Genomic DNA, 71,279 nt, shown 5'->3' on the forward strand with positions numbered 1-71,279 from the left:
TATTTTAACTAAATTTCCAAACTACCTTTTTTATTCTTTTAACCCTAAAATTCAAACACTTATTTTCAACATAAACATTTTTATCCAAACACTCAATTGCTTATTTATAAAAATAACTTTCAGCACTTCAAAGTTCTAAAAGCATTTCATAAATAAAAGTTACTTTTTTTAAGGTCACCCAAACGGGCTCTTATATTCTTCTTTTCTTGATCAGATAAGTGTTCAGCAATATCATCTGTACCCTAGAAGACAATACTACAAATAAAGAGTAACGTGTAAAGCATGAAAATTTCTCTCAATTTATTCAGAGATAATTCACAAGATAAAATACCATAACGTTGTTATCAGCCATTGATATGGAATGCTTTGAGGTATGCCGTATACCAGAATTTGAAATTTATCTGGTCTTGGTATGATTCAAACATTAAGACATCAGGAAAATGATGAGCACAAGGCAGATAGTTTCATATCATATTTGCAGAACTAAGTCTCGACCCTTTTTACTTTTTAAGATCGTAGATTTGAAGATTACAAATATATTGGACTGTATAGCATGCCAGAATTGAACTGAATCATGCATTTACCTAAATTGATCAAGATGCAAGGGTCATGCTCGGGCAGCTGTCAACTGTGCAGGCCAGTAAGTCTCTATAATCTCGAGATATCCTGAATGAGTCATAGACCTTACCATCTCTGCTCTTTTTGTACTCGAACAACAGATTTGAATGATCAAATGCTGTCAACTTCACAAATCCATGGTCATAATCCCTGAGGATACTCCATTTCGTTTGGATGGGGGTAAAATCTGAAAGGCGTGCTCCAGCTCCTCCAGCAGCAACGTGTATAGTTCCATTCAAGGCACCTTTATAAAAGTGCTGCTCGTTGTTTGTACAAATATTCTACGGTAAACAGGGAAGTGTTATCTTCCCATCAGTCAACTAAAACAATGTTGGAACCACTTCAAGTCATAAATAATCCTAATATGATGTGTGGAAACATCCTAATATTTTCTGTCTGCTATACGATAGAAGATAAAATTCAGAAGTTCCAAATATACCTGGTAAATGGGACACGTCCTTTCATAGTTATGAACATGTCTGAATACAGCTATATCAACTTTATACTTCTGCCAGAGTTTTTGAATGCTTTCCCTACCCATAGGTTCTGCAAAAGATCCTTGATCAGCATATGAAGCATCTGAAGAATATCCCAGTACCCGATGAGCAAGGAAGATCAGCCACGGTTGTTTTTGTCTGTCTACAGATGCCAGACAGTTTTCAATGAAGTTATACTGCTCGGTTCCCTCCCTCCAGTCGTGTTCTGTATCAGCTATGCAGAACCGGAACATACCATAGTAGAATACCTAAGAGAAGAAAACAAGAATATATTGGAACTAGTATCTCAAAGAACTGTTGGACACAAAAGGATAACACTAGTGGAGGGGCAGATGAAATGACATTCTTCAAAAGATTATACTCCATGAATAGAAAAATGATTGGCAGTTACAGATACAGTGAGGTTCATAGTTGAGTGATGACTATATGTCACAAGAGACGGAAAAAATACCTATAGAAATGAAATAATCAGATAGAAACAATCAACATACCAGAACTTATCCCTGTTTTCTGTGGGAATATAAAACATATTCTGAACTAAAACTCCACATTCTCCACCTGAATCCATATTCCCATAAAATGAACCCGTACCAGGCCAGTCAAGCTCATGGTTGCCACTGCAGAATGAAGTTAAGAATTTACCCAAAGCAAGCAGAAAATTCTTAAATGTTCAACAAGGTTCTCTGTAGAACTGCAGCATACCTAGCAAGCATATAAGGTATAGTTGAAGCAATTGGCTCAAACTGTGAAGTAAACTGATCCCACTGTGAAGTGTAGTCATTGGCATAACAGATATCACCAATGTGGAATACAATGTCAATGTTCTCTAAATCATTAATAAGCTGATTGGTAGTGTTAAGAGCGCCAGGTTGGAACTGATTATATTCATTGGAGCCATCAGCTTCATCCTGCAGTATGGAAGCAGATCATTACAAGATCAACTTGATCAGAATAGTTTATTTCAGAATGCTTAACCAGCAGTTTGATCTATGATTTGTGAAGGAGAGGAAACACAAAATAGAAAATATCACGAAAGTTGAAGTCGGTCCAGGAACGAGGAAAATATTGTTCACATAAACTAAACTATTTTACTTGTCTAGTTTCCAATTTATTCCAAGGAATAAAGAACTACCAAATTGACATCTGCATTTTACTTGTGTCACTATCAAACATTAGACCGACAGAACTAACATTTTTTACGTAAGTACTGAGTAAGTTGAGCTAAAATAACTTCGAAATTTGGAAAATTTAAGTGGATATGGAAATAGGAAAAACAAGAAAAACACATCAGCTTGACATGGATCACTAGGTAAAAATTAAGCATGTCCCAGACTGAGATAAGGTTGCCTTTGAGGATTTACTACTATCAATAGATGATTCATCATATGCAATCTAACCACAATTTTCTTTGTACTTCAAAATAGTTTGCTTATCAGTTGGTATAGTTAGCATGATCTGCAGATATTGAAAATGCAACAGTGGAGATAAAAGTCAGATTTACTTGGGGAAATCATAGAATTTTATAGCTCTTGTGGTAATCTAATTTTTACAAGGGTGATTCGAATCCTTTTAAAACTTGAGGGCAAGGACACCAACCCAACTAGTTGAAAGCAACGGGCGTAGAAAGAGGAAACCTAAGAGAAGACGCTCATCTCTTAGGTCCTTATTTCCATGCAACACAGGCAACCATGCTTCTTTGGTCAACCCTGCAGCTTTCCAGATTTTCAATTGCATGCTTAACTAGGAGCCTTCAAATTCTGTTTGAGCTACATACAAATGCAAAATGATCACAATTCTCTGTGCTTTTACGCATTCGTGCATTTAAGTAGTGACATCACAAATGACAACAATAACAACTATCGGTCTCTCAACTAGTTGATCTATCCACCTTGAATCCTAAAAAAACAGTTGGATCAAATGTGGAGTTGCACCAAACTTGTCCGCTTCTATAAGTGCCAAAGCTATTGACCAGTGCAACATATTGTCATTTTGCTTTCCCCTCATTCTCTTACCTTCCTCAGAAATGTGCTTATTCTAAAAATAGTTTACTATTTGCATTCTTATGCTATTCTGCTATTGATAAAAGCTTTTCCTGGCTCCCCTCCCCCATGAACTTGATAATCCATATGGAAAGATAACAAAAGCTTCACAATTGTTAATCAAATAACATGAAGCAGCACAAAAAGAAAGAAAATTCATGATACTGCATAAGTCATTACCAAGGAATACAAATCAGTAATGAAAGCATATGGTGAGCTTTTCAGACTCCAGATAAATAAACACTATCAGGATCAAGTGAAAGAAGTTCTAGCAATCTAACTGAGTCTGAAGAGATCACAAACCTTTCCCATGTCCCCAAAAATGACAACACGTTGTAGAGAGTTTTGACCAGGATAAGGAGATGATTTAAATTGATACATCTGATTCCAGATATACGTGCCATTAAGAATCTATGACCAAGCTTGTAGGCATACCTGCAAAGACCAAGATGCAGCATGATCCAGAATTTCACCAACTAAAACAAAACATAAGACTCCATAGTTCTATAAAAGGTACTAGGTAAAACTAATCTATAAATATAATGAAGTTAATTTTGGTTTTTAGAAGTACAGCATCTTGACATTGAGTTTAGGAATGTTAAGTGAAAACCAAAGTTTCTTTAATGGAAGAAGTACACATGCCCAAAAACAATTCTCAATTTTCTATCAAAGAATGAAGACATCTATGCCAATCTGTACACAGTTCTCGCAGGCATGGGTAAAAAAAAATACAGTGTGTTCGGCCACAATTCTTTTAGGAAACTGGTGTGGATGAATCCGGGATCACGCCATCCAACAGTTAGTGCCGGTGCACCTGAAAGTGGCATCATATATGAGAAAGACCATTGTTGATCCACCATAACATTTTTGACACAATTAGACGACATGTTTTATAGCTCAGAATATCATCCAAATTCTGCTAGCTTCCTAGATGTAAGTACCAAAAGACAAATAGATTAGAACATGACATGTCAACTCATCCAAAAGCAACATTGTCAAAACGAGTGCACTGATTCTCGTGGGACAATATCTTATGTTACAAGTACATGACTAGAATATTTTCTGTATAATAAACATAGAAGGTGATCTACAGTGCGGAATTTGAATATATGTTCATCATACCTGTGTTTTACCTTAAGATTCTTTTTCAGGCTAATGCTCTTATAACGTATCAGTTGGCTCTATCCAATTAACTCCATTAAGTGGTTAATTATGATTTAACCCAGTTCTACTCTTTAACCAAAAATCATCTCATATAAAAGAGTCCAGCGCACCACACATGCTGCTACGGTCAAATGTCAATGTCCCTGCTGGACTACGCCCCTGTTGTCCTCCCTTTGGACCCCATTCCACGAAAGGCTCTGCTTCATTGATTCCATATCCACTTGTCCATGTCACAGTCATATGAAAGTTTAAAGAAGGTTATTTCCTAAACCTATTTGTGTGACTACATCCTAGTCCACAAAACCAAATTTCTAATTCAATTAAAATAACATAACCTTCCCACAGAAAGTAAAAATAAATATTAAGCTGCTAAAAGCTTATTCTGACCTCCGTTCTCAGGAAAATTAAACACTTACTTCATCCCAAGTCTTTCCTTGTGCTAAACGTGGGTATACTGGTGCATTTGGATTTGCAAAGGCAACTATGTTTGATACAGCCACCAGCTTTGGCTGTTGGATAAGGAGACAAATTAAGGTAAAATGAGATCACTACAAAGTCGCACTGGATATGTTAAATGAAAACAAAGAAAAAGCCTGTATAGTGGAAGAATAATGGAAGCTAATCCACATACAGAAACAGAGAGACAGACAGACAGATGAAAGCAACATTCTATAAAGTTGAAGAGATCTATACAATGAACATAACCACAAAACAAACATGTTTTGATAGAAACTACTCTATTTAGGTTCCAAATTCCTGAAAGCTTTGAGCTTTGCAAAATTGAATTAAAAGAAAAATGGATCAGGAAATTGTTTAACTTGTCTACAGAGGGAAGAAAATCAGTAAATTAGAGAAAGTTCGGTCCAGATAATAATCTGCAAGTGATTGAGACTATTTAAGGTGCACATTAGATATTCTTGAGATGAAGTACAAAGTAGTGATGGCAAGACATACATAAACTTGCATTCAGTGCATAAATACTGTGGACAGAGTTGACAAGGATGAGAAAGCTATGAACATACACTGAAGAGCCCACCAGAAAACAAGGCAAAAGAAAAGTCTGATCTCTGGTTAATCAATTGAAGCTTCAGTGATCCCTTCCCGGTGTCTTTGTAGTGAGGGCTAGAGTAACTGGCATATTGATACTGCACGGTAAAAATGCAAATAGTGGGACAATCATGGTTACTCGTTATCCCTTCACTCAAGAGAAACTTCTGGAACCAAATCTAATTAAAATGACCAAAACACCAACCTTTATAGGTGCTGCACACAGAAATGGTGGAAATGTTCTGGGATTTTCAGGGGAGCAGCTAGATGCACTAACCAAAGAAATAGCATGGTTATGCATTGAATAACAAATTAAAGCCACCATACTTGACATGACTTTATTAAAACTTCACTAGTTACACTCTCAAAAGGACTCGGAATTTAGTTTCTTACTCAAATGTTTAGGTAACCATTCATTTAGGAAAAAAGAGATTGCATTTATGAACTTCTAGTTATAAGATACTAACAAAGATATAGTTAAGAATCTCTGGGGTAAATATCAAAACTATTAGTAAGTAGGAAAATCATACTGGTTAGTACTATAAAGAAGTAAAAGGATGCACTCCCAACTTTTTAATATCAAATTCACTTCTTATTGCCAACATTATCATTTCTCAAGACCATGCAATAGTCTGATTGAATTGATAACTGCATGATTTCTACCTGAAATTGCCAGGAGAAAATACCCCAATCCAATCATCAGCTGAGGGATTTGAAACGCTATACTCTAGAACAACCCATTCTTTGTTTTGCCCCTGCAATTTGAAGGGAAATTAAACTATGAATGGGAGAGACTTTGTCTCTTCTCATTAGCAAACCTAGAGACCACATGCCATTGTTTATTAGAGACCATAGGAAATTAAATTTGTTTCTAGTTTTCCCTGAGTGGTATAAATTCAGTGCCTGTATAAAATTAAAAAAAAACAAAAAAAAACTATAGAATGCTTACATTAACCCCAAGAACTGAAGGAGTAGCTTTAATAGATGTATGATTGTCAAGGGCAAGAACAGGATTATGAATCGCAATCCTTGAAGAGGCTGCTCCCCGTGGCATGTTACCCCTTGAAGGCTAACCAGAGTCAACACAATCAAAAGTAGAGCTATTAAAGTTCCCATTGTATCCACCGCAAAATCTGAAACAAATCAAATAGTATTGAATAGAACAAAAATTAATGACAAATTTAGCATCCATCAATCATGAAGATAAGATGTCTGTCAGAAACTAATAACATGAATAAACAAGTATCAACTAACATCATTTATGCCTTTCATATAACCAAAAGTCAAGCCAAGGTCAACTTTGAATATTGAGTTACTTGTGACACCCACATCAAGCACAGGTTTTTCGGGATTTTATTCGCACACCAACGAACAACTAACATCATCAAATACATACAGAAAGAAGCCAATAAAAGTTGGAATTAAGCAGAAAGAAGAAGAGGGCACTGACCTTAAACTACTTGGAATCGGATTCTGACGAAGTTGAACATGAAAAATGCATAAAGCTCAAGTTTTTAGCAAGAAAATTGAGGCATTACGTGATTACTGACATCATACAATCATTACTTCCTACTTCTAGATTGCAACAGTGTAGCAGAACAAGAAAAATAATTTCTTTACACTTTGGTTTGGACGGTGGTTTTAGTTTGTCATGAATTCATAATGTACGCTAGCATATGATAGATATAGAGCCGTTTGGATTGGCTTAAAAAAGTAACTTTTATGTATGAAGTGTTTTTAGAATTTTGAAGTGCTGAAAGTTATTTTTATAAATAAGCAGTTGAGTGTTTGGATAAAAGTGCTTATGATGTGAATTTTAGGATTAAAAGAATAAAAAAAGGTAGTTTGAGAATTTAGTTAAAATATAAGGGATATAAAAGTAATTTCCATGGTTAAAGAAAATGACTTTAAGCACTTTGGAAAAAAAAAATTAGGAATCCTAACTTTTCATTTTTGACTGACTTTAAGAACTTTATGGCTTAAAGTCAACATTAGGCAAACACGTCCAAAAGCTAAAAAGGGGCTTTAAGTTGGTTTTGACCATCTTAAAGCCAATCCAAACGGGCTCATAATATGTATTGTACATTGTACAATATAATATTATATTTAGATAAATTATATGGTTTGTTATTATTTAATAATAATTTTGTTGTTTGATTTGACTATATGACACGGTATTATAATTGATAAATTTACGAAAATATTTTTAATTATTATAAATATTAATAATCATTGAAGAGAAAATTTTAATTTAAAATCTCTAGAAGCTTCAATTGAAGAGATAACAAACACAATTGAAGAGAGAATTTTAATTTGAAATCCCTAATAGCTTTAAAAATTATTGCGGAGGAGAATGAGTAATACGACATTGAAGGCAGATAATACATTAGGATAACATTTAATAAAGAATAAAGGATAAATTATAATTATTTAAAATTAAGTAAAGGTATAATTGGAAAAAAAAATAAGGAAACAATGGGATACCACCAAATTGGTGGTTTTAAAAAATGGGATTTTCATGGTTACAAAACCATAAAATCAAATCATATCATACCATGTAATTAAAAAAACAATCAAAACAAATGTGATTCTCTTACAAATGATACCATACCATATCACAAAAAATCACTATCGAAACAAGCTGTTAATCTTCTCAGACCAAAATATGAGTTTTTTTTTAAACTTGGACACAAATATTCAAAAAGTAAAATAGTTTTAACTTTTATAGTATTAGAGTTAATAGTTAAAAATCTACATATTTTATTAAATGTATACTTAAACTATGAGAAAATTTAATTACCCCCTCAAACATGGATTATTGGAACTATTACCCCTAAATTATGAGAAGTCTTCATTACCTCCTCAAACGTGAATTTTTGGAATTATTTGCCCTCCTAATATGCCTCGTGATTAAAAAAAACTACTCTGTTATAATTTATATGACTCATTTTTTTTTTAGTCATTTCTTTTTTTATATTTAGTAAAAATTTAACTTTAAAATTTTTATTTTACTCCTAGTAAAATAATTATTATCACACAAATATTTATGACTTATTTTAGATCATATCTTTCTTAAACTTCATTTTAAGTCAAACTACATTATATAAATAGGAACGAAAACTAAATTTTTATTAAATATAGAAATGTGTCATTCTTTAGAATTGTATAAAACGGAACGTGAGTCATACAAATTGGATATAGTACTTTTTTTGCCATGTAACATATTTGGGGTAAATAGTTTCAAAAAATCATGTTTGAGAGGGTAATTAAGATTTCTCATAGTTTAGGGCATAAATAGTTCCAAAAATTCATGTTTGATGGGTAATTAAGACTTCTCATAATTTAGGTATGCATTTAATAAAATGTGTCAAATTCAAGGGGGCTTTTAACTATTACAACAACAACAACAACCCAGTAGAGTCCCACACCGTAGGGTCTGGGGAGGGTAAAGTGTATGCAGACCTTACTCCTACTGAGTTAGGACGACTGTTTTCAAGAGACTCTCGGCTCAAAAAAGCACAAAAAGAAGTCAGATAAGGCTAACAAATTCAAAGTGATTTGGAAAGCAAATAACGAAAGGGATAAAATAGAATAATCTGAGTATAGAAGTACCGAAAGTAATAGATAATAACAGAAATCAGAGTACAAGAAATCATAATGTGCTAGAGCACCTACTAATAAGGAAGAATAACAAGGTTATGTACTAGCCTTCTACCCTAATGTGGGTACTCTACACTCTCCTATCTAAGGTCATGTCCTCGGTAAGCTGTAACTGCGTCATGTCCTGTCTAATCACCTCCCCCAATATTTCTTCGGCTTACCCCTACCTCTTCTGAAACCATTCATGGCCAACCTCTCACACCTCCGCACTGGGGCATCTGTGTCTCTCCTTTTCACATGCCCAAACCATCTCAGTCGCATTTCCCGCATCTTGTCTTCCACCGAGGCCACTCCCACCTTATTCCGAATAGCCTCATTTCTAATCATATCGCTCCTTGTGTGCCCACACATCCATCTCAACATTCTCATCTCGACAACTTTCATCTTTTGAACGTGCGGGATCTTAACTGGCCAACACTCTGCCCCATAAACATAGCCGGTCTAACCATCACTTTGTAGAATTTTCCCTTAAGTTGTGGTGGCACCTTTTTGTCACATAACACTCCGGAAGAAAGCCTCCATTTCATCCACCCTGCCCCAGTACGATACGTGACATCATTGTCAATCTCCCCGCTGCCTTGTATGATAGACCCAAGATACTTGAAACTACTTTTCTTTTGGATGGCCTGGGCATCAAGCCTAACTTTCACGCCAGCCTCCTAAGGTATCTCACTGAACTTGTACTCTAAGTACTCTCTCTTGGTCCTACTCAGCTTAAAGCCTTTAGACTCCAAGGTATGTCTCCAATCCTCCATTTTAGCATCAACTCCGCTACGAGTCTCATCGATCAAGACTATGTCGTCCGCGAAAAGCATACACCATGGCATCTCACCTTAAATTTGTCGTGTCAATCCTCCATCACCAAAGCAAATAGAAACGGATTAAGAGTTGATCCTTGATGCAACCCCATCACAATTGGAAAGTGCTTTGAGTCCCCTCCAACTGTCCTTACCCTAGTTTTGGCGCCCTCATACATGTCCTTGATCACCTTAGTGTACGCTACAGGTACGTCTTTAGCCTCCAAACATCTCCATAGTATCTCTCTTAGAACTTTATCGTAAGTCTTTTCTAGGTCGATGAATACCATATGCAAGTCTTTCTTCCTCTCCCTGTACTTCTCCAGCAGTCTCCTCATAAGATGGATGACTTCTGTAGTTGAGCGTACCGGCATAAATCCGAACTGGTTCTCTGAGATAGACACCCCTCTCTCACCCTCATCTCCACCACTCTTTCCCACAATTTCATAGTATGACTTAGTAGCTTGATACCTCTATAGTTGTTGCAACTCTGGATATCCCCCTTGTTTAACTCATAATATTATATTAAAGATATATTAATTATAGGAAAAAATATACAAATTGGACTCATTAGGCAAAGTACTTACTCAAATTAGACTCAATCCAAACTATTTACCCGAGTTGGATCCATAGTCCAAACTATTTACCCAGATGCCCCTTGTTTCTATTCACTAAACCACTACTTCTTCATCCTTGATACCATTGAAGTATATATATACTTTGATAGTGTGTGTGTGTATATATATATATATACATTATTAGCCTGTTTGGATTGACGTATTTTTAAGCAGCTTATAAGTTGAAAACTGCTTATAAGTTTTAAAAAAAAGTAGATGCAGACCAACTTTTTTTTTTTGACTTATAAGCTGTTTTCAACTTATAAACTGCTTAAAATAAGTTCATCCAAATAAACCCAACTATTTATTAGGGCTTATTTTAAGCACAAAATGACTTTAAATTGGTCAGTCAAACACTCAAAAAAAGCTGAAAACAACTTATAAGCACCTTATAAGCCAATCCAAACGGCCTCTATGATGGTATCTATATACTTTGATGGTATCAAACAGTAATTGGAGCAATTTTTCACTGAAACACTATCTATTATATACATATTCTAATGGTATCAAGAAGTAATTGAGTAGTGTTATCTACTTCTCTTTGATACAATCAAAGTATATATATACTTCGATAGTATCAAGCAGTAAACGTGAATTATCAGTTAAAAACATGGGGGGTATGAAAATAAGAGGATAGCTGTTTGTAAATAATTTTTCTTATTTGTGTATAAACGTTCTTTTACCTTAATTATATCAAAATAGTCTAGAATTTTATGGCGTTAAATATATCAAGTGAAAAACTAGAACTAAAGAATTATTGAAAAAAGAAAGAGATATTATTTTTGAAACAAACTAAAAATAACTAACAAATTTAAAAGAAGAGAGTATTCAAAAATGTTTAACTTCTTTGAATTAAAGAACAAGTTGAATTTTATATTTTTCAACTAAAAGAATGTTTTGTTTTTAAAAAAATTTAACTTCTTTAAATTTAATAGCAAATTGAATTTTATATTTTTGGTATTAATTAAAGGACTTGTTTTCTAATTTTAATTATAATTATAAGAGGTCTACTAGGTTCATGCCTAATCACAAAAATTCACTCAATGCCTAAGCGTACGTCCAGTTTGATAGGGCTTAAAAGTAGAATTTTTAAATTACCTTATGGTTATTCGAGGATCTTTTTACGCATTGTGTATGTTAGGTATCAACGGAAAAAAAAAGGCTTTAAAAGGGATGATTTTTTTTATGAATAAATAAAAATTTGACCCGTCAACTTTTTGCACTTTTATAGACCAGCTAGTATACTTTAAAGAAGACGATTTCCTTAATTAAAATTGTTTCCTTAGCTTCTCTTCCCTCCAACAATTTCACTTTGAAGGAATCACATATATTTTTAAGCACGATTTTAACTTTTATAAAAGTAACTCTTAAAATGAAGAACAACAAATGAAAGTTGAAACAAAATCCTTTTTAAATGAAGAAAGCATAAAAGTTGTTTTTGAGAGAAATGACATGATTTTTGCTTTTAGATGATCTAGGGCCACGAGAGGATAAGGTATTTTGATAATAGAAGGTATGTTACTAATTAATTTTTTTGGCCATTTTATGTTCAAATTCTAACTGATGAGGTGTTGTATGCCTTACGGTACTTTCCTCTCCATGAATTGACCTGATGCATTTATTACTTTGCTCTTCATAACTCGCCCTAAAAATATTTTTTAAAACATTGATTGAAAGAAGGATTAGTATCTAATTACTAAAATATAATTACAAAATATGACATACCTCATATGAATGGTCTATTAAAATATATGTATACCTCATATTTATTGGTTCTTTTCCACGATTGAATATACAAATATATGAATCAATCTTTATTTTAAAATTATTTTTTTAACTGTTGTATTGTCAATATTTTTCGAGTAAATATTTAGTGGCATTATTTAGCTCAATATTTTGAGAAGGTATAGGCTCAAAATGAAAACAATACATATAACATATGCATCACTCAAAAATCAGAGACTGCTATTACCTTACTTTTGGTCCATATATTTTTTTGGAAAAATGATCAAAATTATCCTTTAACTATTTGAAATAAGCCAAATATATCCTTCAATTATTTTTGAACTCAAAACTACCTCTCCCCTCTAAGTATTGGGTCATTTCTACCCTCTCTTTTCTAATATGTGGCATCCAATGTGTAAATAATAACACCACATGGATGCAGGGGCAGAGCCAAATGGTGGTTAGGGGGTTCGGATGACCCCCCTTCAGCGAAAAATTATACTATTTATACATAGTTAAAATATTTTTTTATATATAAATAGTAGACGTCGAACCCCCTTCGGCTAGTTCATGTGTCTACTTCTTCAGATTTTGAACCCCGTTATTGAAATTTCTGGCTCCGTCACTGCATGAACGTCCACCTAAGCATACAAATCTAACTAACCTAGCCACCCACTAAAAGACCCACCTCCCCTCATAACCCTAATTTCATTCCTCCATTTCTTTCTCTATTCATATCGAAGAGATTCATGTTTCTTAAGCGGGTAGCAATACTATAGTCCTTTGCACACAAGCAGAGCAACATTAATTTAGTTATGTTGATAACACTGTGAGCAGTAATTTGAGTGAGTTCATGCATAATGTCAAGAAATAAATTGTTAAACCAGTGGATATAACCTTTCATCTACTATGCCTTATTGATGATCCTTCTTATCTCTCTTATGATTTGTCATATTACTATTAAAAAGAATCGATTGACAAATTCCAAATTTTGAAGTCATTACAATTATTTTTATTAAATGGACCTTCCCAATGATCTCACCCCTCGTGGCGGTCAAGGATTTAGCCGAACACCCCCAAGCCTTAACACAATATAAACAACAAAAGGTACAAGGAGGGGGGCATAGACCTTACCTCCAATCCTGTAGTGGTACATGAGTCGACTAACCTATTATGATTTGCCAACTCATCTCCCAATACAATACAATGGTCCCTAGGTAACTATGCACCTATGAGAGGACTTCTCTTAGTACAAAGTATCTAGGAAGGCGTTAAACAAGGGAGACTATCTCCTTTATGATATAATCGTAGCTAAGATTCTTCAAAACATAGAACCAAATTAGAAAAGTAGCAAAGGGGGGATCATGGTGGTTTCTTGATCCTCTTGAGTCGTCTTCGTCTGAAATTAGCCATTCCAACTTTGTCTAATTCAAGATTGGCTCTTGCTTCTTTGGGCAACTCTTGCTTTGTGAAATAAATTTCTGGATTGGAGCATTGGTGATTGTGTTTGGACAATGTATCAGTTGTAGAGTTAGCTTCTCTATAGGTGTGATTGCACTTGAAGTTCTGAAAATGGTGAGTGATGCTCTGCAACTTGTACATGTGTTTCTTAACAAACCAAGGGGGCTTGACTTGCTGTTTGATCCATCTGATGAGCATCTCAGAGACAACCTCTAGGATTACATTGGTATATCCTAGTTGAAGACACCTAGACAAGCCAAAGATAACAGCCATTATCTCTGATTGGTTTATTGGTGCCTTCTCCAAAAGGGGTTGAATATGCAAAGATAAGATCACCTTGACAGTTTCTGAGAATTCCTCCCCCTCCAATTCTTCCTGGATTATCAAGTGCACTACCATCAGTATTAGGTTTCACCATGTCTTCAGATGGTTTCCTCCAACTGTAGTAACTTTGATCTCATGGGAGCATTTGTCAATCAGGAGGACCAATTCCTTCCAACATGTTGGCCACTTAATGTAAGTCATTATAATTAAAAATCATAAAAATAACTTTATAGGAACATCCATGTAGTATTATTATTTACACATTGGAGGAGAAAATGGGACGTCCTAGTGGTGAAGAAAGCTTCTTGAAAATGGGGTAAAAAATAGAGGAAGAAATGCGAGAATGAAATTAAGGTTATAAGGGGAGGTCGGATCTTGTAGTGAGTGGGTGGGGGCTAGTCAGATTGGTGTGCCTATGTGGACGTCCATGCGGCGTTGTTATTTATACACTGGATGTCGCGTATTAGTCTGTTAGAAGAAAGGGTAGAAGTGACCTAATAGTTAGAAGGGAGGGGTAGTTTTGAGCTCAAAAATAATTGAAGGGTATATTTGGCCTATTTCGAATAGTTAAAAGGTAATTTTGACTTTTTTTTGTAAATTTTTTGAACTCTTTTTTAATATATGTATTACTTTTAAATTTTATGTAAAAATAATATAAAGTTGTTTGAATTGAGTCTTTCTCCATAATTCAAAATTGTTTCCTTTTTCTTTTGGTTCAATATGGATAGATTTTCAAGCTAAAAACTAGCCCCTACGACCTATTTAACTATCAATGGAAGTTATTTGTTCTTTTAGGATACTTTCTTCATCTTAATTAATTTTGTATGAAATTTTTTATTTTAGATATAAATTTTTTCGATCGTTTGTCTTAATAAGTGGATTTCGATTTATGCAGTTCTTTTCTTCTGCATTGATTTTTTCACTCTCCATTTTCTTTATGTTTGACATTATTATTCTCTTGGTAATTGTTATGTCTATTTAATTTGTAAATTTCTTATCAATAAGAGATATTTGAGCCTTTTTCTCAATGAGAAATCAATTTTAACCAACACAGTATCAAGTGCTTATTTGACATTAAATCATTTTTGGAGGGTTTCAAAATCTTATGCAAAAACACTATGACCTAGATATATCAAATATAAGGCACAATCCTAATATTAGCATTTCTCTTTTCTTATCTTGTGAAGAATAACTATAACATATTTATTATATGATAAGAAAGTTTCACGAACATTCAAAATTATAATTTAATAAAAACACAAATTGCATTTAAAATCAGTGTTTGAAGGTGTTGTATTTATTAATGAGTGACATTACCTAAATTTTGGAAACACATCATATATATCATATCATATATATGCCTCCATGACTACTATATAAATACAAAACAAGAGATAATCAAGCTATTAGAAAGTTTCACCCTTTTGATAATCATTATTAAATTTCAAACATGATTCAAATTTTTACATATGATAAGATTTAAAATAAAATATTTAAATTCAGTTATTGTATCGTGTTGCTACATATCTGAAGATGAACACACAAATCTTGTATTATAATTAAGATTCATTGCTATACTTTAAATTTATAAAATTCGATTATCGATACTTATAATTACAGACTTACAATATCATATTCAACTTTACTATAAATATATATCATTATTCCCATCTTCTAAAAATAAAAAAAGGACAGTCTGGTGCACTAAAGTTCTCGCTGTGTTCGGGGTCTGAGGAAGGGCTTGACCACAAGGGTCTATTGTACGCAATCTTACCTTACATTTCTGTCAGAGGTCACCACAAGGGTCTATTGTACGTAGCCTTACCTTACATTTCTGTCAGAGACTGTTTTGAAGGATTGAACCCGTGACCTCCTGGTCACGTAACAACAACTTTACCAGTTACTCTAAAAATAATCACATGAAAAAACAAATAGCAATTTTGATGAACTCAAATCATAATACTATCATCCTACAAACAAGGCATAAATATATTTCCTACTTTTTAATTTAACTCGAAACTTCTTTTAAAAATAAAATTTATATATTATTCGATCTTTAAACCATCATCAATGGAGTTAATCATTGTCCTTATAAAGAAAAACCATCATTAATTGAAGAGCAAAATATAGTCATTTAGCCCGTCGGCTTTGTTTCTCATCTTATTTTACCTGACTCAAAGTTGTGCGGTGGTTCCGTCGGTGAAACCCTAATCTCCGCGTAACCTAGGTACGATCTGCTCTAAACCTATGATTTCTTCATTCAAATTTATCGTCGTTATAGAGATTCTAATTCTATATCATATGATTTTTTCTCGTTTTTTGTTTTGTTTTGTGCCCTAATCCCTCTTGTTCGGTAAGTATAATTTAACGTTTGCGTTTCAACATATTTGACAGCGACAGTGCTTTCAATTCTTACAATTGAATCCGGGAAGTTCTATTTTACAGTTTTTGGTCCTTGGAGATATAGAAGTAGTTCGTTTTTTTTCTCCTTTTGGTTTATATATTCGATGAGCTTGAGTTGAGGGATTGTATGATACTGAGTGTTTTTCCCCTTATTTAGTGGTCTCCCGGTTAATATGGTAGTCCAGCTCACAATTACCTTCAATAGCTGCCCAACCCAGGTCTGTCTTTGGTTGACCATAAATTTTGATGTCTCTTTAGCTGAGTGAATCACAATGATTCTCAGGAAATTAGGCCATTTGGGTGTGTTGCTTAACGTCTGTGGATAATTTTTTTTTTTTTTTGTCTGTTAGGAGAACTTGGATGTTTGTGTTTCTTCACTAAAGTATTTATTTTTGGTGGAGCGGGAAAGAGGAGCGGTGACACTAGTATAATGTGTATTCACTAATATTACTGCATTAAAAGTTTCAAGACTTGACTTTTACTTTAGCAAGACCATTTGTCTTGTTCTAATAGAGATTTTGACTTTAAGGGTGTGTTTGGTACGAAGGAAAATGTTATTCACGGAAAATGATTTCCTAGAAAATGTTTTCTTGGAAAACAAGTGGGTTTTTTACTTATTTGTAGTGTTTGCTATGTAAATACGAAAATGTTGTCCCAAGAGCATTTATATGTTATCTAGCAAAACACTATGGAGGTGGGATGGGATGGGAAGAGTTCAGGGGTGGTGGGGGGTGGGATGGTCAAGGGATGGGGGTTGGGGGATTGGATGGGTGGGGAGGGGGCAACAAGCTTGAAATGTCACTTGTACAACTTGTTTTCCCTACTTTTATTAGGGAAGTCATTTTTCTCATTTTTAAGGAACTTGTTTTCCTCGAGAAAATATTTTTCTAACATTTTGACCTACCAAACATAGGAAAATTTGAAAACATTTTCTGGAAAATATTTTCCTCCATACCAAACACACCCTAAATGGATTAAATGCCATCTAGCCTTCTATCTAATATTCCCTTTCTGTATTGGTGTCTCGCGGTTAATCTTGGTGTATGATAAGGAAATAATTAACTGGTTGAGTGGGTTATAGTTACTTGATATAGTTTCATGAGAAAGCTTTGTACAAGGGACACGCCTAGTATGAAGGAAGATAATATATGGCAATGGTTGCTTGCGCCAAGTGAAATAAGTTCGGTATTTAAGTGGATTGTGGAGAAGGATAGAGGGGCGGGGCCATCATTTTCAAAAAGATTTTTGAAGGTTACAGTTGGCCCCAAGGGTTGGCTTCAAACAGATTTCTTTGTCATCAAAAAGAAGAAGAATCGCACATGGTTGCACTTATTCTGAATTATATTCCATCTTTCTAAAAACTTATGTTCCATATGTTGCACAATTACTTTCTATTTAGAAGCATGCTTATTAGAATCACTAGTTTACATTTTTAGTCCAATGCGCTTTTGAGTGTTGTGCTGTGACCCTTTAGCTCATGTAATCTATATACTGCTTAAAATCCATTCTGTCTCTTAGCTTTGGACCTCAAGGAGTGTTAAATGTTGGGTCAAATGCCATTTTGATATCTGTTATTCTTTTTAAAGCTTGGGTTTGGATGGCATCTGCATCTAGCCAACCTCAGTTTCGATACACACAGCCCCCGTCAAAGGTCCTTCATTTGAGAAACTTACCATGGGAGTGCACAGAGGAGGAGCTGATCGAATTGGGAAAACCTTTTGGTAGAGTTGTGAATACCAAGTGTAATGTAGGAGCAAACCGAAATCAAGCATTTATAGAGTTTGTAAGTAGCTAAATTTACCTCTCTTTCATAGTATATCTGTTTTTCTTTTGAAACTGTACATCCTTCACACTTTAGTTCTTACATCTGAATTGTTAATATGTGTAGGCAGAATTAAATCAAGCTATTGCAATGATATCGTACTATGCCTCTTCCTCCGAACCAGCTCAGGTACGGGGGAAAACTGTCTACCTACAATATTCCAACAGGCAAGAGATAGTGAACAACAAAACTACAGCAGATGTAGCTGGAAATGTGCTGTTGGTTACAATTGAGGGAAATGATGCCCGCCTTGTCAGCATTGACGTTTTACACTTGGTAAGGATTAAAATACTTCCCATTTGCTTCGGTGGAGAGTAAATCTTCTTCGTGGACAGGTTTTCTGTAGTTTTGGTAATTAGGTTGGAGTATTTCATGCTTTCTTGTGCACTCTTTAACATGAAATTGAATGGATCAGCAGGCCAATGTCCAGGATATATCCTCAATGGCAGCTTATTGCATCGGGAGAAAGAGCGCATGCGTGTTTGTCTCCTTTCCCTTTTGCTTAACTCTAGCTCTTTCTTCCCTTCTCCTCATCTAACTTTCCTGACTTTCTTGGAGTGTCAGATGTTTCTTATTCCTCTAAAATCTTCATCCTTCCTTAGCATGTGCATAATGGAGATGCAATTTTTCTTTTTCCAAGGCAAACTTGTTGCATGTGCATCTGGCAACTTGCAGTGGATGCAAAATTTCCTTTGCTTATAGTAATAATGTCTTTTGGTTAAAATAATTCGAAAGTTTAGGGTCCAACTCAATTAGGCCAAACACAAAGTCAGATAATCATTTATGAGTCAGACATTTGGTTATCTAAGCTTCCTCTCTCCGAGACTTGCTTGTCTTAAAATTTCTGAACTTTTTACTTCAATGGCTTAAGAAATAATCTCCTTCCTCTTGTTTTAGTGTGTTATTAGGATGTTATTAGTGTGAAAGTTTGGTTTTCTATAATACAGCTTCATGGAATCGAGCTTGCCCGGTTAGGGGCCAAGATCTTACAAACTTGAGGTGATTTATGGCTGCTTAGAACTTCTTTGATGATGAGATTTGTTTGAACCTTTGTAATGAAGTTGAACTTTAGGCTTTGTCAACAGACGCGGAAGTTAACTTTCTCAGAAAGTTTATTTTGTTTCATGTGGAATACTACTCTTGCGTGAGCTTCGTGGTAGCTTAAATGCTTCAAATTCTTCCCCTAGAACAAGGATTCGACACTTGTATCAATGCTTCTTGTGATTTTTTGAGTGTATGAGTGCCTGACCTAAATCTGCTTACTCTCCAGAGAACTGTCAGAGAATCTTCTAACTTCAGAGAATTTTCTCATGTTCAGATAGTTTTGTTTGCATCATGTATTCATGTTCAGTTAGTTTTGTTTGTATCTTGTGCAGTAAATGACAGGAGAGATGTTCTTCTCTTCAACTTCATTCTGTGTATATCCTTCACATTTTTGGAACTTATTTAGGTCAACTGATGGAGAATACTCCTCGAATAGATATTTTCTTTTGCAGTAGAGAGTATAATTCATAATCATTTAAAGTAGAAATGTTGTTTGTGCTAGTTGTTTCTAATATATTAGACACTTACTTGAGAAGAGCATGCTGGGAGTTTCTTATTATTGTGTATTATTTCTCCAAATTTATATTTTTAACATTGAATAGATTTATTTCTGAATTTATCCTATCCTTTCAGGTATTTTCAGCTTTTGGGTTCGTGCACAAGATTACAACATTTGAGAAGACTGCAGGATTCCAGGTATTTATGCTTCAGAAGATGGATTTAAGCAAATTTGATCAGTGTCAATAGGCTGACCTCCTAATTAGCTGACAAGTCCCTTGCCTCTTTGAACCCTCTTCAGGCTCTGGTGCAATTTTCTGATGCAGAAACCGCTACTTCAGCAAAGGATGCCCTGGATGGAAGAAGCATTCCCAGGTGATTTTGGATTTATATTTCAGTTGGCTATGTCTTTAACCATGCTTACGCATATATTAATAGCCCTTGTATTACTACTATCACAGTTTGCTATGTATTAGTTATACACCCTATAATACTGAATAGGGTGTATAACTAATACATGTATTAGTTATACATGGGCTGAAAATCCTAACAAACGAAGGAGTAAATAATACCATGTCTGATACATCAGCAATTGTCCTTTTTAATCTTCACACCATTTTGCACGGTTAAATTACTCTCGAGATGTGTTGTTACCATTGTTATTTGACTAATGAACAATGCGATTAGGACTAGTGTTCTGGGTGAAGATTACTCATATTACATTGAAGTTGCAGTAGCACAATTAGATAATGTTACTGTTGAGGGCTATGATTAAAAACAGAGAGGATAGAGTGAAGAATTTCTCAATTTTGAGTGGGATTAGTAGATGAGATGCATAATAAAGGGTTTCTGATATAGTTGCCCCTTTCTCTGAAAGCAGCTGGTAGCTTTATTATTAATCCTATTGTACATCTTTGTTTTATTCTTTGATCCTTTCAACATGAGTTTTCTTCACAATGAACGTTCTATAAATACACTTGATATGAGTCCTTGCACTCAAATGACACAAGCACAATTATAACCAAGCTGACTTTGATAAGTTTTTTGGGCCAAACTTGGAAGTATTGTTAGTTAAAATAAAAATCAAGTCAATTTATTTGTTGTTTAACTCTATCTATTATAACAAATCTAACATACTACAAATTTGTTGACTTTAAAATCTTTATTTCATAGGGTAATGGTACTAAGCAAGATTCGTGGAGGGTGAAAATCATTTACATCCTTAATTTAATTATAAACATCAACTTCTTGATAGGCATTTTCTCCCTCATATATCAATTTTCTTCTCTAAATAATAATTTTAGAGAAGTAGATGTGGTGCACATACATGGGGGCTGGACATCTTTGAGGAGCTTTTTTTTAAAAATAATTTACTGAAGGGGGTGCACATGCTCCTTAGCTTAGCTGTTCCATATACAGTGTATATTGACATTTCAGGCACCTTCTTCTTGGGCTCATGTCCATTCTAGCTATGTGGCTAATGAGCTTATCAAATTCTGCTTTCTAAATGCTGCTACAGAATACATTATAACTAGGAGTCTAGGACTGGTGAGCTTATTTCCTTATTGTGTTAGAAAGTGGGCTGATCCTGGTAAAAATTGCTGGTCAGAAAGGATGATTGTTTGGTTTTCCTGTGTAATTTTAGTTGGCTAAAATTGAGGTGGTTGGCTAGCTGTTTAAATTACATATGGTGAGAGCTCTAAATGGAATTCTATGATTTTGTTAGGGGAAAAATATCTCTAAATTTTCATACCAAACTCAATTGGTGTACTGGAGAACTTATTACTAGGTACTTCTTAGTTCATGCAGGGCAATTGACTGATTTTTTTTCTTTTCTCGTGCATCAGCTACTTGATTCCGGAACTAGGACCATGTACCCTTAAAATCACATATTCTGCCCATACAGATCTGAGTGTGAAGTTTCAGAGTCATCGTAGCAGGTACAAATGATCTCCATCTACCTCTCTATCTCACACACATGCACATTTTTCTGGATAAAGTAAAATAACCTTATTGATGATGGGAAGAAAAGCTCCCCTATAAAGTGGCATACCAAAAAGTAGAGAACCCACAAAGAAAATGATTTTCCACAAAATATACCCTATCTTCTATACAAACATACACACTCATAAGTGATGACTTATTTTTCAATACCTATTTCGAAAATGCATTTCTCGAGCCGAGATTCTTATTAGAAACAACCTCTCTGCCTTGCCAAGGTAGGGGTAAGGACTGCGTAGATCCCAACATTGCATATGTTGTTGTTTGAAAGTTGGTCATACAGAATGCTTTTGCGCAATTTTCACCATATTTAATTACCTCTTGTTTATGGTTTAATTTGTTTGTGTTAATGATTGCCTTCCACTCTTCCAATCTTATATCTTGTTTATGGTTTTGTTTTAGGGACTACACCAATTCTCTCCTTCCTGTTGCTTCCTCAGCCATAGATGCAAGTGGTCAGGTAATGAATCAGTCAAAGCTCTAAAAGTGCAGACTCACTTGGACGTAGATGATTTGCTAGGATTGTTAGATCCTTGTCGTCCAGTTCCCTTGTTGCTGCCATTATGAATTTCTGTTGGATTAGTTTAAGATGCTGCCCTTTCATACAGCAAAGTATTAATTGGATCACCATGAACGTATATCCCGAACGAATGTAGGATTGAGGCGTAAGTTTATTGATTGGTCATTGGTGTGTATGTGTAGAGTTAGAGAAGGAAGAAAAGGCTTCTCTGTGTTTCGATATATCTTTACATCCCAGGAGAAGGGGTATTCATACAATGAGCCCTATAACTAAATAAGGAGAGAGAATTAATTTGATAAAAGAAATATTCTGTTCTCCTATAGGCTATAATTATGCTAGGAAATAAAGTTCGCTGGAATAAAGTTGATCACACAATCAACAGTATTCATGTCATTACCTGGAATGCACTTATTTTTCATGTTTCTATGGTTTGAGATATGTTCCTGGGGGGGCAAGCTGGTCATGAGATGCTGTTTATCCTTTAAAGTTTCTTCCATCTGTGCTGCAGTTCAGTTTGGGTTTGGATGGGAAGAAACTGGAACCTGAGAGTAATGTTCTTCTTGCTTCCATTGAGAACATGCAGTATGCAGTTACCTTGGATGTCCTACACACGGTACCACTTTTCTTCAGTTTCAAAAAAGCTTTTGTAATTTCTTTAGAAACCGTCTTCTGAGTTGTTTTGTTGGTTCTCATTTTCCTTCATATATGCTTAGGTTTTCTCAGCTTTTGGTCCTGTACTAAAGATTGCTATGTTTGATAAGAATGGAGGGCTTCAGGCTCTGATACAATATCCGGGTAAGATGAAGTGCAGCTAATAATTTGTGAAGTGATAGTTCTTGCCCTTGCACATTACTTGCTTGCTCCAATGTTTCAAAATCATTTGGCAAAATGGTGCCAAACACTGTTCTCAGCTTCTCGACATTATATAGTGTTGTGATTTCTATATGGCATTCTGTATTCTAGCAGGTTTATTTGTTTCTAGTGAATATTTTATTGGGTAAATATACTTGCTGTCTGGATCATGACCCTGCAAGTATTCTTTTTGGTGTTTTTTGGACTGAGAGGAACTGCGGATGTTCTGATGGAATTTCAACTCCAGAGCGCTCCATAAAAGCTAGGTTTCTTACTCTATTTAGCTGGAACAAGCTAACCCCTATACATAGCTCGGTTCAGTTTTTTGGATTCAGTTAGCTCTCTGATCCTAGAATAGGCTTGATATACTAGAGAACTTTTCTTCTTTTCTTTTTGTGTTTCCTTTTGTGGTTCAGAATCTTCTTGATGCATTTTAATTGACCACAACTTCATAAAATGAAAGAAATACTTTCTTGCTGTCCTTTTCTTCTTTTTTGGTTTCCTCTCAAGTGACTTGGTTAAACAAGATAGTTTTTTTTTTTTTTTTTGATGAAGTAATAGATTTCATTAAAGGCATCAAGAAGATGCAAATAGTACACAAAAGAGTGAGTTCAAAACTGAGTGTGGTAGCTCCATTATAGTGAGTCCTGTACTAAAGATAAGGAGCTAACAAAATTCAAAAAGTTGTCTGGGGAGTTTACAGGGGACAAATTACTCTAGTAAGACACTTAGCCTTGCGACTGTGATTAGGAGTTGCTATTCCATCAAAACATCTACGATTCCTTTCTATCCAAATACACCCAAAAATACAAGCAGGGACCATCTTCCAGATTTTCCTGATGGCTCTACCAACTTTCCAAGTACTCCATCATATATAAGCATCCTTAATGCTCTCAGGCATGACCCAACTGAGCCCCAAAACTAAAAAGAACATATTCCAGATATCTGTAGCAACTAAGCAGTGTAGTAGTAGGTGACTGTTAATTTCTATACATTGTTTGCACATGTAGCATCTGTTGACAACGTGCATTTTCCTTCTGTTGAGATTATCTCGAGTCAGACATGCTTCGTAGAGTGCTGTCCAAGTGAAGCAAATCACCTTCGGGGTAATTTGTTTTCCATATTACTTTCCACGGCCAGCTTTCCACCATCTCGTTCTGGGCCCAAAGAGTTGAATAGTCTGATTTGACCGAGTATAAACCATCAGCTTTGTTGCCCCATGTTAATCTATCTGAAGTCTGATCATTGCCACACAGCTTTGTTGCCCCGTGTTAAACAAGATTAGTTGATATATTAGTCAAAAAAGTGTTTTGAACTCGTCTACCCTAGGGAGCAATTTTTCCTCTTGTGAATTGGTCAGCTTGTACAAACTTCAAAGTAGCGGATTTGAATTGGTTATTCTGTGTACTCAGATGCTTGTGAGTTGAACTAAGCTATAAATTTGTTGGATCTACAGATGTGCGCACAGCTGCTGTTGCGAAGGAAGCTTTGGAAGGACATTCCATATATCAAGGTGGATATTGCATGCTTCATATTTCTTACTCTCGACACACAGATCTTAGTATTAAGGTAAAAGCAGCTTTGCAGAGAGCTTTATTATCTTTGAGATATTAATCTGTGACTGGAACTCTGTAATTTAGTGTCGGTCATCTTTCTTTTGCTCATTACTTATACTCCCCAGCTTCCCGTGCCTTCTTTTCCCCCCTTCCCTGTGAGGGAACAAGTCACTGCCTAAATTGAATGATTATTTTTACTGATTTCAGATTAATAATGATCGCGGCAGAGATTATACAATCCCAAATACTCCGATGATGAATCCTCAACCTTCAATCATGGGGCAGCAGCCGCCTCAGATAGGAGGTCCAGGTGTTCATTCATATGGTGCCCCTGTCCAGTACACGCCAGCTCCAGGTGTTGCTCCGCCTCAGCATTCTGCAGGCTGGAACTCGGCCCCCGCCACTGCAACTCCATCAATGCCGATGCAGATGCATAGTCACCCTTACATGCCAGCTGGTAGTATGCCTTCTCAAGTGGGTTCTGGGATGATGCCAATGCATGGACAGAATTTCTTACCTCATTCTACTTCGATGCCTCCTTATCATCCACAGTATCACTAGTGTGAAACAAATTTTGCCTACTAGGGTCCTCAATATTGTTGCAGAGAGGCGTTAACCAAAAATCTTCACTAGTCTTTTGGTCCCAACTTGCATATCTTGGTTCTTTTTGTCTGTCTTTCCTGTCCTGTCCGTTTTATTCTCTCTTTTGGGGTCAATGGATGGTTTCATAGCTGCTTTTAGGCTCTGCATTGTACACTATTCTTGATTATCTATTATCGCTATGAATTATAATGGGGCCAAAGGCTTTCATTTCATGCTTGTCTTGTGTGAAACTTATATGCTCGCATACTCTCTTTCCCCACGCTTGTTATGTTGAAAACAAAGAGTAAAACAAGAGCCAACATCATATGTATGTTTCAAACTTACTTTGGTTGGAATATTTCAAGCTTTTCCGAATCGTGCTTGTTTGATGTTTTCGAAAGAACAGAGCAACAATTTTTCTAATGGTTTCCAAACTCCACATTATGCATAAGCTAAAACACAGCAAGTGAACTTCTCAAGAGAAGGTGAAAAAGAAAAAACTTTGGGTTCTCCAATGGGGTTTCACATTTCAATCATGATGGATAGGCCACATAAGAGAAATAAATAGTAAAGAACCAGAGGTTTGCCGTTGGGATATGAAAATGACCAGTTGAAATACTGAAAACTTAAAAGTAGCTATTTTTTTTTATCTTTCAAAAAATAAGAGTGAAATTATAGAGGCCACAAGAAGAAGAGCGCCAATTTGAGTATAGATAAGGTTTTCTTGTTTTCTCTACAATTCCAACAAGAAGTAACCCAATCCCTTCATCTCTTTCTCTCTCTAATTCCCATAGTGAGAACAAAAGGGAGAAGAGAAGTGTGTTGTTACACTGCAAGAAACCAAAAAATTTATAAAAATCCTCTCTTTTGCAGTAAAGAATCTTGAAAGTGAGACAAGTCTTTGGATTGAGTTCAACCCAAAGTATCTCTTCTTCTTTAAACCCTAAACATCTAATCCAAAGGAAAGAAAGCCATGACCACTCTTCAAGCTTCTCTTATCTTCAAGCCTTTACCTCCTCTCTTCCATTTTTCTTCTTCTTCCTCTAAACATGTTCGGTCCCTTTCTTTCTCCAACCCCTTATCCTGTCTTCGTTTATCCACAACTGCATCTACTCCTTTCAAGACTCGTTTTTGCCGCCACAATTTACTGCTTCATTGTACATTGAATCCTGACCAAGTCGATTCCTCCTCGGAATTTGCCTTATCCGATAATGACAATTCTATTGAACCCCATGAATTCAATGAACCCCAACCCTCCGTTGTTGACATTAGTTCGGTTCAAAATTCTTTCATTGACTCGAATGGTGGAGTTGTGACTAGTGCTTCTGATAATGAAGCGGCTCATGTGGAATCTGAGGTTATGGTGGAGAATGATGAACTGAAGAAGAAACTGCCTATAGTGGTTTTTTTGATGGGGTTATTTGCTAAGGTCAAGAAAGGGTTTGAGAATATTTTGCTGTCTGATTGGTTTAACTGGTGGCCGTTTTGGCAGCAAGAGAAACGTCTGGAGAGATTGATAGCGGACGCCGATGCAAATCCAAATGCTGCTGCTTTGCAGAGTGCTTTGCTTGCTGAACTCAACAAGCACAGGTAATCTTTAGTCGTTATCTTAGTTCTCTCAAGTGTTCCAGTGACAGAATCTAGAAGAGGTAGATAATAGTAAAGTATCCTTTTTTATGAGGAATGGTGTGTGTTCATTACTGATTTCTAAGGTGCTATTCTCTAGGGGAGGTGGAGTGACAAGGATACTACGTTTTCACAATCTTTCGTGAAGAAGATAAATACAAAGCTGTTTAATGTGGTCATTGTCCTCATGGATGCTTTTGATTAGTCTGCCTAGTTGCAACTCTCGCTATTTTAATTACAAACTAAGAGAACCATATGTGAGGTGCCTAGCTAAACAAGTATGCAGCCTGTACGTTCCTGTGAATAACTGTGTTGGAGTCTTTCACCTGATCACTTTGGGTTACTTTTGTTTCCTTTTTTAGGTTTGTCTCTAAGTTACCTTAGCTACAGGAATTTATTTTTAGAGAGTATTCACTGTTCTCTTTATCTTTTTAACCTTAGCCCTGAGTCTGTCATTCGGCGCTTTGAGCAGAGAGCTCATGCTGTAGACAGTAGAGGAGTTGCAGAATATATGCGAGCTCTTGTGGCTACAAATGCTATTACTGAGTATCTACCTGATGAGCAATCTGGAAAACCTTCCAGTCTTCCTTCACTGGTAATTGTTGATCATTTAATACCTTCACATTTTTGTGTCTATTGGCAATGCCACCTGTGAGATAACAAACCATTTTAATGTTTGTCACTAAATAATGAATGTTTTGGGTTCCTGATTATCCCGATCAGTCTTAATTCATTTTATCTCCACAACTCTAAGTGCTTCTATTTTTTGGAGTGGAAGAAATCATTCTGAACTCCAGATATTCTGTTTAAGCCTGTAGTTTGTACTGCACTTGTCTCTTATTTGGCATTCTTTTTTGACGATTAATGGAATCAAAAATATAGTTGCAAGAGTTGAAGCAACGGGCATCAGGGAACATGGATGAACCCTTTCTAAATCCTGGCATTTCTGAGAAGCAGCCATTACATGTTGTGATGGTAAGATACTATCATCCCTGCAGTTTTTGTTGACACAAGGAGTCTGATGTTCATTGTAAGCATCATATCTAAAACCAGTGTTACTAACAGTTAAATATGAAACCATGGCTATTTATACTTCCATTGGCTCTGCTCATAATTACTTGGTCCATTTATTGTGTCATGCTTTTGTGCATGCATGTTGTTCACACAGAATTCTTTATGCTCTCATGTAGGTTGATCCTAAAGTTTCAAACAGATCATCACGTTTTGCGCAAGAGTTTCTCTCAACTATCATATTCACTATTGCCATTGGCTTGGTCTGGTAAGCTTATCTTCTTGAATTTACTATTCTGCACACTCAAAAATGAGGCCTAGTAATTTCTTTAGATATAGTCTTGCCCTTTTCTCCAGATTTTCTGGGAGTTTGTTTGTGTCAGGAGGGGGGGGGGGTTGTGCACTGGTTATATTATGTGATTGCTACTGTTCTAGTTAGCATATTAACTGATTTGTCTGTATCGCTATCTTAGTTTTCACTCTCTTTCCTTGTTTTAGGTAACTTCTCCCTGTCTCTTATTGGCAGTTATTTAGTCTTATCCTTCTATATTTTTACTAAGAAAAGAATATAACCATTTTCTCAGGATAATGGGTGCTACTGCACTTCAGAAATATATTGGTGGCTTAGGTGGGATAGGAGCTTCAGGTGTTGGTTCAAGCTCATCCTATGCCCCGAAAGAGTTGAATAAAGAAATAATGCCTGAGAAGGTTTGTTTCCTTTCTGGAGATACTACATGAAGGTTGTCTTCTGCACCAATTTTATGATGTGCTATGTGATTAAAGGGTTTGGAGGATAACTTTATTCTATTTTACTTCTTAATTTTTGTCATAGTATGAAATATCTAGTTTGTTTGTCTTTCCCATTTTGGCATTAGAAAAAGGAGCTCGTTTCCCTAGGAGTTTCGTTCAGAAATTTAGGAGTCACGAAATTTGGAGGATTCAGGCATCTCATTAGTGATTTTCTATGTTCTTGCATCATCAGACATCCACAAGTGATCAATAGAGACTAACCTGGAAAGGGGAAGTAGGAACAGCTTCAAGTATCTCTTTTATCCCAAACTATTCCTATGTAACTTACTTCCATATCAATTTATAGTTTATTAACATAAAATTTGATGCATCATTGGCCTTGGTAGTTTGGTTTTCTCTTAATCTTCCAGCTGTTCAGGAGTAACTCTTTGAGTATCAGCTCACTCACACGTTCTAGTAACAACTTCTAAAAGTTGTACAACATTCTGTCTTTGGGTATTAAGACCCAACCCTGTAGAAATGATGCTTCTTATTCTTGAGGCTCACCGATTTGAATGTTGTTGATAGACAAATACTAATAGTCCTTGTTGAGTTATTTACTTAGTTCAGCTTTAGGTTAATGTGTTGGTTCTTGAGAAAGATGTTGGATGGACTTGAACCACCACACTTATGCTATAGTGCTAGTCAATACTAGAGTTTGCATTTTTTTTCTCCATGGATTGTCGAATAGGGATTTAGAAAAGTATGACTTCTCTTGTTCGGGGATTTGGATCTTGGAGCAGTTTTTGTTTATCTATTTTTCTTTTGGATTCAGAATGTCAAAACGTTTAAGGATGTCAAAGGTTGTGATGATGCTAAGCAAGAGCTTGAGGAGGTTGTTGAGTACCTAAAAAATCCTTCTAAGTTCACTCGGCTTGGGGGAAAGTTGCCGAAGGTTTGTGATATTATGTCTGTTTATCCTGGCTTGTTATTGTTAGTGTGCTTCCTTTTATGTAAAGCATCCCCTATCTTTTTCCTGATGGAATAATTATCTTTTTTTTAGGGAATTCTTTTGACTGGAGCACCTGGAACAGGAAAAACTCTCCTTGCCAAGGTAAGCTGTTGAATATATTTTACACTGAAGTAGTTGTCCACATTGGATGTTCCATGTGTCGGCTACCTGTGTTCTTTGTTATATCTCCAGATGCATTGCGCACTTCTAACTATAATCAAATTCAGTTGCAATTTCTTCTTGTTAGTTGTGAATTGTGAGTCTTCTGGTCGAGTCGTTTCTTCCCTCTTTCCTTTTCCTATTTGTTGGTGATGTAGAACTTGATAGTCCTTTTCTTCTTTTTGATATAGAAAAATCATTTAAGATTTGTTATTCCTTGTAATTACAGAAAACATAGTTATTTCTTCTGTTCTTGAATAATTTCTTGGGTGTCATCCTTTTTTAATTAGTTAAAGATTTCTCTTCTATTATCTTGTTCTCTTCTTTGGGCCAAGTTCTTTATTCTGCATTCTTCCTTCATTCAGAAAATGGCCTTTTGCTTTCTAATTCTTGTATGTTAACATAAGCATATGTACTTATGCTAATCCTGCTTAATTATCTTGATTTGAAGGCTATCGCTGGAGAAGCAGGGGTGCCTTTCTTTTATAAGGCAGGCTCTGAATTTGAAGAAATGTATGTTTACTACTTTCTCTACCTCATGTCTTCGTCATGTTTGTATCCAATATGTGAGAAACTTATGATTTGTGATCTCCTCTTACTTTCTAGAAGAAGCTCAGTTTCTTCTCATTGATAGCAAGTCGCTTTGTGCTTAGAGAATTACCTTAGTCAGTTTTAGTCCATTATATTTACACATCTGTAGTATTTTGCTTCCATCATCTAGGGAATTGAATGATATCTGTCATTGATATCACACTTTGTCATGTTAACTTTTAACTGTGAAGAGAGGATTGGTAATGGCCCACAAGCCTATGCATGTCAAGATGTCTAAATTTAGATAATTTAGGTCTCACTCGCTATAGTAGGGCAGATTTTTTTCCCTGGACACCTGACAAGTAGGATTTTATTGATCTATTTTAGCTCTAAGATGCTACTAAGTGTATGCACATAACTACATTTAGCAAAAACTCTGTCCAAATCTACATACTTATGAAGCTGAGGAAGTCAGTAAATTGTCCACTTCATGCATGTTACCATTTTGCTCCGAAAGGCTACCTAGAGTGTAATTTGTATTTTGATCTAAAGATACTGCATATTTGCCCTAAAAGTCTGGGAATCCATTCCCTTCAAATGTCCTACAAAATGCATGTGGGAATGGTGTTCTAGGCAGCTTTAGTTTCCTGATCAAGTATTTACAGATAAAAGGTTCCCTTGTCAAGTTTGCTCCTGATCCAGCATTCCAGCTGCTCCGTGGTTGACTTTGGCACGGCCCACTTTACTTACAAAAGGGGAGAACTGTACCAGAGTCAACTTGTGAAGCTGCAATGCAAAACTAGGTGATTTAACATAATAACATCTGTAATATTCTTTTCACATGAGGGGCATCAGGTACAACTGAGCATGCAGTAACTATGCTGTGTCAAGCATGCTTCAGGTGTACCAGCCAACTGAAGCAAGAAACATTGTTGGAGGCTTTAAATTACCATATGTTCTTCCACGGCCAGAAAATTGATGACTGTTTTCGTTGGATTGTCACTTGCCTCATGATTTTACTATGGAAGTCAAGTCCATCCTTTTGTCCTTCTAAGAACATACTGTCTGTTTTTGTGCACATGTGATTATTTTTTTCTTTTTGATTTTGGCAAACTATCGTCACTTTTCAAGATCTTACGGTTGGTTACGTAACTACCTAATTAACTTGGCTGGGAAATTTTACATTTTTTTTAGGTTTGTGGGAGTTGGTGCTCGGCGTGTGAGATCTTTGTTTCAAGCTGCTAAGAAGAAGGTTTGATTGATTTTACGTACATCACTTATTGTGGTTTATGAAGGAAATTACTTTTACATATCAGAGCAAAATCCTGTGAAATGTACTAGGTAAACACTCGACTGAAAATTTTCAGTTCATGCTTACCTATGCTTGAAAAGCTCACTTTAACTTAAGTGGTTCCGTTGTAAAGCAATATGTTCTCTGTGTGCAACTGTGCATAGAGACTGATCTTGCATGAATCATAATGTATGCAGGCCTATTTATCTATGTGTAACAGAAGGTATCGGAGAAAAATTGATATGTTATTCCATGAAGTAGTAAGCATATATACATATACATAGAATTGTAAAGAATTAAAAAGGAAAATCCTACAGATCTTTTATCAATCCCTATAATTATGCTATCTATGTATATTACAATGAATATGACTACATTCATTCCTTAACACTCTGAAATAAACTTATTGTTTGAGTTACATAGTACAAGAACTGCGTGGAGATCACCCATAATTGGTTATGAAAGTCTTCTGTATGATTTATGAAGCTGCAGTCATTGTCATCATTTGACATACTTCCAATTTGGACTGTCCATATAGAATGTGCCTTCATCAACGGGCAACAAGAGTTTTCAACTTTCTTAAACCAAGAGCTTGGAGTGAACAATGAATGGAATTAATGAGAGAGGAGGTTTTGGGGTAACTCCAAACAAAACAGTTGCTAGAAATTCCATTTTTCAATATTAGACTTTGCTGCACTAGGAAAGTAACTTTCTTGTTTGCTTGAATTAACAAAGCTTGATATGGGGAATGATGCCCTAGCATCTGCCTTGAATTTTTGTTGTCGTTAAACTTGCTACTTCCGTCTGAAATGCAAAATAAAAAGAACTCCCAGTTTTGCTATAACTGTGAAAACCAAACGGGAAGTTGGAAGTCTCCTTTCTGCTTCATGTTACTTTATCTATCATGTGAGATAATTTTCTTTGTCCTCTCCTTGTCCTTGTACTTGAACAGGAAAGGATTTGATGTCTGTTTCCCTTTCTGAAGAAGCTCAGTCTGTTTCCTGATCTGCTTTCTAATTTTCACGTGTCTGACTCCCTTGTAGGCTCCATGCATCATATTTATTGATGAAATTGATGCTGTTGGATCAACTCGAAAGCAGTGGGAAGGCCACACTAAGAAAACACTGCATCAGTTACTTGTTGAGATGGATGGTTTTGAGCAAAATGAGGTAAATGCCTTAAAGTTAAAGTATCTTAATCATGAGTATCTCTCCTGAATTTGAAACTGAAATGTACTTTTAACTCGTTATACAGGGCATAATATTGATGGCTGCGACAAACTTGCCTGATATTCTTGATCCTGCCTTGACAAGACCCGGTAGATTTGATAGGCATGTAAGTCTTTTGGAGCTTTTCCATCCTGTTCGGCTGCTTTTCTACTTCCAGAAACTGGGGTTTTCAAGACATAAATTTGGGTACTTTAGTAGTTTTTTCAATTTCTTGAAAAAGTAGTTTTCTCCAATCTGATTAACACAACTATTTTGATGGCACAAATTGGAGAGTGTTTTTTTCTCCAACACTTGTCTGATAACAAGTGCAGCGGGTACTTATCATGAATTTATCTACAGGAGAGTTGTGCGATACTATCCTACTGTGTTTTTTTTTAACAAAAGAAACTTAAAGAAATAACAGAGGAAGCTAAGAGGAATATACTGACTGTGCAGTTAACACTTAACGGGAACTGTTTTGTTTAGCTTTGCATTTGTAGTACTTGCAGTACCAAAATAACAATAAAAATATGATCGTAATCCTAGCCTAGAATATCTCCTGAGCATCATATCTTCAACTAACTAATTACTACATAATAGGAAGCAGTAAAATAAAGTTACTGCAGTCCAAAAACATAATTCTAACACTCCTTGCTTTAGGAACTGCAAATTCTAAACTTGGTTGAAATTGACTTGGTGAATAAATATGTCAATTCATCTTTGGTCTTGTAGTTAGCGTGATTCACTTTTCCAAGTTGCAACTGTTGATTATCAAAAAAATCTTTTGGCTCATGTCCCTGCATCATTTGCATCTTGTTTTGAGTCTTGTCAACTTGCTTCCAAATTTTATTTCATATTCCAAAATTATTTTTATGAATTGGTGACAACTCTTCCATTGCTTTATTCCTTCTTGGAATTCCTAGCAAGTTCACATATGTCCTTCGTAGGAAGATCATCTTTCAATTTAAACTATCTTGGATCTATTATTTGTTTTCCCGAAACATCTTCTTTTGGATTAAATGAAAAATTTTACCTCTCATTTTAACGCGTAAAAACTCCTTTTTTCAGTAGCTAGCCAATAGTCAGTAAGTTTTGATCAATATCAAGTACATAAAGAAGATCTTAAATTTTTTTGATTGCAATGGTCCTTTTTCCTTCTTTAGGAATATAGTCATCATTCCTGATGCCTCTCTTGTTTCCCAGAGACGTGAACTCTTTGAAAAGGTTCCTGTCATATGTCATGTGGTTTGTACAACCATGGTCAATCATCCAACAATCCGACTTTGGTTAGAAAATATGTTGCCACAAACAAGTTGTCTTCTTCTTCTTAATTGGCGACTTGGACATCTGCTTGACACTTTTGAGATTTGTTTTTGCAAATCATAGCTTCATGACCACAGCTGGTTGCAGATCTTGCACTTTGCATCTGGCCTCTTCCAACATTTAAATGGAGGATAGACCCTTTTTGCCACAGTGCTAACAAAGTGGGTAATTTTTCTTTGAATTATCACCCTTTTGAGTCTTGTGGTTGCCTCATAAGCCTTCTTTGCTCTTGTGCCTGCAATGTATGTAACAATTCTACTAAGGCAATATCTTTCCGACACCATAACTAATTTTTTTTTAAAAATTCGTGAATCTTCAAATTTACTGTCAAACAATCTTACCTTGTTAACAATGCTAAACAACCGATCTGAGTATCTTTGACGGCCTTAGATTCTTTTGTTTCTGCAACTCAAATTCCCTTATTAAATTCAACACCTTCATGCCTGATATTCTTTCATCTCCTGTATATTCTTTCTTCAATTTATAACAATTTATTTTGCTAATTTAAGAGCCTTAATTCTCGTGAAAATTGTTGCGGACACACCAACAAATAAAGTAGGTTTCACCTTTGATTTTTTGGTTTTCTTTTCCTTTTAGTAGGTTTCACCTTTGATTTTTTGGTTTTCTTTTCCTTTTGGTAGGTTTTACCTTTGATTTTTTGATTTTCTTTTCCTTTTGGCTTTTGATATGGGCCACGGTGGGATTATTGGGCTGTAGAAGAACATCATAATCCTCTTCGACGGCCTCCCAAAGGTCTAAACCCTTTAAGTAAGTGTCCATTTTCACTGTCCACTGTTGGTAATTTCCCCCATTAAAGACTAGAAGAGCCAATTTTGAAAAATTCATTTCAGTTTCCATCTCACTCGAGAAAAAAATTCACTCACTCAGGTCCCTTAAGAAGATGATTCTTGATACCAATTGATGGTTTCTAACAAAAAAAACTTTTAGAGAAGACAAAGGAAGCTGAGAGAATTTACTAATTGTGCAGTCAACGAAAATTATTTCATTTAGTTTAAGACATCTAAATCTGAATGCACATTTGAATGGTTAAGATGTTGATTCTGGACCTAACCATTGAATGATTAAGATTGTTTGTTGTTTAACATTTGAATTTGTATAATTTATTAATTTTTTAATATAATAAATACACAACTCAAATAAAAAGTAAATGATTATTAAAATAATATAAATTTAATAAAATAAAGTCATTATTAGTTTTAAAAAATGAAACACTAATGTTCGCTAGTGATGGTTGAGATGGTTTGTAGTGGTGGTGGTGATGGTTGGTGCTAGTGACTAATAATGGTGGTGGTGGTTGGTGTTGTAGTGGCTGAAGCGATGGTCGCAGTTGGTAGTGGTGGTGGAGTTGATTGATGTTAGTAGTTGGTGGTATTGGCTGAAAATTTGTGGTGGTTGAGCAGTGCTAATTATGGCGGTGGAGGTGGTTGGTAGTAGTAGGGATTGGCTGCAATGGTTGTAAGTGGTGACAGTGGCGGCGACAAATATAATTATAATGATAGAGGTGGTAGATGTGGTAAGCGACCGACTATAGTGATTGACAGTGGTGGCGGTTGTGATGGCAGAGGTGGTTAGTGGTGGTGAAAATTATCCACACAAATATACCTCTTAATGATATTCAGACCAAATAAGTTCTTAAATCTTAATGTAAAAAAAATGCACTTAATGACCTAAGGTAGGATCTCCACTAAGTGCGAACAATGAGGCCCAAGTCTGAATTTTGTTGAACGACTTTCTATCCTCCTTTTGGAAAAATCATTTTAAATGATATATTTGAGGAATATTTTAATTGTATTTTTCTTATATAAATATAGTCTATCATCAGGCTGTTAACAATTGCAACAACTTTTTCTAGATTGTGGTTCCCAGCCCAGATGTGCGGGGTCGTCAAGAGATCTTAGAGCTTTATTTGCAAGACAAACCAGTCAGTGATGATGTCAATGTGAATGAGATTGCTCGTGGAACACCAGGATTCAATGGAGCAGGTACGTGCAATGCTCATTTTATTTTATGTTCATTTCCTTTTGTTTAAGCTTACCATATAATGTGAATCTTTTTTTATCCTAAAATTGATGTCTACTGAGATGTTTTACTACCTTCTTCAAGATTGAGATGGGTGATCTTGTTAGGTGGATTCTATCTATGACATTTTAAATATTTTGGTAAAAGAAGATTGGATTTGTGAAGTTGGCCATATCATATATCCAATCTGCTAGACATGGTTTACTCAAAATAACTCTGGACGTGTGAAAGTAAAGCTAATGAATGCGGGATGTGCAATAGTAAATATTATGCAAGTTCATGGGCCAAATACATATGATTAAGAGCACTAATTTATCCTTTTTTTTGATATCACTAGACTAGATTAACCAATTGTATTCTTGTGTCCATTGTTTTATGTATTGCCTCTTCCTTGCAGCAACATTGTTTTATGAACTTCTTTTGACAATTTACATTTGGCTAATGCCGGATTTCTCTCCTAAACTAGATACATCACGTTACTGTTATTGACAGATGAAATAGTAGTGTTATTGATACATCATTTCACTGTTACTAATTGTCATGTTCCCTAGGGATTTGGGCGGATTATAATATTGGGAGATTGGGCATATGACTGAAGTGAATATCTGATAGAATTAAAATACCAATGACATATGAAAGGGTTAGATAAATGATAACTCTGATAATTTGTTTACTTTTTGGGGTAAGATGGGATTATTATTTCGATAACAATTTCTTTATTGAGTCACCAGATTAAAAATAAAACTAATAAAACTTGACTTCTTAAAAAACAGAAGGGTTTGGGCTGGGTGGTAAGGAGTGAGGTAGGGTCAACAATTTTTCACTTGCCCAAGTGAAAAACCAAGCATTCATATGCGATTCGTGAAGGAATATGAGCATTCAACTCAAACACTGAGGCTATGGATGGAGTTGTCCAGGACCATTATAAATCTCTTTGGGAACTCTTGCACAACTACAAGGACAAGTTTGAATTATAAAAGAAGGGACAAATGAATTCTCGAATGCTCTCTCTCGTGTGTAAACCTACTCTAGATTTTGCATTTGGAAATTGAGGCTTCGTTTGTGGGGAAAGATCGAAAATTGGATGTGGAAGTAGAGCTAGGCTCAATAAGCTGAAGAGAGTGAGCTTGGAGTATAGATAGACATAGAGTAGACTAAATGGATTAAAGAGTTGTCCTAGAGAGAGAGAGAGAGAGAGAAACTTGGATTAAATAGAGATAGAGAGAAGGCTGAATTGAGAGGGAGAAGCCTGATTGAGATAATAATAGGTAGAGAAACAGTTACAGAAACGGGCTCACCAAAGTTTGGCTGTGATACCACGTGAAAGAATATGAACATCACACCAAAATCTTAATGCAATGGGCGGAGTAGATAAGAACCATTATAAATCCTTTGGAAACCCTTTCTCAGCCAATGTGGGACTGATATATTTATTAACAACCTCCATCATGTGTTAACTCAATTCTTGAAATTGCACGTGTAAGATTATTTTGCCTTCATTTTCTTTTATTATTTACAGATTATTTTTCCTTCATTTTCTTTTATTATTTACCTGGCTTTGCTCTTATTTGTTGGAGAGAAGACGAAGTGGCTCCACATGGGTGTGGCTGAAGTAGATGAAAGAAAAAAGAGAGTTGACTTACCAAGCTGAGGAGTAGGCCTGGTGTAAAGAGAAAAAGTAGATGAAATAAAAGAGAGAGAGAGAGAGAGAGTAGACTTACCAAGCTGTGTCAGTAGGCCTGGAGTTGAAAGCAAAAGTAGATTCGATAGGCTCAATGCTGATTTTAGAGAAAGAACCTTAAGAGTGATAGAAATGTTAAAGCTTACCAAAGTTTGGTTCTGATCATGTGAAAAATTAGAAGAGAAAAATACTGAACACCTGATGATAGTGGCTTGCAAGAAACACCTATTACAGGTGTCAAATCCAAAACTCGTATGATATTTGTTCCATGTGGGACTATATTTTACTAATGACATCACTCTTGTAACATGACATTTAAATACTAAACTTACATTCTAACACCTTTTCTAGGAACTGTTGATTCGAGTGATCATAGCCTGGTTCTTTTCTCAATATGGATATATTACTAATTGTTTCTCTTTGAAACAGATTTGGCAAATCTGGTGAATATTGCTGCCATTAAGGCTGCTGTTGAAGGTGCTGATAAGCTAAATGCATCGCAGTTGGAGTTTGCAAAAGATAGAATTATAATGGGAACAGAACGCAAAACCATGTTCCTTTCAGAAGACTCGAAAAAGGTATTCTCTATTATGAAAAATACGTTCATTTTTGTATCCTGTAATTTGCTCTTGTAAGTTTGATTTGATTTGACATCAGGCATTGAATTTCGGTAATTTATATAATTGTTTGATTTACATGTTTATGAACAGGCAAAATTCTTTAGTACATAAAAACTTATTGGACCTCAAAACATCAAGCTGTGTATTTTGTGACTGCTGTGCAGAATTTAGGTCAACCTCTTGCATAGTTAATGAAAGGACTCTTTGAATGTTTTCTTAATGGATAAACACCTTGTTTTCCTGTCCTTGTTCTGTGGTGGACATGTTACAATATCCCCTTGTTTTCCTGTCCTTGTTCTGTGGTGGACATGTTACAATATCCAGACATACTAACCACCATTATGGTAAATATCATCTTTTTCAGCTAACTGCATATCACGAGAGTGGCCATGCAATTGTTGCCTTGAATACTGAAGGCGCACATCCAATACATAAAGCTACAATCATGCCACGTGGGTCTGCTTTGGGAATGGTTACACAGCTTCCTTCAAATGATGAAACATCAATCAGCAAAAAACAGCTGTTAGCACGACTTGATGTTTGTATGGGAGGAAGAGTAGCCGAGGAACTGGTCTTTGGTCCAGACAATGTAACTACTGGGGCTAGTAGTGACCTTCACACAGCTACAGAACTTGCTCAATACATGGTACAATTTCACTACATAGTAATATCTATTATAGTGAAAGAAATGGCTCATGTATGTAGTAAAAATACTTCTTCCCTCTTCCTGTTTTGTTTCTCTAGCTCACTAAACAAGGGGATGTTTTACAGACACCTTTTAACAGTTTAAAAGTATATTGATCATCTGTATTACAAATATTAGCTACGAGACTAACTTCTCCACAGACAAAAGCTGCCTTGAGAGGGTTTCTCTCCGGACCTGCTTTATAGGAAGAGTAAAAAAGAGTGGGTTCTTTGTTTTCTTTGTGCGAGTAATTTATATATTTAGCTGTGAATGATGTTATTAAATTTGTCAGAATGAAGCTTTCTGTTACGAGTGTGTGACAGTACCACATTTGCTGTAGGTATCATCCTGTGGGATGAGTGATGCAATTGGACCTGTTCACATCAAAGAACGGCCAAGTGCTGAAATGCAATCACGTATGGATGCTGAGGTATGTACTTAACCCGATTTTAAAAACTTCTTTTGTAATAAGTGAACTGATGAAAAATTTCTGATTCATAGTAATCTAGTATGTTTTTTTATTTGGGTTGATAAGCTCTTGTAAGTTTGTTCTGATGCACAGGTGGTCAAACTTCTAAGAGAAGCATATGATCGTGTAAAGGCCCTCCTAAAGAAGGTTTGTCTTACATATCTTAATGATCATAGAGCTATACTACCTGCTACACTACCTTCTACCCTTACAACCGCATTCTTGCTCAGTAGTTGATTGTATCTTTGGAAGTCCAAGTGGATGAATAGGTTAAATACTTCTGAGTGTATGCAGACAATCTTAGTCTTTTCAATGAGTTGACAGTGTTTTGATCTCTTAGTAGTCTGGTAACTTTCTATGGAGAAGGTGATTGTGATGTTGAAGTTCGAATATGAGCAGTAAATGACTCAGAACTCTGTAGGATCAATTTTCTTTGCAAGGTGGGCATAAGGTGGAAATATAAGTCCCCAATCACATTGGAAACTATTTTCAACACACAGGAAAATACATAAGTTCCTTTTTAATTATTTAGATAAATAGAACTAAAGGATCGGATCCTTCTATTACTGCCAGTGGCCAGTATCGGCATGGCATTGGATTTGGTCAAATGTTCAAAGTTTCTAACGAGACATTTTTTTTCCATTTTGAGATGCCCCAAGTGATTGAATACTTCTAGAATAACAATTGACCATTACAAAAGATAAATCAACAAAAGAAGAAAAAAAATCGACCAAGACTCAATCTTTAAAAGTTTTCTATAATATTATAAATGTAGAAGTACATGAAACATTCTGAGACTGTCTTACGTTGAAGAAATTTGCTTTGCCTAAATTTGATAGAGCAAGTAGGAGAAATCCGATTAAGAAATAGGTAAAAGGAGAAATTATACAAAGTATGGGTTGCTATAGATTCAGAATTAGCTGCAGACTTCTAATTCCTTGCAACCTTTGGATTCTAAGTTGGTACCTAATTCCCGACAAGTTGAAGGTATTCAAAGTATCAGGCATAACTTTTATGATTCATGAATCATGGCCAAAAATCTTTACAGTTTTTAATCGAATCAAGAATTTGGTCTTTAGGAGTTTTTTGCCGTTGAGGCATTGTAGCCATATGACTAACATCCATAATGGCTGGTGTTGCGCCTTGTTTATTTGATGAGTGAAAGCAACGATAGAGTTTAAGCAGCAACTTCAACCCCCCTCCATGGGTCCCATTACATTTTGTTATTCAATTGTGAATTTATTTCCCTTGACATATTCCAACTGTATCATAGTTTGGAAAAATTTCTCAAGCTCATCTTTGATTTTCTTTCAATGGCAGCATGAAAAGGCTCTGCACACTCTGGCAAATGCCCTTCTAGATTGCGAAACGTTGAGTTCAGAAGAGATAAGGCGGATTCTTCTCCCTTTCTCTGAAGAACGGCTCTCTGAACAACAGCAGCAGCAGCCTCAGGACGAAGAAGCACTCGCATTGGCTTAGGTATGGCTTGCTCTTTCATGAGTGATCATCTCAAGTGGTGTAGGGGGCTATTGTGTACAGTGTATACGGAGCACTAGTTTTGATTATTTTGTTTAACAGGTCTTCACAGTTTTTTTCTTTCCTATGTTGTAACATATTTTTAGGACTTCCATTTCCTGTCATTGAAAAAACAGGTAGCTTCAGTAGTGTTGTACTTCTTGATAGGACTTCCAAATTTTCTTTTTTCCGTTTTCTTTGTCAGCCTGTTCTTTAATTTTATATACCCTGTATTGGGCAAAATTTTGCATGTAAAACTTTGGAATTGTATATCTATTTATTATACTGGGAATAAGGATATCCTACTTTAACATCATACTCTAGGATTTACTAATTCTGCTTCTTTCAGTGCAATATCATCTGAACAATGTAACTGTTTTGTTGTCGAGTCTCTGGAGATTCATTTGTTTCAGTTTTAGGTTTGAATTTGATATTATTAAAAAAATAATTTTTTCGCATCAATTTATGTGATATTGTTTAACATATTTCATATATTGGATAAAGAGATCTATTCTACAATGTATTAAGTCTTTCAGCAGTAAACCACCCCTTGCTCTGCAACAGGGAAAACCGAAATTCTGAAGATTACATAACAAATGTAACATCCGCACAATGTCACTATGACCCATATCTTAACTTTGAATCAAAGTCGAACCCATTGGTGGCCATATGAAGTTGATACCAATTTTTACTTACACACGTTAATTTAAATTGATTCATTTTAAACACTTCATGTTAGACCCGTTGTGTTATTTTGACTCATGATGTGTCAAAATACCTCCACCCCTCCCCCCCCCCCCAAATAAAAAAATTAACCCATGTTTAAATTGGAGCCATTTATGAATTTACTTGAAATGGGTTTATCGAGAAAGATAAATTAGAAGCTTTGAGAAACAGAAAATTGATGTTTCAGAAATTGAATTTGAAAAAAAAAACTTCGATAGAGGAGGTGAAAACAGACCAACACAGCTTTTAAATGATTCCGATCAATTTCATTCACTTAAAAATTAGTGTAAAAGTTGCTAATTCGATTTTCTCAGCAACTTTCTAATAGACTTGTTAGTTGCAAAATTCTAAGATTCCTTCCGAAGGTAAATACTTTTATGCATACGTCTTCTGGTTAATCCACACCATTCGCGAATGTATCAACAGAATCATTGTCTTATTTCTACTAATGATTCTAACAAAAATCAATTTTTGGGGTGCAACAAGAGTTTGTATTCTCAAATGATAGAGGGATTTGCATGTATTGTAAAAATTCCGTTTTCTCTACGATTAATATCTTTTTTATATTCTTTCGAAGGCAAAAAGATTTTCAAATCTCATAATTTACGATCAATTCATTCAACATTTCCTTTTTTAGAGGATAATTTTTCACATCTAACGAACTTTCCGGCAATTCCAGCAATTGAACTATGAAGTTGTAGGCTGGATACGGCAATTTTCAATATTTTCAATGATAAACTTTTGCCGGCTTAGAGTTGTAGGTTAATCTAGACATCAAAAAATGACCAAAAAAAAGAAGATTAGATAAACGGTGGTGGCGTTGTGGTGGGAGGGTGGTGGTGGAGGAAGTGTCGGAGGCAGAGAGAAGGAAGAAGAAGAAATAAAAGAATAAAAAATTACAAAATTTAAGCCTTTACGCGTTTGAAATCAGTGCAACACACATAATATGCCAACTCTGCGTCAAAATGGCAATGGGATCAGTGCAACACACATAATATGCCAACTCTGCATCAAAATGGCAATGGGAGGTCCTACTTGAGGTGTTTAAAATGAACAACCACCTACTTCAGATACCTACTTCAGATGCCTAAGTGAAAATTGGTGCCAACTTTAGGTGGTACCTTCCACCTTGAATCAAATAAGTACGTTGATCATGATCCACATTATTCAACATCAAATTCAAGTATATTATACTATTCCCTCTACAGTTTTTGTCTATAAGCACATAAATCAGCACCATATAATAAGGCAGCAAGAATGAGCTAAATTGCAAATCCTCTATCTAGCCTCATGTCACATGACTGTCCAATCGCAGCATAGAGTCATTAACTCTCAAGCCTGACCAACAAGAACATCCTTGTAAGGAGTTGGGGCAACGGTAGTAGATGTTGTTTCCTCCACCGGCGACTTTCTCCTTCGCCTTTGCTCTTCTATTATCAATGGCATTTGCCCCTCCTCCACCGGCAACTTTCTCCTTTGCCTTTGCTCTTCTATTAGCAGTGGCATTTGCCCTTCTCTTTCTTGCATCAATCGGTCCTGTGCTCCGCCCCGTAGCTTTTCTAGCCTCAATCCACTCATTTGTTGCATCTTGAACACTTTTACCACGTTCATTAATCCTCCAACGAACAGCAATAAACTCCCAAATACCCCAAACCACATCCAGTCTTCACTCTGCATCATTTCACAAATCCAATAATAATTAGTTGATTGAACTACGCAAAAGGTTTGCAAGAGATTGTACTGCTCGTTAGTATATTAATAGTGTTTTCTATGTCATAAGCCTACAAGTAGTATAAGAAATAGACAGAGTTAAAAGGAAACCAACCAAATAGCATGTCTCAGATCCAAAAGGTGGAAACCTCTGTATCAAGTTATTCAGTGTTCACTTTATTTTACTGATAGGACTACTGCTATAGAATCTATTAACGGCATCCAATGTTTAAGACGACTCCTAGAATGTCGCCAAAAATACGATTTTCTCCTCTCCTCTTTTCTTTATGTTTAAGACTACTCCTAGAATGTCACCAAAAATACGATTTTCTCTTCTCTCCTCTTCTTTTCTTTCTTATACTTGGTTGACAGGGTCAGGGCCTTTCTGACTATGCACATCCTATATTCTAGTAATTAAAGACCTTTCTTATCCTTAAACTACTTGATCATGCTTCCCAGATGAGGGTATTAAGGTCGGGGAAACTAAATTACTAAAGAGAGTGTGTTTTTTCTCAAGAGAAAGCGTGGAGAGTTTAGTTTCTGCGGCAGAACTTGCACGTATGGTTTCAGGAGGTGTGGGCATCAACCCTACCTTACGAGTATTTATGGACAGCCACCTTTTTGTTTTAGAAAAAATGCGTGTTGATATATACGTTTTTTTATGATCATAATAGGTGGTATTAAACAGTTAAATGGTAAGACCATACACAGATTTTTCCACATTGAAAATTGTAAAATTTTTTGGTTTACTTACTAACAATTTCAAGCCGTGATGGACATATCCTAACTGATCTCTCCAATTGAGGAGTGCTCCTACCAGAAACAATAAACTGCCTAACAGGAAGGGAATGTTGACACTTTGTTGCAAGATTTGCACATGCCCATCCGCTCTTTCGTAAATCTGACACGAGTTATGGATTGAACCTAGCAGCCATAGAGCAGGGCCTGCAATAAGTAAATTCACAGCTTGCTTCTCCACTTTGAAATTGACATGCCCCTTTTCTGCCTTCACAAACGATTTTAATACATCAGATCATCAGATGATGAATTCAACAACATTATACTGAAACTACATAGCCAATTTTCAACGTTATATTTAGCCAGCAAAGCAAAATTACTACTCCCTGAATCACATTCTTTCCTTCTTAGTCTGTTGAAAAAAGATCGACACCTTCTTATAATGTCCTAGGCTGAATTTTGTGCCAGTGGTATAAGCATCTTATCAATGGGTTCAAGTTTTAAATTGTGGTAGTTTTAAGGCTATTATGTTCCTTTTATTCTGTTTCAAAAGAATGTAGTAAATGACATTAGATGTCTTTCTTTTTTGTTTTCCCACCTCCACCCCGGGAGGATCAATACTTTTCTCATTTACGCTAGTATACTTACCCAAGTGTGACTCATACCATAACCTACGAGTTGATGGTGGAGGTACTCAATATATCACTCGTGCAAATCTCACTTGTCACATTAGATATCTTTAATTTAAGTCTTTCTCATTTTTATAAAATTTTGTATCCAGTCAAACTAGAGGCACAAAAGACGAAACATATAGATGTGGCGGATGATGTCTACTGTTAATTCCACACTCGAAAACTTTTTGGTTTACACATTATTTATTTACCGGGCATCAAAGCTTGCCCAACCTAGTAAAGGGGCTTGGAGATAGAGGGTTTTCCTGACACATTTAAGACCACAAGTTCAACACTTTTTGGCACATCTTTCTAATTTAATGTATTCTTGGATCTTAATTTGACTGACAACCTAAAACAATTCGATACCCCATTTATAATCTCCTACTCTCCATGTAATTAAAAAGTTTGTATTGCTTGCCCAATCAAACACCCTCCTATAAAATGATTTGCTTAGGGAATATAAAACAAATGAATTAGCATGTTTCAGTTTCAATTTATTTGTCTCTTTATAACTTGACACAAAGTTCATGGATCGAGTTTAAGAAAAAAATAAAAAAGACTTTTGAATTTTGTGACGAATGTTTCAAAATGCTCTTTAATCTGATAGTCACCTATGATGAAAAGTTAGAATCAAAAAGTTGTCAGTAATAATTACCTGAGTTAAGAGAAAAAGAAGGGCTAAGAAGTAAAGAAGAGTTCCAACGGACTGAACTAGGGGCACGGCGAATTCGACGAGAGCAAGCTGCGGGTCAAATCCGAGCAACAGAAATCTATAATCGATGGCAGCAAGGTGAGCAAGAAGATCATGCACATTCACTACGACGATTACCGCCAACGCTATCAGCAACAAAACCAAACCGGACAATTGCTGTTTTGAGAACTGAGCTGCGAACCCACCCACAAGCAATATTGTAGCGAACATGTATAGACCCGCGTTGATGTACTCGAATCGGTTTCGGGTCAACCTCGGTCCGTACATTCGGATCTCCCGCGCCGATGCTAATTTCACCATTATTGTTGTTGAATTAAAACTTAGACGACGAACGAATTAATTGAAATCTCTGTTTTGCACAGAAGAATTCATAGAGGAAATTAGGAGTGGAGATGCATGTAGAGTAGTAAGAAAAGGGGGGTTACGTGGCCTTCTGCATGCTGCGTGAAAGCGTCAACGGTAACCTCTGGTTAACACGTGTTGATCCAGCGATACGTAGGACTACATTTTTCCTTAAGTACTAGCGGCGGAACTGATTCATTCTTAATCAGAAATTCTTGATTTTAACTCTTCGGATTCTATCCTGAATATAAGAAAATCTAATTGAAAAGGGTGTATATTATTTTGATTATTACAAACCAAATAATTAATACAAAACTAATCTTAACATAATTAATTTTATCATAATTTATTCTATCATAATTTATTTTCAAATCAAACGATCACTTAAAAAATAATTAAATTAATTATATTGATTTATAAAATTATAAATCAAATTAAATCAACATAAAATTGTTTTTTTCTATTTTGATTTTAGTTAGCTCTTTCAATTTATTTTCGATTTCTTTTATTTTCGTATAATTATACAATAATTAAAAAAGAAATCAAATATATTTTCATTTACACGTGTGATAGGCGAAAACTTGAAAACTCTAACTGAAAAGAAATCTTCAAAAAAGTTATAGATTCTACGTGAATACAAAATACTTATTAACGTTTAATATGCTAAATTTATAAGATTAAAGACTATAATTAAACTGATTACAAAATAAAATATTTACAAGCTCAAATTTAAAATAATATATCTAAATATTAAAAATTATAAACTAATTTAAAATATATGAACAAGTAAATTATTATTAATACATTTTTATATATCAAAAAATTAAAATTATATATGTATTATGTCAATTTAGATTAAATTTGATTTGATTTTATATTTTTATTAAGAGTGATGAATAAACTAGCGAAATCAAATTACAAGTTTTATTTTTTTTTTCTATTTAATTTGAGTTGATGATTTGATTTGTACCTTTTCCGGAGAGAGCGTAGGTGCTCAGCTCAGCCCCTTGTGTTAGTTTGACCATGAGATGACAAATAGCAAGAAAAAGAAGCTGTAAATTCGTTTTTGTGTCGAAGGGATTGTAAAAACTAAGAATGATTATAAGGCATTCATTTACAGGGACCTGGAAGCATCACCGCTGGAAATGGAGTTTGAGATTTCGCTCGAACATGTGTTGCAATAGTAATTATGCTCATCCATCAACATCCAACGTTGTCTCCACTAACATTGCAATTACAGAGTTAGGGAAAAAGGGTTCACTCGAACAAGCTCGAAGGATGTTCGACGAAATGCCTCAGAGATCGGTCGTTTCATGGAATACCATGATTTCTGGTTATTCCGAATGGGAGAAGTTCAGTGAAGCGTTAAGCTTAGTTACATTGATGCAAGGAAGCTATATAAAGCTGAATGAGTCTACTTTCTCCTCAGTGCTAAGTGTTTGTGCTCAATCACAATCGCTCAATCGTGGTAAGCAAGTCCATGGGCTAGTTTTGAAATCTGGATATCAAAGTTTTCAGCTTGTGGGTAGTGCTTTATTGCATCTTTACTCCACGTGTCATGTAATCGAAGATGCAAGGATTGTGTTTGACGTATTGCATCGCGAGAATGAGTTGTTATGGAGCTTGATGCTTGTAGGATATGTTAAATGTAATTTGTTAGATGATGCTTTGGAGATTTTTAGGAAAATGCCGACTCGTGATATTGTTGCTTGGACCACTTTGATTTCTGGATACTCCAAGGTTGAAGGTGGATGCCAGAAAGCTTTGGAGTTGTTTCGTGCGATGAGAGAGGATAATGAGGTTGTCCCGAATGAATTTACTCTGGATTGTGTTTTGAGGGTTTCTGGTAGATTGGGATCTTTATATGGGGGAAGAGCAATTCATGGGTTGGTAGTGAAGTCTGGGTTTGAGTGGGATCATTCTGTTTCTGGTGCACTGATTGATTTTTATTGTAATTGTGAGGTTCTTGATGATGCTATGTTAGTTTATAGTGCACTAGTTAATCCGTCCTTGAATGATTCAAATTTGCTGATTGGAGGGCTAATCTTGGTGGGCAGGATTGAGGAAGCTCGATATTTGTTTAACGGATTGGTCAAGCGTGATCATGTTTACAATTTGATGATCAAAGGATATGCCATGTCTGGTCAAGTGGAGGAGTCAAAACAGTTGTTTCTGGAGATGTCAGAAAGAAATTTAACTTCCATCAATACTATTATTTCTGTGTACTCAAGGAATGGTGAAATCGATAAAGCTGAAGAGCTTTTTGGAGAAGTGAAAGTACAGGAAAATTCTGTTACCTGGAATTCTATGATTTCAGGATATACCCAAAATAATCAAAACGAGAGTGCGTTAAAGTTGTATACGACCATGAGAAGATTATCAATTAGCCAAACTAGGTCAACATTTTCTGCCCTGTTTCACGCATGCTCCTGCCTTGGATCACTTCAACAAGGTCAATTGATTCACGCAGATTTGATTAAGACTCCATTCGAATCCAATAACTATGTTGGAACAGCTCTTGTTGACATGTACTCCAAATGTGGGAACCTTAATGATGCTCAAACATCCTTTCATAGCATTGCACATCCTAATGTAGCAGCATGGACAGCTCTGATTAATGGGTATGCACATCATGGGCTTGGCTCTGAGGCACTTGTACTTTTTCACCAAATGTTAAATGAAGGGACTGATCCTAATGCAGCAACCTTTGTCGGTGTCTTATTGGCTTGTTCTTGCGTGGGTTTGGTTGGGGAGGGCACAAGACTTTTCCACGTAATGCAAGAACACTATGGTATAGCACCTACTCTGGAACACTACACGTGCTTGGTAGATCTTCTTGGTAGATCAGGCCATTTACATGAAGCTGAGAAGCTTGTTAACAGAATGACTATTGAACCAGACAGTGTTATCTTTGTTGCGATGCTTAATGCTTGTTGGTTCTGGATGGACGTGGAAGTTGGCGAGAGGGTGGCTGAGAAACTGTTGTCATTGGATCCCAAGTCTACATCTGGCTGTGTTATCATGGCCAATATGTATGCAGGATTTGGCAAGTGGTGGGAGAAGATGAGAGTGAGGAAAGCAATGAAGAAACTGCAGTATAAAAAGGATCCTGGATATAGTTGGATTGAACTAAACCACAAGGTTCAATTTTTCTCTGTTGATAATAGAACTCATCCTTTTTGTGATATAATTTACTCAACTTTGGAAAACCTAACAGCAAATGTGCACTCCGAAATTAAATTTGATTGTACTTCTTCAAAATTATATGGTGAAAGTGAGTTACTCTCTTAGTTAATCCTCCTGATTATATTAATATGCATAGCATCCGCGGTGTTTGATTGAAGTTATTAGTTTTGTCAAAAAATAAATGCAGCAAGCATCATGTAAATTTCTGCAATTTATGTTCTTGCTGCTAAATTAGTTTGCCGATTATGGAACTCTGTGTCTCCAGGACTTCATTTCTTTTATGTCTAAATCTTGCCTCGCCTTGTATATTGCACTATTGAATTTAATGATGAAAATTGCACATTAGTGCAATATCCACAACATGCTAATCTTTGATAAATGAGGCCTTGATCTATCCTGTTGAAAATCATAGCTGGGCTCAAAGGCATAGGTTCCGTTAGGAGATGATTTATTTGAGATATTGTCAGTCTTGTTCATACACTTCTCCACAATTTTGACGGCTTCTCAGTATATATTCTTTCATTATCCTCTGACAGTATCCATTACAAAGTGGGTATACGTTTCATATTCCTAAGAAATAGTAGGAATATTAGTTTCTGGAGCTGAATCCACTTTCCCGGCAAAATTCTGATGCTTTTCTGATCTTCTTTTTGGTAATTCTGATGCTTTTTTTAGGGAAAAAAATCCCATATGCTACATGACAGTAGGACTAGTAGTTTTTAGAGCTGCATCCCCTTTCCTGGGATAGTTCTGATGCTTTTCTGATCTTTTTGGTTATTCTGATGCTTTCTTTGGTAAAAACAAAGTTCATAGTTTACATGGGGTTCCTTATGGTTTAGATTTGATGTTCTTTTGAATTAATCCTAGAGAAAATGACCATTAATAATGCTTATCGTGAATGTATAATTCAATTAGCTTGCATATACTATTAGACTTTCCTTAATCGTGACTGATGAGACGATAGTTAATTCAAGATTATGTACTAATTCCATGGTTCCTATTGCCTGTCAATTGATTGTTTGAATGAGCTTGAAGCAGATGTCCTTTCTCCTGCCTATCCCAGGGATCTTAATTTTTCATTATATTTTATAAAATTGTGATTGCTGGGTGAAAGTTGATCATAGCAGAAGTGAAAAAGATAGAAAAGAAAAAACGGCAGCTGCAGGCACAAAGTAAGTTCTTCCAATTCCTCAAGAGAAGTAACTAAAGGACTACACACAGACAAAACAATGTATATATATGATACGGTTCACCATTTTATACTTCTTGGTCCTCTTTTCTGATCTTTGGTGATCAGTGGAATGGCTACTCCATTATTCGAGCAAGGTTTTACCTGCTTATCCACAAATGAAATAACAAATAATATTACTTACTTAGCTATAACAAGAAGGAAGCAGATTGCAACACACATGAGACAATGTATCCAAAGACAGAAATGTATAGTAATACTTATACCTTAATAAATTACGCAAGTAGAGTTGTTTAAGTCTTGGTGCTGAGATTCTCAGTGACTACGAGCATCGATTGATCTTTTTTCTCATCTAACTGGAATTGTTGCTTGAGTTTGTCATCGTTATACTCCAAATCTGGCCATTTTTGTGGTTCTAAGTCCTTTACAGGGTTCTTTCGGTACTTGAAATACAGTATAAGCTGAAGGATACAAAGAGGTGTTCCCACCAGATTTGGAGACTGAAAACAGAAGATTGTATACTAGTGAAATGAGAAGGTTGAAGTTGATATTCATCAAACTGCTGCATTTTAATTTGTTCTTTGAATATTAATTTATGGATTTAAAAAGGTAAGTAGTAATAATATACGAACCGCTAGAAAGAGATCATGGCTAAGTAGTCCATAGGCCATCCAAAGACCACTAGCAAGAAAAGAGAATAATGACAAGTAAAATGGCATAAATTCCACACTCTTCGTCTTTATCACTTGTTTCTGCAGTACATGATTATTCATTATTAGATACGTACTCATCTAGTAATTTTTTACGCTATCAATATATATATATATAAATATATGTCGAAATCCAATTAGGAAAATAACTCACCACAACAACTAAAGGCGAAGCATACATAGCAACTGAAGCAACAAGTCCAATACTCCCTACAAAAACCTTGCGACGTCGGTGTTCATGAAATACAAACGTCGATATAATTCCCGTCGCCACACATATTAGAATAATAGGCACCACCATTTTTGCAACCTCCTTCTGCTTTTAAGAAAAAAAATTAATAATAATGCACACACTATGATATTCAAAATAAAAATAAAAATTGAGTCACACACATATATATATAACTTGCCTTTCCTTTAGGTGAAGAAAACCAGAAATAAATGAGAATGAATGAGATCTCCAAAAGAATCCCTATTCCATTTGTAGTAACCACTGGGAAATTTTCCCATTTATAACTTACTACTGGTAACCCATACCATGTGTAGAGACAACAATTGAACAATGCTAATATGTAAGGTACACATGAAAATCCTTCAATATTTTTCTTCTTCATAACTCGAGAAAAAGTAAGCCTGCCAATAAGCACAACATTAGAGGTTTAATTAAAAAATTTAACTTGTATACTCTATCAACGCAACAAATTTTTACACCATCACATGTCACATTTATCTATTATAACAGACTACCTATCTTATTTTCAAGATTAATTATGAAGGTTTATATAATTACGTACATTGGTGCAGCATAAAGCAACATGGAGGAGACATTACCTGTGACAAATAAAACCATGCACGTTTAATTTAATTATCACGTAGTACATATATAACCTATACTTACTAGTTATTTAAATGAAGTAAAATAAATATAAATATGGTTTACCCATTACTCCTACTGCCAAACGCAATCTTTCACCCATTTCTTTGGAGAAAAAGAAAAATTATGGAGGAATTAAGTGGTAGGAGGCAAGTACTTAAAATTGTCTTTGAATTCTGTTATAAATACTATGGTTTATGATTAAGAAAGAGAGGAATTAAATTGAAGTGGTGTGTCTACATCTATGTAAATTTGTGGGTGGAAGATGATCAATCATTTTCAAAATAAAAGGAATTAATTAGAAAAGAAAAATTTGTGGTAGGAAAATTAGTTGGAGGCTAATGAGGTAGTGAATTTTATGGAATAATTTTTTTCTAACTGTAAAATGCTCCATTTAAAAGTGCTTTATATAATATTAGGACAGAGGGAGGGAACGAGATGCATGCAAAAAAAGAAAAAAGCATAAAATTGAAGAATTCTTATTTTATGTAGATTAATAAAATTTGTTCTATATGTTGGTGGAAGATGTTACTGGACTTCCACTATCCATTTAATTTCTGTTGCAAACGCTAATTTTCAGGTGGTTTCACTTTCACGTCATGAGTAACAGGTGTATATATCACGTATGTGTCTCCATTTTTTCTATGTTTTTTTTATTAATCATTTGGTATTCAAAATCACTAAACTTCCTAACTTAAATTTATGTAGGGTAAGATCATTAAGGAGAGTAAAATGCTCTTTATAAGGAAGTTTATCATTTTTTGGTTCGGAAATTCGAGACTCTAGTTATGTGTATAAGTGGATGCAAAGTCAAAAGTTTTTCTAAAAAATTAAAATAGAAACATAAAGAAGTAAACACGTGATGAAGTCAAAGAGATTCAAAATAACTATTAGATATAGAGGGCATCAACTCGATGTACAAAGCATCTCATATTCATGCATGCAGGATTCGGGAGTAAGTCGCACCCATAGTGATAACTTTCTTATCATCTAAACAAATCTAAAGATGACAATGGAGAAATCTGATATATCTTGGAGAAGAAGAAAGAAAACAGAGGATCTACATTCTATAGAATGTCAAGCTTACAATCTGAATTATTTCTACACACTATACATGTGTGATTTTATAGATGAACCAGGTTCACAAACTCTAACAGCATTTCTAACAAACTCACGTGCTTCTAACAACTTCACGTGCAACTAACTAACTGACTTTTTTTACTAACTCAATCAGTATTATTCTGGAAGCTTCTTATAGCTCTCAATACTCCCCCTCAAGGTGGAAGGTGGAAGATGTCTAACACACCCAACTTGGATAATAGCTCTTCATGTTGCCCTGCACCAAAACCTTTGGTCAAGAGGTTAGCTAGATGTAAACTAGAACAAAGATAATGAGGAGCTATGAAATCAGATTTCACCCATTCTCTAATAAAGTGACAATCGATTTCAATGTGCTTCATCCTCTCATGAAAGATAGGATTTGCTGCTATCTGAATAGCAGCTTTGCTATCAGAAAATACCTTTATGGGCATGGTGATAAACATACCTAGCTCCTTCAGCAAACCAGCTAACCAAATCAATTATGCAAGAACAATAACTATACTTCGATATTCAACTTCTGTTGAACTCCTACTTACTGACTGATGCTTCTTTAACGTTCAAGAGATTAGAGAATCCCCAAGTTTAAACACATACCCAGTGAAAGATCTCCTGGTGTTTGGATAAGAAGCCCAATCAAAATCACAATATCCACTTAATTTTGTGACATTGCCTCTTTTCAACAATACTCCAAGACCAGGTGACTTCGTTATATATCTAATGATTCTAAGGGTTGCTTCCCAGTGTGATACTTTTGGTTGTTGCATGAGTTAGCTTAATACTTGTACACCAAAGCAAATTTTCGGCCTTGCAATTGTCAAATAGAGAAACTTCCCAGTAAATTTCTGGTATATTGTGACATCATCAAACTCTGGATCATCAGTGGCACCAATTTGCTTGTTATGTTCCAAACAAGTAAACTTGTGATTGAATTCCAATGGAGTACTGGAAGGTTTAGCACCACTAAGACCAGTATCTGAAATGAGTTGCAAAGCGTATTTCCTTTGAGTTAGTAGAATCCCTTCCCTGGATTTTAGAACTTCAATTCCAAGAAAGTATCTAAGATCTCCTAGATCCTTCATTTTTAAATGCTGATGCAATGTCAACTTAGCATCCTGGATCAAATGCTCACTGCTTTCAGTGATAAGGAGATCATCAACATAAACTAAGGTGACAACAATAGATCATCTTATCTTTTGGTAAATAAAGAGTGATCATGCATGCTTTGGGAATAACCAGAATGTAGTAGAGCATCTATAAGCTTGATGTTTCACTGGCTAGAGGCTTGTTTAAGGCCATAAAGTGACTTCTTCAACTTACTAACTTTTTTCTCCCCCTGTCTATGGAACCCCTAAGGGAGTTCCATAAAGACATCATCATGTAAATTTCTTTGTAGAAAAGCATTGTTTACATTCATTTGATAAATATTCCATCCATAAGAGGCTGAAATAGAAATTACGGTCCTTACTGTGACCATTTTAGCTACAGGTGAGAAGGTTTCATGATAATCTAGTCCTTCTCTCTGAGTTTAACCCTTGGCCATAAGTCTAGCCTTAAATCTTTTCATTTCACCATTTGCTTTATATTTCACTTTGTATACCCACTTGAACCCTATAGCCTTCTCTTCCCTAGGCAGGTCCATAATATTTCAAGTGCTATTATCTTCTAAAGCTGAGATCTCCTATTGCATTGTTGTCATCCATCTCTCATCTTGGAAAGCTTCTTTAAAAGATTAAGGCTCAGTAGGAGTAAAGAAAGCACTGAGATAGCTTCGATACTTGCAAAGGCAAATGTCAATAACTGACATGATTAGTGATAGAGAAAGTACTGCATTTAGAAGGAACAACATAATCCTTAGTCCAAATAGGTAGTTTGGATGATCTTGTTTGCCCAACAACTTGAGGAGGAAGTGAAGCAACAGGAGGAGTAACTTGGGGGATTAAATTAAAAGAGACTTTTGAGAGTGTAAATAAAAAAAATAAGACACAAGTCTTAAAATGAAGTAAAAGTGACTCTTCTTTAATCAGTGATAATGACACATATTTTAAGAACCCACAAGTTTTTTTAATTTACAAAAGACCCCCTCTTTTTTTTTCCCTGCCCCTCAGCCCCATCCTCCCCCAACCTCCCCTCCTCCACGTCATCATCACCTCCAAACAACTGACAGATGTTTAAACATTTGTCTAAACAACTGACAAATGTTTTTATATCTCGATCACCAAAATAATTAACAAATATTTTATATCTCTCCAAATAACTAGCTGATATTTAAAATATTCTCATTGTTTTAACTAAAGAATCATAAAAAACACCTAAACAACTTAGGGTTATTTAAATATCTTCTGGTTGTTTGAACTAAACAACTTCTGGTTGTTTAAATAATTTTTGGTTGTTTAAACAACTTCTGTTGTTTGAACTAAACAACTTAGGGTTGTTTAAATAATTTTTGGTTGCTTGAACAACTCTTGTTTATATAAACAACATATCAATTTTTTTTTAATAATTTTCACAATCAAAAATGAGTGAAGAAAAAAATGAGGATGAAAACATCCGAAGAAGAAGAAGATAAAAACACAAAAAGTTTAAAAAGAAAGGGAAAAACGGAGAAGAAAAAAGGCAAAGAAGTTAAGGAAGAAGAAGATGAAAGGGAAAAGAAATAAGAAAAGAAGAAAAAGAGAGATTAATAAAAAAAAAAGATGGAGGGAATAAGAAATTTTGAATTTTGAAATATGAAAGGAACAAGAAAAGAAGAAAAAGAGAGATTAGTAAAAAAAGAGATGGAGGGAATAAGAAATTTTGAATTTTGAAATATGAAAGAGGAGACTTTTTGGAGTTGTGTTTTTGATCTTTTAAATTTTTACCCTAAGTTTACAAATATTTTAAATCAACCCCACTTCTTCATAATTAACCCCTAATTAAATATTTATAACAAACGAAAAAAAAAGAAATAGAAATCCCCTATTCTTCATTCCACTCTCAAAAATCTCTTTTAGCTCATTTTTCCGAAGTAACTTCTGCTTGTTGAAGTTCCTCACTTTAATCAACACCAATGATTGAAGCAGGTCCTTGATCAATAACAACATCTGTTAAGTCCTGAGTATGGACTACACTGTCAGAAGGTGAATCTACATCTCTAGATGAGGTCACAGTATCACCACAATGTCCTATGTCTTGTTCTAAAACATTTGTATCATGAATAAAAGGTAAGAGTATTAGCAAATGAGCCTCATCAGCTAGTCTCCATGAAAGGAAAAATATGTTCTCTGAAGGTAACATCCCCGCTAACAAATACAACCTTGCTTCCCCAATCCAACAGTCTATATCCCTTTTGTGTGGAAGAGTAGCCTAGCAACACAGCTTGTTTAGCTCTGACTAAAAATTTATCTCATTTGGACAAAATAATTTCAAAACATAGGCAACCAAACACCTTAAGATGATCAATGAGAGGTGGTTTTCTATACACCAGTTCAAAAGGTGATCTTTCATTGAATACAGGTGTAGGCAACCTCTTAATTAGATACACAGCTGTTTTGACACATTCACCCCAATACCTTTCTGGAATGTGTGACTGTAGCTTCAATGTTTTTTCCCATCTCTCATATATGCTTGTGTTTTCTCTCAACTACACCATTTTGTTTAGGTGTATAAGGGCAACTACTTTAATGAATAATACCAGAATTAAGCAACAATTCATTTACTTGACTATTGAAGAACTTAGTCTCATTGTTTAATCTCAAAGTTTTTTAATGTTAAATTGATTACAGATCATAGCAATGAAATGTTTCAAAACAACTAAAACTTCTCTCTTGGATTGTAGAGGAGTGATCCAAGTAAATCTACTATAGTCATCTACAATAGTGACAAAATAGTATTTTCTATCATATGTGGACTGTTTGTGAGGTCCCCAAATATCTAAGTTCACAAGATCAAACATGCTTTGTGATTGTGAATTACTAATAGAAAATTCCAGCCTACATTGTTTTGCTAAAGGACATATCATACATTCATGTTGAATACCTAGATCAACTTTATTCTTCAAGGAAGGAATGTGGTTCATGGATCCCACAGAGCATGTCCTAGTCTATAATATCATAGTGTTTAATCATCTGTGTCTCTTACTACTGCTCCAATAATAGGTTTAATGTGATTCTTCAGTATATAGAGTCTTTCTGTCTTTCTACCAATCTCAATCACCTTCTCATTTGAGAGTTCCTGCACCACACATAGGTCAGAATAAGAAGAAACAAAGCAATTGAGATCCTTGGTAAGATTGGACACTGATAGCAAATTAAACATAAAATCTAGCACATTTAGTACATTCTTCAAACAGAAACCTCCTAGAATCACAGCATCTCCAGTGTGTTTTATTTGAGTTTTACTCCCTGTTAAAATTTGAACTCTATTACAACTAGAATCAGATACTTTTTCATTAATTGCAACACCTTTTCATTGTGTGTTATGTGATGAGAAGCATTTGAGTCCACAATTTTTTCTCTCTTCACAATTACTTTGGACAGAAATCATACCTGCTGCATCAGTTCTGCAGTTTCATGTTGGTGCTGATGGCAATTTGTTCAAAAATTGATCACGCTGCTCTCTAGTGAAAAATTCTCCATGTGATGTCCCTGAATTACTTTGTTGAGGTGTTCTGAATTACTACCTATCTCCATAGTTGAATTATTGGCATACAGTGTCGATCCTTCATGTTGTGCCTACTTTTTGCTTTTAAAATCTGTAGGAAATCCAACAATTCTATAGCAATTATCCTTCGTGTGTCCTTTATATCCATAATGCTCACATATCATTCTCATTCTACTCATTTGAGAACTCGATTGAGTTTGTTGATTATGTGGATTTGCAGACCTATGGTGTTGTTGTCCAGTTGGTGCTGGAGGTCGTTGATGAAACTATGGATTCCTTCCAGCTAGCATAGTCATTGATACTTTTCCTTCATCCGTCACTCCCAACTTCTTTTGGCTTTCCTCTTGTGGTGTTGTAGCATATGCTCGATTCACACTCGGAACAATGGAATTGAGCAATATGTTACTTCGTACTTAAGCAAAGCTCTCGTTTAATCCTAATAGAAATTACAGTAGTCGTTGTTGCTTAATATGTTCAATGTGAGGTCTAGATTCCACACAGTCACATGAAGGATTTGGGACCATTACATCTAGTTCGTCCCATAGATCTTGCATTTTTGAGTAATAAACAATCACTGAATTTATTCCTTGAGTTAGCATGTTGATTTACTTTCACAGATAATTTTTTTTAGTTAAACAACTTTTAAATCTTCCCGAATTCTCTTCAAGCTTGCTGCATAAACAATGCTCGTCATCAATTCAGGGGCCACAACTGCACTAATTCATGATAAAACTACAGCATCAGACAAGTGAGGGTTGCTCAGTTGGTTAAGCACCTCCACCCACGACCGGTAGGTCCTGGGTTCGAGTCACACTGGAAGGGAAGTGTGGAAACACTATAAATCCTCCAAAATGGGGGGTAAAAAAAAAAAAAAAAAAAAAAACTACAGCATCACACCTTTCCCATTTTGTGACTAAATTTTCTTTGTATGCAGACTTCACATAAGTGTCATCCGCAAATTCTAGTTTATTTTTGACTAGTAATGCGAGTCTCATAGATCTACTCCAAATTTCATAATTATGTGGTCCAGTGAGATTAATTGACATTAAAGTTGCTCCTGGAACATCTGATGCTTGTAGATGAAGATGTTGGGGTGAGGAAACACCACAACTAAAGTTTGATATGATGAAAATAATGAAAATAAATTGGACACGAAAATTTTACGTGGAAACCCCTCTAACTGATAGAGGAGAAAAACCACGGGGTAGAAGGATCTCACTATTATAATATGGAGTACACAGCTCTCAAATACAAGGAGAAAACAACAATTAATACTTCTCTCTTGTAAAAGGAACAACTACTAAAGAGGACACTCAAGACTAAAATATTTATCTTGGTGTATAACTCTCTTTGTATTCTTACTCTCTCTTTCTGGATGATTTAAATGAGGGCAAGAGGCCCTCTATTTATAGGAGAATGAAAACGCGTAAAATTATTTTACGCTTTTTCAAAACGCGTATGTTCAATTCAACAAAGGAAGGCTGCAACAAAGTCATTAGGGAGGCAGCCTTTTTGACTTTGTTGGCCTCCCTTTTTGACTCTGTTGGCCTCCTTTGTTGACTGTCTTTCATTCTCCCACTTGAAGATTTAATTGAGAATCAATTAAGTCTTCACACCATCCTTTCTACCCAATTACTGTAATGTTACGTTTTTGCTAGGCCAATAGAAGATCGACACCATATGAACTTGTTACTGTTGATCGGCTTTGTAAACATATCTGTCAGGTTATCATTAGTGTGAATTTTTTGAATATCCACACTGCCTTCTTCCACCTTCTCACGAACGAAGTGATACTGAACTCGTATGTGCTTTGTCCTTGAATGAAATGCTGGATTCTTTGCAAGATAAAAAGCGCTCTGACTGTCACAAAACAGAGCAACCTTCTCGTGTTTGTGCCCGAGTTCCTCCAGTAACATCTGCATCCATATTGCCTCTTTTCTAGCTTGTGTAGCTGATACATATTCTGCTTCTGTCGTAGATGTAGCCACGATAGATTGCAGTTTTGAAACCCAGCTTACAGCTCCTCCAGCAAGAGTAAACACATAACCTGTGGTGGACTTGCTCTTATCAAGATCACCTGCATAATCTGAATCAACATAACCTTTAACATTAAAGTCTGATCCTCCATAACACATTGCAACATCTGAGGTACCCTTGATGTATCTCAGGATCCTCTTAACAGTATTCCAATGCTCTCTACCAGGATTAGCCATGTATCGACTAACCACTCCCACTGCTTGTGCAATGTCAGGTCTTGTACATACCATGGCGAACATTAAACTTCCCACTGCTAATGCATACGGTACTCGAGACATCTCCATCCTCTCTGCTTTATTGCTAGGACTCATACTTGAGGATAACTTGAAATTAATAGGAAGAGGGGTAGAAATTGACTTACAGTCTTGCATCTTGAAGCGTCTCAAAATTTTCTTCAAGTAGTTCTTTTGAGAAAGCCAAATCTTCCTATTATTTCTGTCTCGATGAATTTGCATCCCTAGAATCTTATTTGCTGGTCCTAAATACTTCATTTCAAACTCCCTAGCCAACTGTGCCTTTAAATTTGTGAGACGATCTTTATTGGGGCCTGCTACCAACATGTCGTCAACATACAATAGCAAAATAATAAAATCGTCATCACCAAATCTCTTGTAATAAACACAAGGATCTGAGCTATGTCTGTTGTATCCAAGGCTTATAATGAAGGAATCAAATCTCTTATACCAACATCTCGGTGCCTGTTTGAGACCGTATAGAGATTTGTTCAACCTGCAAACCAAGTTCTCTTTTCCCTGTTCTTCAAAACCTTCTGGTTGGAGCATATAAATTTCTTCTTCAAGCTCTCCATGAAGAAATGCAGTTTTAACATCTAACTGCTCCAAGTACAAGTCAAATGTAGCACACATCGCCAGGACCACTCGAATTGTTGTGAGTCGAACCACTGGAGAAAATATCTCATTGAAGTCGATACTTTCTTTCTGAGCGAATCCTTTCGCCACCAATCTTGCACGATATTTCTCCACTTGATCATTACCATTGCGTTTGATCTTGTAGACCCATTTGTTTCCAATGGCCTTCCTTCCTTGTGGTAATTGAACAAGATCCCATGTTTTATTTTTATAGAGAGCTTCAATTTCTTCTTGCATTGCTGCCACCCACAGAGATGATTCTTGGCCTTTCATAGCCTCATGAAAAGTTGAAGGCTCTCCATCTTCTGTTAGTAGACAGTATGCAATATTACTCTCCATGGAATAATCTGAGTGTCAAGCTGGTTCTCTTTTCTCCCTAGTTGACCGTCGAACTTCTGGAGTTTCGATCTCAGCTTGCTCTTGTTCTTCGTGCTCTGGTGCTGCTTCAGAAGAAACTGGAACTTCTTCTATTTCTTCAACTTCAACTGTAGTAGTCTATGATTTTTCTTTTGAAGTGCTACCTTCTTTTGCTTGTATCTTATTTTCAATAAATACAACATCCCTGCTGATTACCACCTTACGGGCTGTGGGATCCCACAAGCGATACCCCTTAACTCCATCAGCATACCCTAAGAAAATGCATTCTCTAAATTTTGGATCCAACTTTGATTTTTCTTGGGTGTTGTGCATAACATAAGCAGGACTTCCGAATATATGTAAGCGAGAATAATCAGCTGGTTTTCCTGTCCACGTCTCCATTGACGTTTTCAGATCAATTGCGGTTGATGGTGACCGATTGATCACATAACAGGTGGTTTTGACTGCTTCTGCCCAGAATGATTTTTCCAACCCTGCAGTTGCCAACATAGCTCTTGTCCGTTCCAACAAGGTTCTGTTCATCCGCTCTGCTACTCCATTTTGTTGTGGAGTATATGCCACCGTGAACTGCCGTTTAATACCTTCTTATTTACAGAAGTTATTAAATTCATCACCAGTGTATTCTCCTCCATTATCTGTCCTCAAACACTTGATCTTTTTCTCAGATTCAAGTTCCACCCGCGCTTTGAATTCTTTGAAAACTGAAAAAATATCTGCCTTCCTCTTGATTGGATACACCCAACTTCTCCTAGAGTAATTGTCGATAAATGACACGAAATATTTCGCTCCTCCTAGAGACTCCACTGGTGCTTGCCAGACATCAGAGTGAACCAGATCTAGTATTTCCTTGCTTTTAGCAGAGGAACTGCTAAACTTCAGTCTATTTTGCTTACTGGTAGCACAATACTCATAAAAGGTTAGTGAAACCTTTTTGAGCCCTGGAAGAAGTTTTTGCTCAGCAAGAATCTTCAAACCTTGTTCCGACATATGGCCAAGTTTACGATGCCACATCATCGTTGATTCTTCAAATAAACTTGCTGACGCGGTTGATGCTTCTCCTTCTTGGTGTGTTTCACCTTTAAGCACATATAGATTTGCCGCAAGTTTTTCCGCTTTCATTACTACAAGCGCTCATTTGGATATTCTCATGACTCCACCATGAGTCTTATATGAACATCCATTATCATCTAGTTGTCCTAAAGACAATAGATTTTTCTTCAAGTCTTTTACATGTCGTACCTCTTGGATGGTGCGAACCGTGCCATCATACATCTTTATTTTGATGGACCCAATACCAATAACATCCAAAGCATGATCGTTTCCCATGAACACAGACCCTCCTAAGATAGGATTATATTGATGGAACCATTCTCTCCTGGAAGTCATATGCTATGTTGCTCCTGTGTCCATGATCCAGACATCAGCGAAACGTTTTCTGCCTTCATTATTTGATATTGCCTCACTACATAAAATATCGCCATCATCCGAGGTACATGCAACATTCCCTTGAGCATTTGATGGCTCAGGGTTTTCACTCTTCTTCTTGAACCGACAATCTTTCTTGAAGTGCTCTTTCTTGCCACAGTTGTAGCACTTGATATTCTTCTTACTTCTTGATTGAGATCTGCCATGATTGTGACTCCCACTAGGGCCACGTTCCGTTGGTCTTCCTCTCACCATCATCAAGGCTTCAGCTTGCTGCGAACTTGCTTGTCTGTCTTTCTTATTTTTGCGCCGATTTTCTTCTTCCAAGACAGCGGCTGCAATTTCATCGAAAACTAGACTGTCTGTATTGTTCGTCAGGTTGATGATGAGTTGATCATACGAGTCAGACAAACTTTGAAGTAGAAGCTCTGCATGTTCAGTCCCCTCTATTTTGCAACCCATTATTGTAAGTTGCGAAAACAGAGTATTCAAAGTATTGATGTGTTCAGTAACTGACATAGACTCTGCCATTCGAAGAGTATACAATCTTCTTTTTAAGAAGATTTTATTATGTAAAGACTTGGCCTCATACAACCCCGTAAGAGTATCTCATATTTCCTTTGCCGTCCGCTTTTCCGCTACACTAGACAACACTTGATCAGCTAGTGACAAGTGTAGATCAGCAACTGCGTTGCTGTCTATGTCGTTCCACTTGCTGTCATCAACAAAATCTGTGGGCCTGCCTTCAATTGCATCTAAGCAATTGTCTTTTCTCAATATTGCTTTTATTTTCATTTTTCACAATGAGAAATTAGTCCTATTGAATTTCTCAACGTCAAACTTTGTTGTACTCGACATTGTTATTTGCTTCACACCCTTCTAGATCATTTCTGAATATTTTTGCGAACAATCATGACAAACTGTACCGTCACCGAAATTTACTATTCATGTGAATAGTACTATTCACCGAATTTTACTATTCACTAAAAGTTACTATTCACAGATAGTACCTTTGCATAAAATAGACAGAATAACCCAGGGCTCTGATACCACTGTTGGGGTGAGGAAATACCACAACTAAAGTTTGATATGATGAAAATAATGAAAATAAATTGGACACGAGAATTTTATGTGGAAACCCCTCTAACTGATAGAGGAGAAAAACCACGAGGTAGAAGGATCTCACTATTATAAAATGGAGTACACAGCTCTCAAATACAAGGAGAAAACAACAATTAACACTTCTCTCTTGTAAAAGGAACAACTACTAAAGAGGACACTCAAGACTAAAATATTTATCTTGGTGTATAACTCTCTTTGTATTCTTACTCTCTCTTTCTGGATGATTTAAATGAGGGCAAGAGGCCCTCTATTTATAGGAGAATGAAAACGCATAAAATTATTTTACGCGTTTTCAAAACGCGTATGTTCAATTCAACAAAGGAAGGCTGCAACAAAGTCATTAGGGAGGCAGCCTTTTTGACTTTGTTGGCCTCCCTTTTTGACTCTGTTGGCCTCCTTTGTTGAATGTCTTTCAGAAGAGGATGATTGTGATCTGTTTGAGGATCCTCCTCTACCTGCGAATTCTGTGTTTCTACCATAGTTACAACTCAAGATTCAATTAATGAAATCGATCCTACTAAATCCTAATCGCAACCGAAAAAGCTCTGATACCATGATAACTTTCTTATGATCTAAGCAAATCTAAAGATGACAATGGATAAATCTGATATATCTTGAAGAAGAAGAAGAAGAAGAAGAAGAAAGAAAACATAGGAGCTACATTCTATAGAATGTCAAGCTTACAATCTGAATTATTTCTACACACTATACATGTGTGGCTTTATAGATAAACCAGGTTCACTAACTCTAACAAAATTTCTAACAAACTCACGTGCTTCTAACAACTTCACGTGTAACTAACTAACTGACATTTGTAACTAACTCCATCAGTATTATTCTGGAAACTTCTTATTGATCAATACATAGAAATTGTACTACATTTGGCAATCTACCACAACGTAAATAATATCAGTGTTGATTTCACAGTTCGAACTTGTGACTCATAGATCATGCAAAAGTAATTTTATCGTTACTTCAAGACTCCATTTTGACATATACTACATCGATAGAAAAATAATTTTAACATTATATACACAAGTGATTTTCCAATAAAGGGATTTTAATGAACTCCTTGCGTCCGTAGGGATAGCAAAATCAACCCACAAATCATGACCTGCCCAAATCGGTTAGACTTGGATTGGATAATGACGTACTTATTTTATTAACTCAACTTATTTTGACCCCCTTGATTCAATCCATTTAAAAACTTAATAAGAAAGGAGCAAATTGAGTTATGGTCCACTCATTTCAGCCCATATACGCTCATTTATCTGCCCAATTCATTCTAACTCACTTAAATTCAATAAATCTATCCATTTGACACTTATGGCTAAGTAGAGAAATTTCATCCATATATGTCGCATGGACATGAAGAGGTAAAGTGGTGCTACATGGGCAGGGTCGTTGATCATGCATTGCATTAATATGCTTGTGAATTAAATATTGTATTAATAATTGAAATAGTTTTTTATATTATAAGGTTGTAACTAAAATATAATTATTATTTTTGTCTTTGAATTCCTAAAACGATGTTTATTTCAAAATATTCTTTTTATTTTTTTGTTTTGAAATGAAGGAAGTAATACTAAGTTTTACTGTGATTTTTTTCCATCGAGAGAAACCCAAGATGAAGTCTTTTCTTCCACAAGCTTCAAAGGAAAATCACCATTTTAGAAAAGAATTTTGATTCGTGTTGTCGTATCTTACTTTTTACGTATTTTTTCTAATTTAAAAAAAAGTCTCACACGTTAAGGATATTTTGAAATCATAATTACATGAATAGAAATGTGTTCTCTCTAATAGATTAAACATTTGAATAATCATACAGAAGTCCTAAGTTACGTTTTCAAATATCATTTCTATTCGTTGTCAATTTTTTTTTGATATGTTTGGCTAATGAATGAGAATCAAACTCGTACGTCTATTTGAAAAGCATCAAATACAATGATCACACAATTCTATGGGGAAAAATAAATATTTGAAGAGGAATAAAAGGGCAAATAAGATTGCCATATATTTGCAGAATACGAATTATTATGAAATTATATAAAGGTGCACTTTTAATTTGAGGTCAAACATTTAGGAAAGGTAATTAGGGAAAGAATTAAACCATTTATATATTATGGTTTATATGATGAGCATTATCTTTTGAGATGTCCCTCCATTCATCATCTCTTATATATTATACAACAACAACAACCCAGTGAAATCCCACATCGTGGGGTCTGGGGAGGGTAGAGTGTATTCCATTAAAAATTCTATTATCCTCAACTGAGCATTATTTGTTTTCACGGTTATGCTTGAATCTTACTATCTCTTGATTCTGGTACATACTTGAATATTAGTAGGCGTTTAGTTAGAGATTTCAAATATTTTTTTACTTTATTTGAGATTTATAGAATTGGAATTACGGATGAAATTGTCTTTGATTATATATTTTGCAAAAAAATATTTAAAATAATATTCATGTTTGGGTATACTTAAATATAACTTCAAAAGTGAAATGAAAAAGAGGTTCTAATTAGTTGTTTTTCAAATTTAAAATACAATTTTAATTGTAAAAATCACACCATATATGTATTTAAGAGTTAATATTACAAATTTTAAATGTAGTTTTAAATATTTGCCACTAATAATGTTTTATTTACAAGTCTTAACATATTTGTATTAATTTAAAAATTAATTACTTTTTAATATATTAAATTCGAGCATAATTAATAGAAGTGATAAACACAAAATGGCACATTAATTGGAACAATCCAATCACAATAATTAAGGGATATTAACACACGCTACCCCCACACCCACACCCACATTTTTACCTTACAACAGTGTATTTCGATTGCTCTTTCTCTTTCTCTATCTCTCTTCAATTTCATTCAAAAAAATTCTTCTACACCATTTCAAAAATTCAAAATCACTATTTTCTATACGATTTCAAGAGACCATTTTTAACGGATTCTTAGAATGCATAAACATCAAAAAAATTGTCACACCAAGAAAGAATCTAAGATTTGTAGAAGATGAACATGGTGTAGAGATTGAACCACCAAGCTTCAACATTTTAACCCAAACACCACTCGCGAAGAATACCACCCCCGTGAAGAAGAATGCAACTCCTTTGAAGAGAAATCAGAATACATCCAAGAAGAAGCAAACACAAGCCAAGAACAAAGAAACCACAGAGAAGGCACAAAAGATGAGGGGGAAAATGTTGAAATCTCCTTCATCTGATTTTTCGGATTCAAATTCAGATTTCGTAAGTGAGAATAAAATCAAAAAAAGCAAAGAGTGTGAAAATTGGTGAGCCTTCAAAAGCCTAAAAAAAAGACTTAATAGTTCAACATTGAAAGGGGATTCAAAAATCCTCAAATCAAAAAAGGTCAAACATGTTGTGAAAGTATTTTTTAAAAAAATTATTTTCTCACATATTCTTTTTAATTTTTTTTATGCATATCTCTGTTATGAAAGCTGTACGAAATTACTACGAAATTGATATAATTTGTGTTTTGGCATTTTTTGAAAAATGGGATGATTTTGATATACCTTATGTATATTTTTAGATTGTTTATTGTTATTATAGACTATTTTTTTGTGTTTACAATTGCCCTAAATTGGTATAAATTTGACATTCTAATGAAAGGTGTATTTCTTTATTTTAAGTTGTATTAAGTTACTATGAAATTGGTATAACATTTTTATATACAAACTCTCATAAAGTTTGTAGTAACTGTTTGTGTGAAATTTGTATATAAAACGCATGTAACTGATATAAATTACAGATGATGTAGTATAGACCTACTTTTTGTGTTATATATTTATCCAAAATTAAATTAAATCAGGACTTGGTATAGTGAATAAACAATTGGGTTGAAATTAGACTAAGTTTGATATTTGATTGCATTTGTCATAATATTGATATGAATTTTGTAGTGTCATATAGTTGGCATGAAATGTGTACTTTGTGAACATAAATGGCATGAAAGTGACATGAAATTGTCATATAGTTGGCATGGAATGTTTACTCTGTGAACATAAATGACATAAAAGTGACTTGACATATAAATGGCATGTAATTTGTATTGACTTGGCATACTAATATGCAATGGATATATAATGTATATATGAATAGCATGTAATTAGTGTGAAAGTCATATGATTTAGCTATAGTGTTTATATATTTGGTGTGGAGTTGGTATTAACTTTCAATGAAATTAATATGAATTTAACTTTCATTACTGCTTCTAAACTTGTATAATTATGATAGTTTTTGTAGTTGTCATAAATTTTGCATGCAATGTGTAATATGTATATTTTAGTGGAATTTAACTGGTATGGAATTGACATAATAATTGGTATGAAATTATATTTCAGGAAGAAAAATACACACACTGGCAATCATGCACCAGCATGAAGGTTTTCAACGATCTGAAGACATTCCTAAGTGAAGACCATTTCCAACAGTTTTGGCAATCTCCTTTTGGATTCTTCACTGAAATACTTTTATCAAGGTACATCCCCAATTTCTACATCATCTTTTACTCATCGAGACCGATAGTCATAGGGATAGCATGTTCTTTATCAATGTGAATTGTACCAAACTTCATTTCGGAATTAAAGAATTTGCAGTTGTCATTGGTCTTAAGTGTGGGCCGGACAACGATTTTGTATCGGATCCAGATGTTTCAAACAAGCTGATTAAGCTCTACTTTTCTGAAAAGAAAAAAATTTAAAGAAGTCAGAATTTTACATAACTTTCTTTCAGGAAAAATTCTTCAGATCAGAGGACAAATTGAAAATACGAGTTGTATACTTCATCAGTTCATTTTTATTAGGTTCTGACCCAACAAAAACTCGAATTTCAAACTGTATTTTGATTTAGTAGAGACTGGTGAGTACATCAACTATCCGTGGGGTAATGAATATTTCCGATTGACCCTAGACCTAGAACTTTGCAACCACAAATTAAAAAATGATCGGTTATCATTCAAATTTGTTAGATTTCACTTAGCTCTTTAGATATGGTTCTGCGAGTGTTGTCAGAAGGTTGACAACACAATTGTAATCAAAATTGCAACCCGCACACCTCGCATCTTCAACTGGAAGACATCGGAGGATTTAGTTCTTCAAACATAACTACATGAATAGAAATGTATTCTCTCTAGTAGATTAAACATTTAGATAATTATATAGAAGTCCTAAGTTTTCGAATATCATTCCTATTTGTTGTCAATTTTTTTTGATATGTTTGGCTAATGAATGAGAATCAAACTCGTACGTCTATTTAAAAAACATCAAATACACGATCACACAATTCTATGCAAAAAAAAACTATTTGAAGAGGAATAAAAGAGCAAATAAGATTACCATATATTTGAAAAATACAAATTATTATGAAATTATATAAAGGTGCACTTTTAATTTGAGGTCAAACATTTAGGAAAGGTGATAAGGGAAAGAATTAAATGACTTATATTATGGTTGATATGATGAGCATTATCTTTTGAGATGACCCCATACATCATCTCTTATATATTATATTCCACTAAAAATTATGTTATCCCCGACTGAGCATTAGCTGTTTTTATGGTTATAGTTGAATCTTATTCTCCCTCGGCTCTGGTATGCACTTGAATATTAGTAGGCGTTTAATTAGAGATTTTAAATATTTTTTACTTTATTTGAGATTTATAGAGTTGGAATTAAAGATGAAATTGTCTTTAATTATACATTTTGCAAAGAATATTTGAAATAATATTCACATACTTATATGAAACTTCAAAAGTGGAATGGAAAATAGGTTCTAATTAGTTGTTTTTTAAATTTAAAAGACGATTTTAATTTAAGATTTTCATAATCAAACACTAATTTTCAAATAAAGTATAAAATTATCCCAAAAAAATAAATAATAAGATACAAATAGTCTTAAATCGACAGACTTTCATAAATGAAGATACTAGCGAAAATAAAATCATCCCAAAATTCAGTATCACTAATACAAGAGTTTACTAATACAAAATACAACGTCTAATACATCAAGTTATCTTTAAAAAAATAGAAAACACTAAACAAACTTGATTTCCTGATTGTATTGGCCGTATATCTCATACCTGCCTTTCTTTCATACTTTTTATCACGATTAAATATGATTCTAAAAGACTAGTTAGATTCTTCACTCTTCGTTTTTCAATTATGCTTGTAAAATGATATCGAGTTTATTAGTGCTTTCTTTTAAATGATAGGGTGGGAACATATATTGGTGGTTTTAGGCTTAGTACAGTGTGCAATTACACTAATTACATAGTTTAGCTGGAACTATGAAAATAAAGTAAATAAAGCACCACTTCAAATTTACTATTAGTTCTAAATTATTGGATTTGTCTTTATTTGTCTCTAGTGCGTTAGGGGAATTGTAGATGAGGCCAAAATAGGAAAAACTCTGTGCCTCGGATAACATCTTCCAACCCATAATAACTAGCTAGGTATAATAATAAATCAGTATAATTTCATAACTGAGGCTCGAGATAAAATGTACATAGCTTTATGTACCCCTGTTTTTATGGAATAGAAATGTTGTTTTTGATTGATTATCAATAACCCTCTTTCTTTGTCCGGATTTGAAACAGGCAATATGAGCAAACTCACACGAATGAAGTTTATCTAAGTATATTCACATATAGCATATTTTTGGATTTCACGCAGTAAATGGACAAAGATTGGGTCAAGTAGCTTATAGAATGTTGAGGATTATTTCCAATTGAATAAATGAATGGGAGACTACTACATAAACCACTGCCAGAAAAAGCTTGAAACAACTTGAATTATTCATTTCATGTCCTTAAATCATTATTTACGAATAAATTGAAAATGCCCCAACATAAATTTCGATTCTAACTTCATAGAGCTGGTGCTACTAGCTTTGAGAATGATATCATCCCAGTCATTCATGGCATCAGTACCCTTATCTAATCAGTTACAGAATCGGATGTGTAAAACATAGACTTACAAGTTATTTACAAACCAGATAACATTTGTCAGTATCTTGTTTTACAATATTTAGTTATGATTCCCCAGTCAATGAAACATGTCACTCAACAATATCCAATAAACAACTGCTTAAAATATTTGACAAAAATAAAAGCAACATCTCTTTATATCATATCCTGAATCAACATTATCCAATAAAAAACTGCTTAAAATATTTGACAAAAATAAAGCAACATCTCTTTATATCATACCCTGAATCCCCAATGCATTGAGCAGCTATTTGAAAATCTAATGTGCATTTGCTTATCATTATCCTACAAATGATTTATTATACTGCCAATCATTTAAATAGGACGCACTAAAAACAATTTTTAAATTTTATGTCATAACGTGGACTTGCACATTTTCACTTGTGGCTTATATGGATGACGATCCTCTAGTTTTTAGAAGTGCTATTCTGAATCACCGCAGATGTCACCTGTATCATCTCAACACCAAATTTACCCCGAGACAACAGAGGCAATAAGCACTAACAGATGCTTGTTCAGTGTTTCTCTTTCCCTTATGCTTTTACCTAAATAACAAACTTAATGCTCCAAACACGGTAAAGCATATCCGATGACATAACTTATCCTAGTTAACAACTGTATAGAAACACGACGAATACAATCAGAGGCCACCATGAAAATTTGGGCAATAGAAGATCACCATGAAGATTGAGAGAGATTTTCAGC

General features: G+C 35.1%; 6 protein-coding genes and 1 pseudogene across 8 annotated transcripts in view; 3 read left to right on the forward strand and 4 right to left on the reverse strand.

The window, feature by feature from the left end:
- Positions 1 to 357: 357 nt before the first annotated feature.
- LOC129895423 (probable inactive purple acid phosphatase 1) lies at positions 358 to 6,498 on the reverse strand (annotated as a pseudogene).
- A 9,538-nt stretch (positions 6,499 to 16,036) lies between these two features.
- LOC129894079 (polypyrimidine tract-binding protein homolog 2) lies at positions 16,037 to 25,460 on the forward strand. Of its 2 annotated transcripts, XM_055969589.1 has the most exons (11): positions 16,037 to 16,176; positions 17,939 to 18,135; positions 18,241 to 18,450; positions 19,852 to 19,914; positions 20,018 to 20,091; positions 21,564 to 21,656; positions 22,120 to 22,177; positions 22,746 to 22,850; positions 22,951 to 23,032; positions 24,546 to 24,658; positions 24,853 to 25,460. In XM_055969589.1, the coding sequence occupies exons 2-11, from the start codon at positions 17,950 to 17,952 to the stop codon at positions 25,204 to 25,206; spliced, it is 1,338 nt and encodes a 445-aa protein (XP_055825564.1). In that variant the 5' UTR covers positions 16,037 to 16,176; positions 17,939 to 17,949; the 3' UTR covers positions 25,207 to 25,460. The 2 variants fall into 2 exon arrangements, with proteins under 2 accessions (XP_055825564.1, XP_055825565.1); XM_055969590.1 differs by lacking the exons at positions 16,037 to 16,176; positions 17,939 to 18,135 and adding an exon at positions 18,590 to 18,654 and having other exon boundaries at positions 18,430 to 18,450.
- Positions 25,461 to 25,918: 458 nt separating this feature from the next.
- Positions 25,919 to 41,443, forward strand: LOC129894078 (ATP-dependent zinc metalloprotease FTSH 11, chloroplastic/mitochondrial). Its single transcript, XM_055969588.1, has 17 exons — positions 25,919 to 26,817; positions 27,295 to 27,448; positions 27,736 to 27,828; positions 28,044 to 28,132; positions 28,449 to 28,572; positions 29,429 to 29,548; positions 29,657 to 29,707; positions 30,216 to 30,277; positions 31,490 to 31,547; positions 32,630 to 32,755; positions 32,841 to 32,921; positions 35,991 to 36,120; positions 38,268 to 38,416; positions 38,823 to 39,104; positions 39,484 to 39,573; positions 39,706 to 39,759; positions 40,933 to 41,443. Exons 1-17 carry the CDS (start codon positions 26,201 to 26,203, stop codon positions 41,089 to 41,091), a joined length of 2,439 nt encoding a protein of 812 aa, XP_055825563.1. The 5' UTR covers positions 25,919 to 26,200; the 3' UTR covers positions 41,092 to 41,443.
- Positions 41,444 to 42,791: 1,348 nt separating this feature from the next.
- On the reverse strand, positions 42,792 to 46,103 carry LOC129895628 (uncharacterized). Its single transcript, XM_055971358.1, has 3 exons — positions 45,631 to 46,103; positions 44,318 to 44,569; positions 42,792 to 43,524 (listed from the first exon to the last, which is right to left on the reverse strand). The coding sequence occupies exons 1-3, from the start codon at positions 45,985 to 45,987 to the stop codon at positions 43,186 to 43,188; spliced, it is 948 nt and encodes a 315-aa protein (XP_055827333.1). The 5' UTR covers positions 45,988 to 46,103; the 3' UTR covers positions 42,792 to 43,185.
- An 835-nt stretch (positions 46,104 to 46,938) lies between these two features.
- Positions 46,939 to 49,521, forward strand: LOC129896888 (pentatricopeptide repeat-containing protein At2g13600-like). The gene has a single exon (XM_055972870.1). It carries the CDS (start codon positions 47,125 to 47,127, stop codon positions 49,318 to 49,320), a length of 2,196 nt encoding a protein of 731 aa, XP_055828845.1. The 5' UTR covers positions 46,939 to 47,124; the 3' UTR covers positions 49,321 to 49,521.
- An 854-nt stretch (positions 49,522 to 50,375) lies between these two features.
- On the reverse strand, positions 50,376 to 52,177 carry LOC129895434 (bidirectional sugar transporter SWEET3b). 2 transcript variants are annotated; one of them, XM_055971154.1, is made up of 7 exons: positions 52,055 to 52,177; positions 51,909 to 51,945; positions 51,525 to 51,747; positions 51,269 to 51,430; positions 51,037 to 51,156; positions 50,671 to 50,904; positions 50,376 to 50,548 (listed from the first exon to the last, which is right to left on the reverse strand). In XM_055971154.1, exons 1-6 carry the CDS (start codon positions 52,089 to 52,091, stop codon positions 50,698 to 50,700), a joined length of 786 nt encoding a protein of 261 aa, XP_055827129.1. In that variant the 5' UTR covers positions 52,092 to 52,177; the 3' UTR covers positions 50,376 to 50,548; positions 50,671 to 50,697. The 2 variants fall into 2 exon arrangements, with proteins under 2 accessions (XP_055827129.1, XP_055827130.1); XM_055971155.1 differs by lacking the exon at positions 51,909 to 51,945 and having other exon boundaries at positions 52,055 to 52,134.
- Positions 52,178 to 71,233: 19,056 nt separating this feature from the next.
- LOC129894851 (RNA polymerase sigma factor sigE, chloroplastic/mitochondrial) overlaps positions 71,234 to 71,279 on the reverse strand; it is a 6,238-nt gene continuing 6,192 nt past the window's right edge. Inside the window, exon 6 of the mRNA XM_055970469.1 lies at positions 71,234 to 71,279. This exon is cut by the window's right edge and continues 455 nt beyond it. The gene's annotated coding sequence lies outside the window, so the exon portion shown is untranslated.

The sequence above is a fragment of the Solanum dulcamara genome, chromosome 7 (assembly GCF_947179165.1).
Source record: "Solanum dulcamara chromosome 7, daSolDulc1.2, whole genome shotgun sequence".
Classification (NCBI taxonomy): domain Eukaryota; kingdom Viridiplantae; phylum Streptophyta; class Magnoliopsida; order Solanales; family Solanaceae; genus Solanum; species Solanum dulcamara.

Bases quoted from the DNA above. Each gene is read 5' to 3' on its own strand.
- LOC129895434 (XM_055971154.1), bottom strand. From the start codon at position 52,091: ATGGGTGAAAGATTGCGTTTGGCAGTAGGAGTAATGG. The intron at 51,748-51,908 runs GTACGTAATTAT...GCTTATTGGCAG, and splicing joins TTGCTTTATGCTGCACCAAT to GCTTACTTTTTCTCGAGTTA. The intron at 50,905-51,036 runs GTTCGTATATTA...TTCTGTTTTCAG, and splicing joins GCCATGATCTCTTTCTAGCG to TCTCCAAATCTGGTGGGAAC.
- LOC129895628 (XM_055971358.1), bottom strand. From the start codon at position 45,987: ATGGTGAAATTAGCATCGGCGCGGGAGATCCGAATGTACGGACCGAGG. The intron at 44,570-45,630 runs GTAATTATTACT...TCGTTTGTGAAG, and splicing joins TTCTTTTTCTCTTAACTCAG to GCAGAAAAGGGGCATGTCAA. The intron at 43,525-44,317 runs GTAAGTAAACCA...GAAATGATGCAG, and splicing joins ATCACGGCTTGAAATTGTTA to AGTGAAGACTGGATGTGGTT.
- LOC129894078 (XM_055969588.1), top strand. From the start codon at position 26,201: ATGACCACTCTTCAAGCTTCTCTTATCTTCAAGCCTTTACCTCCTCTC. The intron at 29,549-29,656 runs GTTTGTGATATT...TCTTTTTTTTAG, and splicing joins TTGGGGGAAAGTTGCCGAAG to GGAATTCTTTTGACTGGAGC. The intron at 38,417-38,822 runs GTATTCTCTATT...CATCTTTTTCAG, and splicing joins TTTCAGAAGACTCGAAAAAG to CTAACTGCATATCACGAGAG.
- LOC129896888 (XM_055972870.1), top strand. From the start codon at position 47,125: ATGATTATAAGGCATTCATTTACAGGGACCTGGAAGCATCACCGCTGG.
- LOC129894079 (XM_055969589.1), top strand. From the start codon at position 17,950: ATGGCATCTGCATCTAGCCAACCTCAGTTTCGATACACACAGCCCCCG. The intron at 18,451-19,851 runs GTAAGGATTAAA...CTATCCTTTCAG, and splicing joins GCATTGACGTTTTACACTTG to GTATTTTCAGCTTTTGGGTT. The intron at 22,851-22,950 runs GTACCACTTTTC...ATATATGCTTAG, and splicing joins CCTTGGATGTCCTACACACG to GTTTTCTCAGCTTTTGGTCC.